Genomic DNA, 72,089 nt, shown 5'->3' with positions numbered 1-72,089 from the left:
AGCATGCAGACACATCAGGACTGTTCAGAAAGGAAGTTCTTCAATGTAGAAAATTATGTGTGTTTTTAAGGTGCCAACTTTGGCAGCATTAAAGAAACACTAACACCTTTTCTTACAACCTTTGACAGAGGTCATGTGAGGCCTCTGAGTTTTATCACAACTTTTGATAATGCTTGTAGTTGAATTTTTAAACTAAAGACAATCTACATACAATAATTTCTGTTCAGTGATATAATATATTTACTGGTAGAGGGTCACATTTACATTAGAGCCAGTGACACGACTGTCACTGGCTTCAATAGGACCAGGGCTGCTCCCAAGCCTGGTCCATCCTGTGCTGCTGAAGACAGGTACCACACAGACAGACAGATTTCTTCTAGAAACCTGGGTAACCTCATGAATGCTTCCTGTTATGAAAAGTCCTTGGCTCAGGGTGGTACTTGAACTGAAAGGAAATACCTTTGCACCATCTAGTAGGGCCCAAGCTGTGCCAAGGTGTGTGTTAACAATTAAATGGCATGGAGGAACCCAAGCCACTGCTCGGACCTTCAACTGGAGCCTTGCTTCTTGCTGGAGAAATAGCCCAAGTGTTACTGTCTCTCATTTGACAGTATCCTTGCACAGATCAGGCTGTAATTTGAATTTCTGTGGCAAGAACACAAAATCAAACACAGAGCTTAGACTGCATCCAGCTCATGGGGAAAATGGCACATTAGAAAAAAAAGGTTTTGTTTGAGCCAATGTCTTGTCATGTCTGTCAGCAATACCCTTCCAGGTGGTAGGTAGGAAGTCTGTAGCATTTATTTGAAAGGATAAGCCATTCTCCTACTACATTTCCTTTTCACATTTTACAATGTCAGGTTATATCTGAACTACAGCTAAACATGTAATTGCTTCTGCACTTGCTTACAATCCCTACTATACTTTTCAATGTATTTTGGGATCCTTGGAGGATGAAAATTTCTATATAAAAGTTCCATGTATAAAAGTCAGTTTGTTTTAATAATAAAGCCAAATCCTGGAAAGAGTCACAGGTAAGTATCTTCTATAACTAATGCTTTCACAGACTAATAATTTCCCTGTTCAAGTAGATAGATGCTTACACAGCTTTACATTACTTAAAGGAAGGAATAAAATATGTGTTAAGATCCCTACCATCCTGTTAATTGTGGTGTGCTTGATCCTTTGAAGGTACAAAATATGTCCTGTGGGTTGTATTTTCTTGCAGTAATTTCAGCAGTGTTTACCTACATTAAGGTTTTTGACACATTTATCAAGCTTTTCTTATTTGTGTTTCATTTACTAGTGCTACAGGCAAAAAACCTTTTGGCAAATCAGAGCAACATGCAGAAAACCTCTTATCACAAAGGAGTCTGGGCTGATACTTCCATTTGTACATTTAAAATCCATGATCTGCTGGAGAATACATATCATAAAGGGGTGTATAGCAAGACAATTTCTCCACCCTTGCCTTCCAGAAATATTGTTTATTTGACAGTGTGAACCCATGACCCTGCCCATTTTTCAGAAGACCAGGTACTGGACTACGGCTGTCAAAAATATTTTTCATTTCTGTAAACTTAGCCTTCTCTTTAGCTTGGTGTCCTATAAAATGGGACAGGTTGATCATTGCATCCATGCTCACTGCCATGCATGCATCCACACTTGGATGCAGACGTTGCTTTGGGTAATGATTGCTCTGAGCATGACTGTGCAGTCACAGAAGCTTTGCAAATCCATTCCTCTAAAACAATCAGTGTTTGGCTTCTTAGCTTGACACAGCCAGAGAGCTGAGAAGAGATTACTACTGGGGCCTGAATGGGCTAAACTGAGAAATGTCCTTTTGTAAAGAAAAGCATGCTCAGTGATAATCATATTCTCTTCTGATCAGGAAGGGGCTATCACAATAGTGTGACCCAAGAGTTAAAGAGCTTATTTTCTAAATCCCTTCATCCTTTCCAGAGCCGTGAGACTGTGACAGCAAGTCACTTAACTCTGTCCAGCCACAGCTGTGTGGGTTTTGCATAATTAATTATTTATACCAAGGCAGACACAGTAATTAACTTCCAGATGAATATGATATTCTGATCAGAAATGCTTTGCATTTTAGCTGTCCCTCAAGCAAGTAACTGTCAAAGCTGGACTGTTTGACAGAGTGGGTCCTGCCAAAACCCCTCCCAGACATCTGTTCTCAGACAAAAAGAACAGATCCTCAAAGCAGCGCTTGCAGACATTGCCTCGTTTCAGGAGGCAAAGAATAACCAATTCACAAATTCTGGCTAATTTTGTCTGATTTCAAGACAGTATGCCAAACCTTACAAAAAGCCGGGACCTGTTTTTTCAGTCATAGGCACCAATGCAAATTGAGTGTTTCCTCATGGAAATCAATGGCCCACACTGATGTCAGGCAGGTGCAGGTTGGGAATGAAGCCCAAGGGATTTAATACGAGGTGGGCTTAAAGAGAGTGGGCAGTTTTTTGATTTTCTTTGTTTTGGTGAACAGAAATGAACAATAACCATCAGCATTGCAATTATACTGAATGGCTTACTTGCTGTTACTGCTGTCTGCAGCATAATAGTAATTCATTGGAGTATAAATTTTACACTGAGACAAATTTATGTTGATTTTTTTCTTATTTCTCCTTTTTAGCAGAAATTTGTATTAATCACTAATGATTTTGACTAAACGTTAAAAAACAAAGATAAGAATTGACACCCTGAATGCACACACCACAGATAGACCTGACTGAAAACTGCATTTTTCTGTTGTGATTTCTCTTGTACTACCCATATAATCACACTGATTTAATGTTGTTTTTTGTCTGCAGTGGAAGTCAAGATGATGGCTGCAAAAAAAGAGGTTACACCATAACAGAGAGAAACCCACCCAAATGGATGTACATTTATAATGCACTGACCAGATAGGAACCAGGAGCATGGCTGCTGTTTTGGGATGTCTTTTGGTGTTTCAGGGTCCTGAGAGGCCATACCATTCTTCAAGAGCTGCTTAACCTCTGAGGTGGGAGTGAGGCTATGACAGCTGGGGAAGGACAGACAGTGGTCAGCCAGACTCCAAATACTCCTGAAGTCTGTAGTTGAGCAGTAGGAACGAGATGATCAACCAGGAACAGGCATCCTTACTCCACCACCACTCCAGATATTCTTTGATAGTGGCATCCGTCTGGCCTTCAGTGGGCTGGGTCAGCTTGCTAAACTTGCTGATACCCCTACCCCCACTTTATGTCATTGTTGGGTCAATGGTTTACTGGTTTGACTCCTAAAACAGTGCCATGGGTTTGCAGCAAGTACACACCTAGGAAATAGAGGGAACAAGGAGAGGCATTTATCAGAACTGGTTTGTTTTACCAAGCTGTGCACTCCAGAAAAAATGAACATACACAGCCAGATTTCAGCAGCAGTGAACAGAGGGGCTCTACTAGGAGTGCAGAGGAGGCTGTGTGGAGATGGTTTCAACCCATAAAGTCCTTGAGAGCTGATTACTCAAGGAAACTGGGATAGAAGGAGCTATTTTACAGGGTCCAGAGAGCACAAGAAAGTTTCTTTACAAGCCAATCTTTAGTCTCATTCAAGTGCAAATTTAAATTTTCACCTATTCCTTAATTGTTACAGTCACATTAATGAAAGGTTTGGAGTGCTCACTTTTAAGACCAGAATACCAAAGTCAGCGCAGGTATTGTTCATATTGACCTGAGATTTCTCCAGCCAGCAAACACACGAGTTAAACCATGTAGTTGCTAAAATACACAAAAAGAGAGCCAAAGAGAGCTAAGATGAATAAACTTGTGCATACCAGGAGGGATCTGGAAATCTTTCTTACTTTAGTTCATCACAGGAACCCAAAAGACTATGGGATACAGATCAAGGGGCTGGAATGAAAGTCTATGTGCAGGTTATGTTACAGCTGCCCAGTGACACATTATTTTCCCATCCTCTGAGATGCGTGGCAGAGGTAACCTGGACTTGATGGTACAGAGTTTTTTTCAGGATGGCAATTCATATATTGCTTCTCCCATCCCCCTGCATGTTCCACACACACAGTCCTTCTCTGGTGACTGCTACCCTGGACCTGCCAAACATGGCAGAAGGGAACCATGTGGGAACTCTGCTCTATTTAGTGACTGTAAAAGTCAATAATGCATGCTCTATTCTGTGTGACTCATTTCTAAAGACAGTGAGGACACTCAAGGTTCTCCAAAATACCTGGCAAGGCAAGTAAATAAATTCTTTAATACCACTAGCCTCAGTTTCTCACCTCCGGACATCATTATCACAGGGGATCATCTAACAAAAACACACTTTACTTTTGAGTATCAAGCTCACAGGTTTCAGACAATGATGAAATCTAAACCACTATTTTCAAGCATTTGTATTGTACTGTATTTTCAGTATTTTCAGTACAATTATATATCCTTAAATTATCTCCAATTACATGTTTTTTAGAGCAGTTGGTTTTCACAAATTAAGCACCTGGTTTCCAGTGTCAGTCTTGCTCATTTAGAGCTAATTTTATATTGCACTGTGGTGCACATGGAGCACATGACTAAATGACCGAAATAAAGAATTTTACTAGAAAATAAGACAAGGTTTTTTTCAGCTTTTATAGTCCACATCTTACTAGGAAAGGAAGGATTTGGCCATGGGAATTATTTTTTCAACACTTTTTTCAGTTTTTATGAACTCAATCTTATTCTAATGAGAATAGTAAAAGGGAAGGCTTCTTTGGAATGACAGCTCTCCTCACAGTAAATGCTATGGGGCTATCCTTGTTCCTACAGAACATAACATAAGGAAAAATTAGCCCGTTAGCTTGAAACTGCAAGGAATTTTACACAGTCTGAATGTCAAGATGAGATTCTTGTATTTGTTGAAAAAAATATTAAAAATCTCAGATTTCCAATACCAAGGTCAATACATACCTTGGTTGTTTCTATTTTCATTATGGGAGAGTTAAAGAAATCATGTTTTTGAAATAAGACATTTTTCCAAATGTTGTGTTGATGCAAGAGAATTCGCATAGTTAACATCTTGCGTGTTTTTGGAAGTGTGATGATTTTGTATACATATTTTTTTCCAGAAAAGGAGCAAAGCTATACAAGCCAGGAGAAGAAAATAGATGATGACTGATTTTTTAAAGGCTCTGAATAGTGGTTCAATGTGCTGGCCAGGAAAGCTGAACCAGTCACAGGGAATAGGCAGAACCATGCTCCAATATTTCAGTTCGCTACAATTTTTTTTTCTTTTTTTTTTGTAGTAGTGTATATAATGTATCTGTATAACCATCCATCATCCCAAATGCCTTCTTTTCTGGCATTTTTTTCAAGGCTCGTTAAATCAGCAATTTCAGAAGCAATATCTCCTGCAAATTATTGTGCACCTAGCCGTACTGCACACAGCCACAGCTGATGGGTCAATGAAGTGTGTGGGAGAGAAGCAGGCAAGAGGATTCTTTCTCTCCCATTTGCTCAACACCAGTGCAGTGCCAGTGATTCCCTGCAGTGTGAGGGGACAATCATCCTCCAAGTGACCCACACGGGGGACAGAAAGAAGTGGCATTCCCTCTGCAGCAGAAACATCATGCTCACACCATGATCAACTAAATGAGAAACAGATGAAGGGGGCAGATCGGTAATGAGCAAAAGCAGGAACTCATGGTGGTCTTCAGGTAATTTAAACCCATCAAATTCAGTGTTTTCTCTAATGTGTCTCTTTTCTGAAAGCATAGGCCCTGAAGGAGCAAGTCTTTGCAAAGGAGCACAGTACTGATTCCATTTTGTCTATAGCATCTCTTTAGCACATAGAAACTATGTTTTGTTTTGGTTTTTTTCCCTGCAGAATATGAAAGCACATGAGAGAACAATTAATAGTGAAAACCCAGCAAGACTGATGTAAGCAAGTATGCACAGCATGCTCCCCTGTTGCTTCTGGGCTGGCAGTAGCTTGTCAAATGCCTGGAAATGAAGCTTTCTTGAGCTTTTATTAAGATTCATAGGAAAAGCAGGCCCTAAACCCAAAGACAACATCAGCATGAAGTATCTCGGCCTCCTCTCTGCCATAAGCACAGCTAGCACATCTGGCTCAGACTGTAGAGGGGAATGAAGAAACTGGGTGGGTGCGTAAAGTGAATCTGTCAGCATTTACTTGCATGACAATCTGCCATGTAGGGTACGTGCCATGCACAGTGCAATGCTCTCCAGAGACCAGTCCCCTGCTACACCCTGGCTGCAGGCAAGTACACTCACATTTCTCACATCTGTGCCAGGGAAGGACTGCAAAAATACACATGGGGTTCACAGAGGGCTGTGCTGCCCACATAAGACAGACTTCTTTTTTAACCCTTATGCTTTTATAGGATCATCCACAGCAGCCTTAAATCCTATCTCTTCAGACACACTGCTGAAAATCCCAAACCTCTCAAGTACAGATATTTTAAACTTTGCTCCCTCCCTTCTGTTTATTTGACAATCTGATTAATTATTACTGGTTCAGGTGAGTATGTGTGCACATGGATCTGTATACTTATATAAGACTTAAGGATACATGTACACTAACTCATTCCAAATATACATACAAACACATACTGCTTACTGATAAACTGAACCCCGAAATAATCTCTTTGATTCTCTATTTTCCTGCAACTTTGCATAGACTTTTACAGCAGGGCAAACATGGTATAAATCAATGTATTCCTTTGTCATTTCATGCAAAGATGTTTTTCACTACCTGAAGGTACAAGCAGTACATTTGTGGAAGATGAAAAATATAAAAGTTATCATGAAGAGCCCAAATAGATGAATAAGCTCTAGGAAGCTTCCTGGGCTTTCTTTCTGAAGCACTTAGAACAAGCCCAGTTCCCCGTGGTCACCTCAACACGACACCCAGAGCTGAGTGGAAGAGGCAAGTGCAGGCTGCTTGTTGAGTGAGTGGGAGAACAAGCAGAGCTCCTGGATAAAAATGGATCTGTTATTCCTCACATTTCCATACTTGTGATTCTCAAATCTGGATTTCAGTTTTTAAAAAGTGCTTCATTTGCAAGAGACTTATCAGATAGTATGGATTTATGGTGAAAATACTGATTTTTGGATGACAAGGGACAGAAAAACATGAAATTCTCCCTATGAAGATAAGAAACACAGTTATTTACTGAGCACCTGAAGTTCTCAGAGGTGCCTGCTGTGGATCTAGGTTAGTTGGTTAGACACACCAGCTCCTTGGCTGTGCAAGTAACAATTTCAGCTCAGCACACAGAGGGCCAGGTGCTGTGTCTGCGTCAGGCTGTGGATTGAGCCTCACACCAGCCCCAGAGGCTCAGTTCAGCACTGCCACACCTGGCCAGGTGCTCTCTGGTGTTCTCTGTGCTTGCCTGCATGCTCTCAGGGGGCTGGAGAGCAGCCCAAGGGTTGTGTTCAACACAACCTACAGTGCCATGGTGTCTCCACTCCTCAGCACGGCCACCCGTACGTGCTCAGGGAGGCTGTGAGCAGAGCAAGGTCACCCTCCAGTATTGTTGCAGTCTATGGTGATGCTGAACAGTAGGTTTCTTTTTCTTTGGTATCTGTATCTTGGATTTGTTGTCTATGAGTCATTATATTATCACCCAGTGAGTCTCCTCATCAGCAGATAAACAATTTCAAACAAAATTTCCATTGTACGAAAAACCAGTTAACGAGAAAGTTAGACTATGGGGGTTTTATTCTCAAATTGAAAGAAATGTTCCACAACCCTTCATTTTTATGAAGTAAATGTTTTGTTTTCATCATGTTAAAAATCAGACCATTTCTAGTTGCTTTGGCTACTAATACAGAAGTCTAAATGGTATAGCAAGATTTAAACATGTTGCCTTTGACATTATCATGATGAAATAATTCAATAATTGTATGGGAAAATATGCTATTGAATATGATGTGGTATTCAAAAAACACATTTTTCTCTGAATCAGTGGTGTCTCAGAGAGACACACCCTTTGTAGCTTGGTGTAAGCAGACATAGATCTGCTCTTAAACAGAAGCTAAACCAAGTCTAAATAATTTCCTGCATCACTGCAGTTTTTTCTATTTGCCGTCTTGATGACATTTTTTTATCTACTCAGAATTTCAACTTATCCCTTGTTATTCAGGAAGGAAAAAGCAGACTTTTACAAAAATAAACATTATATTTTAAAATTTATTTCTAAATACCTGATATTTCATTGATGGAAAAAAATAATGACAATGCATTCAGTATAACTCTTGACTCAAAATGTATGCTTGCCATGTTTTTCTTAGCTTAGAGAAGAAAAATAATTATTCCATTTTCATTTTCTTGATATATGAAAATAAGGCTTTCAGCTGATTTTTTTTTTTTGCAGAGAATGGCCCAGCTGTACCATAAGCTGAACACTTAGCCTTGCATTCAGAAATCACCAGCTTGCATTCAAAAGTCAGTTAGTCTTGTATTCAGGCAGCAAAGATCATATGAATGATAAATGATTTGTAATGCAAGACGCTTTTTTCCTGATCTTTTCTGGAGGTCAAAGGGGTCATCATTTTATGCTTTTCCAAAATTACATTTTTCTTTAGAAAGCAGGAAATTATTGAAATCCAGTATAAAATATGTATTTTAATAAGCAGCATATAGAAGGTATGAACTCTGACACTTGCTAAGTATATCAACACCTTGCATTGTCCCAGTGGTATATTTTAAGGAGATTTTAATATAAATTGAGTATTGAATGTGAAGATCTTTCCATTCTCACATTTTAATGAACTTCTTTCAATGCCATGATACAGTCAGGATCCTAAATCTGACTTATTGCTGCACTACATACTGCAAGGCATGTCATTTGTGCACTGCAGTGGGGTTTTTCCTTTGTTAAAAGAAACAGTTTGTGTATTTTTGCTTGGATGGAGTAACTTCAATCAAACCATGTATACATATTTTAATTACAGATAAAACCTTCAGATACTTAAAAGTAATCTTAAAAAAATGAAATAATAGTCCTGGAAAATGGACATATTGTACAATTATAATTTAAAAAATAAAGACAGATGGTTTGAATAAGTGGCAAACTCATATTTTCATTGACTAGAAGCCTACACGTATTTGAGAAAATACTTTGAAATTAATTATTTGCCAAAAAAAGTTTTCAGTGTTCTGGAGCTCTGCCACACTGTAGCATCTTGCTTGGTTGGATGAATGTGTGAGAGGAAGGCAGATACGGATTCCATAATGATCTGTCATAATTCAGAGCAGTGGGGCAGATTCAAAATTAAAGCCCGTTCCAAATACCCTGGAGGAGCCAGTTTCACACTGCAATATGGCTGTAGTTTGGGACTATCACTTTCTTCATCTCCAGTCTCACATTCAGCCTCACTCCTCCTCAATCTAGTGATTTTCTTTGGAAATGCTTATTTTTCATTAACCCTCTGTGGAAGCCCATTTATTGACTATGTCTTGGCCTGATATAAAGATCCAGAGTGTGAAGATTGAGTTTGTGGAGAGCCCACAGCACCTTGCTCATTTAGAGAGCTGAGATGAGAAAAACTGAATCAGGACCTTGCTCTGCCCCTGGTGCATTGGTGAGCTCGGGCTGTGTCTGTCTCCCTGCATTTCTCTTCAGGGATAAAATCACTGCCTCTGCGCTGATGGGATTTAAGAATCCATGCTATGCTGGACTGAAGCTTTTAAAAGGAGATGTACCATGTATGATGTAAAAAGGAAGCTAGTTCTATAGTTTAACTTGGTCTACTTGAAGTTTAATTATCTGTGGGATATGACCTTACTTTGGATACACTGACTAGTGCATTACCAACCAGTAAGGCAAATCCCACTGCTGTCAACCTATAAGGGTACATAAATGCCTACAGTAGGAACAAAAACACATGAAAGTAGCAAAGACCTTCTCATGCTTCTTGCTGAGCACACAATATTGCATATCATAAACAGTTTCCTGTTTAACATATATATAAAAATAGATTGATAAAATAAAATAACTGTTTTCTGTTCAAAAATGTCTGACATTTGATTCTCCAGCAATATTGATTCTATATAAATAATTGATTCTCTTACAGTAATTCTGTGAAAGCTGGAGGCCACACTGATTCAAATCCACACATGTCTTCTTATTCACCAATTCAGAGCATGATGGTAGATTGGTAGTGAGGCATTCACATATTCTTACATGGAGAGGGAAAATTGGAAGTTTGTGAAAGGAGGTAGGTCTGGGGTATGATTCTGGCTAGAAAATAAAAAATAATATTAAAGATTCTGGGATTGTACAGCTGTAATATGTGCACAGTGTGCTTCTGGAGCTGCATTTTAAAATACTCTCATGTACACAGAGTGTTAACTGATTACTCCAACACAAATGCAGTCTATATCTCAAAACAATAATCTTCTTGTAATGAGCAGCTGTTTCTGATGACAATAAAGATTCTAAAATTTCACATGCATAACTCATGAGGTGATGGAAAAATATATATCGAAGAGAGCAGTTTATAGTAGTTGCTGCCAAACATGAAAAAGCAAGGTAGCCCGGGATTTGTTTCTAAATGACCACCAACCTTTCCTAAAATGTCAAGTACAGATTGGAAAAATGTCTAACTTAATGTCCTTTAATTGCAGGCAAATAATTGCCTTCTCTTGTTTAGTTTTATTTATTTATTTACTTATTTATTATTTGCTTCAGTGTGACATTCCTCCTTGTAAACAAGAAAAGGCATGCGTTCCCTCTGACCTTAGGCTTTAAGAGAGTTTGAGCTTTTTCATTGACCCTCCCCCCTTGACTCTGGGGCTAATATGTCTTATTATCTCAGTGCATAAAACTGATTATTCAGTAGCTTTAGATGAAGCAAACAGGCTTCCACTTGTCCTTTTAAATTATCTCAATATCTTTAATTGTTTAAAACTGACAAAGAGGTCATTCAATTACAGTATTCTCTATACAGTCTGTGCTTACTGTCACATTGAGGTTGTTATCCAGAGCAGAGGGGGTTAAATTATCATTATGCTGGTGCTGCTGTGATCCTAATGTAAATGAACATTTGGTGGTTTATTTTTTTTTTCCTTAGCTGCTGGTTACTACGTTATTAGCATATTTGATGTATTCTTTAGCTCAGTTAATAAGCAGTTCTGAAGGCAAGAGATTGATGTTTTAGAAGGCCATTTATAGACCATTCTGCCTTGTAACAATATCTGGAACATGTCTATGTGCTATTATGACTAACTGACTTTGGGTTAAGGCCATATGCACCCCTGACAAAGCCTAATCTCTGTTCCTGTCCACTGCTTAGGTGTTTTATTACTAGATTATGACCATCCTATGGATTTCTAACATTTTTTCTTTCCCTTCCATTTCCTACTGGAACTAAATTCTGCCTTGATATTTAAGCATATTTAACAATTTTGCATACTTCTGTTGCATTAAAATTATCTGAATACCATTCCTTGTATAAAATAAAGCCAAAGTCATGAAGTACATTTCAGCAAGCCTTGTAAAAAAAAACCTAAAAACAAACTCTAATAAAATATTAATGAAAAATATATGAAAATACAGGAAATACAAACAGGTATACTCCTATTAGACCTTGTCCAAATAATAACATGGAGAACAAGATCAGTGTAAAATGTTCTGATGCAAGAGCAATTTAGCCAATCCCAATGGAAGTACAGGGAGTTGACACTGCAACTGACTTCTCAGATGGAAAAACTGTTTTCATAGTTGGGCTGGAAAGCTCTGGAGGGATGTTCAGGGTTTGTCAGGGGAGGTGGCAGCCGGTACCTGGGGCAGATGCTGTCAGAGGAAAAGCACTTCTGGTCCAAGGGCCAGTCCTGCAAACAGGCTGTGGAACTTGGATTCTCTCCTTTTTTTTCACTCACTCTCCTTTATGTTAGGTAGAAACTAACTTGTGGAATTCAAACTTTCAATTCAGACAAATAAATTCATTTTAGCTCACCAACTGCCACTCTTCCTTCTGTCTACTATACTATTGATTTTAGTGCTGTTGAAATGCTCTGGGACCCTGAATAGCTTTCAAATCTGTATTTGAAATCTGTCCCTTAGTTTGAGTAGTGTCACAGGTAAAGTGATCAATACATTTAGCAGTGTAGCCTGCTAAATGATGGCAGTGGCTTTTGTTAAGAACTTGCAAGGTTTCAAATTCCATTCTAGGAAATAAGACTCTTCACCCAGTTTTGTAAAAATAGGCTTTTGTTGAGATAGTTTGTCTTCAGGTTTTTCAAAATCATTCCATCTCTCCTCTGCCTTTCACCCTCACCTGTGTCTGCTGTTTCAGTAGTAATCAGAAAAATACTGATTTTCACAGAAACCTTCAAGGTGAAAAATCTTATCAAAACGGTTATGTCTGTGCAAAATATTTTATCTTTAGTACTGCAGGGCATTTGACAAAATGACTTTTTCTCTAAGTACTTTCAACCAGACCTTACTAACAAGCTTTCCACAGATAAGCAATGTATATCCTGTTTTTTTCTCATCAAGCTGGGACACTACATGTATTTTGCCAAGCCTCTTGGCAGCTAATATTTTTGTTAAATTGGCTAGTACATCTGTGAGCCCTGGGACAAAGCTAGGTTTCCTACCCTGAACCTTTCAAGCAGAACCTTTTGTAAAAGACAAAATGCTGTATCTACCTTAAAACATAAAGGATCCTCAGGGCATTGGAAGCTAATGTGCAGCTTTAATGCAAACATCCCTTGTGAGGGCTCTCGGTCCTTGTATGCTCAGAACAGCAGGAGGAAGAATACATGAATATAAATGAGCTGCACAGCAGTATTCAGAAAATGGAGCTATAAGAGTTAATGAGATGGTGTCCTGCTGCTGGACGCTTGCATTTCAAAAATTCTGATGGTTTTATCCAGCAGCAAGTTTGAAAAACCTGTGCAAAGCCAGCGATTGTGAAGAGCTGAATACAGAATGGTGCTTCTTTACGTGTGGCCTTGCTACAGGAAAAAAGCCTTTGATATAGTTAAATCTAACAAGGGAGAAAACAGAGGGATTACTAGAAATCATTTACCATGGGGGAAACAAGTAATTATTAACAGAATTATACCCTGAACTGCACATGGCTGGTCCTTATCTGCAGCTCTGTGCATTTAAGTGCACACAGCAACTGGCAGAGGACCCTGCCACTAAACCCCACTGCAGATTGCAAGCTGTGTGTCTTTTAGACTCACTCTGTAGCAGCAAAACTAAAAGGAGGGCTCCCATTTATGTTGGCCACAAAGGTGCTGTCCCACTCCAGAGAAAATGTATTGCATCTCTTCTTTCCTGCAACTGGTGATACATTTCCAAAAACAGCCACCACCCTAAAAAATTCCCCCTTTGAGCTACTGCTCACTGTTATGTCTAGTACAGATCAGTCTGACCTACCTCTTCTGTGCTATTCTGTTAATTTACAGAATTAACAGGATGCACTGCAAGGCAATAATACCTCTGCTGTGCAATGAGACAACTCTACACCGTAGAGAGTACTCTCACTGTGCTTGGGTGAGGTGCAGAGCTGCTTGGCACAGGTGCTGGTGTGATGGATTTGCTCTGCACAGTCATGTACATCCTTACCCTTTCCAGGGTCTCCCAAGAGACCACCTTGCTCAGGTGAGCCTCCTGTTCAGAAACCTGAGTACTGGGAGTCACGTATCTGAATGCCCCATGGAGGCTGTACCTGGAGAGCTTAAGACAAGCCTATGGTCAGGTAGGATGGCCATATGTGTTGCACAAGGTGTGATGGGGAACAAGTTGCTGTCAGCACTCTCACATCCTCATTTACCTTCAAGAACAATCTGTTCTATTAAACATTATTTTAAAATCTTGGGGCCTGTAACCAGCAGCAGAGTGAAGATTAGCTAAGCATGGGGCTTGTTTATACATGTTCAGTGATTATCACCCAGCTGGTGCATTTTTCGCTCTTGGTATTTGAGAATTAATAAACTTGCTGAGTGACAATTTCAACCTCATCTCTAATGAAATTAGCTTCCCTGGCAGGAATTGATGAGCACAGTTTTGACAGGAGCTACCAGGTGTCACTCTGAAATGTTTCTTGTAAGTTCTTTTCCTAAGGACTTGTTGACACACAGGAATAGTCTAAAATAGTAATTGAAAATAATAATAATAATAATAATAGTACTGGAAGGAATATTTTTCTGTATGTCTATGCACCTATTGAAGGTCATATGCAGGCCAGAGTTTCCAACCACCTCTCCTGAGAGCAGCTAAGCTCAGCATTCTGTAATTCTTCAAGCAATGTCCACTTCCTACCTGAATACCAGGATCTGTGAAGGAATCTGAAATATCAACTTGTCAAATAGTCGTGGATTTTCTCTGGACATCGCAGACCTCTGCAGCTGGAACTTTGCAACTCTATGTTCCCACTTCTCTGTCTTTTGCTTGTTGTCTGTTGCCAGACACAGCTTCATTCTTAAATGGGACTTGGAGATCCAGAATAGAGATGAATGGCTTCAGTGCAGGTGCTAAGATATACTGCATTTCTTAGTGAAGAATAGCAGTGTAAATCCCTCTTGAATAGCAGTTGCATTTTAAATTTCTGTCTTACAGAATCAGAGAATAAGCTGAATTGGAAAGGACCCACAAAGATCGTGAAGTCCATCTCCAGTCCCTGTCCAGTCCCTGCACAGCACCATCCCCACAAGTCACACCATGTGCCTCAGAGCACTGTCCAAACACTTCTTGCACTCTGTCAGGCTTGGTGCTGTGATCACTTCCCTGGGGAACTGTTCCAGTGCTCAACCACCCTCTGGGGGAAGAACCTTTCCCTGATACCCAACCTAAACCTTTCTTGGCACAGCTTCAGGCCATTCCCTCAGATCGTGTCACTGTCACCACAGAGCAGAGATCAGTGTCTGACCCTCTCTTCCCCTCTCAGGGAAGTTGTAACTGCAGTGAGGTCTCCCCTCAGTCTCCTCCAGGCTGAACAGACCAAGTGACCTCAGCCACTCTTCATAGGGCTTCTCCTCGGGTCCCTTCACCATCTTTTTATCCCTCCTTTGGAAGGTCTCTAACAGCTTTATATCTATTTCATAACAGTTTCTCCATGACAATAAACCTTAAGGGTATAAGCATCATTCATTCTTGGAAAAAGGATACATTGCAATTAGGTTTGTGATCTGAGTATTTTTCTTAAATAAGATCTTTAATCTTTCTGAACAGATTAAGTTCACAGGACAGGTTATTATTTTGCTTCCTGAAAACCTGACAATAGTATTTTGGCTGAAATGCATGAAAGAGATAGTTGCCTAAAATGCTGTTTGTGACTATTTATGTTCAGAAACCAATTTCTCTCCCCAACAAATCATCTGTCTCATTGCACTCATGAATTATGTACTATTTGGGAACTTTTACCTTATTTGTTGGAGGAATTTGGATGATGAAGAGTATAACTTTGTTACTAGACTATATTCTATTCTATTCTATTCTATTCTATTCTATTCTATTCTATTTATTATAGATTAGAAATTACTAAATTTGATAGTGGTTCTGTCTAGGTAAAAAACATACTTTCTATTTCTAATTTGAATTTTTAAAAAAAGTTTTAAAATAAAATGTCTTGGACTTTGAGACATTGAACAGCTTGTTGCATAGCAATTTCTTCAGGGGAGAAAAATTTTTGAGAGAAAAGGGATGATGATTTGTAGGAGCGGTGAGGGAGTTTTGCACCACTTAATTAGTGGTTTGTCTCAGTCTCTTCTGCCTTCACTCAGAGCCAGGATTAACAAAACACAATAGAAATGTATTTTATCGTGTTTGGGCTTGGTTTTTTATTATTTCTTATCAGAAAGTACAGAGTATTCGACAGCACTTCCAGCTACCTGCTAGAAGTGAGGAAAATGGAGGAAGATCCAGCTGCTACAAGATCTTTTAAAGCCAAAGAGTCCAATAGAGAATTAACACCTATATTATTCATACTTTTGACCCAGTAACTAGATTCCCATGACCCTTAGAGTGTGACACTGACTGACCAACCAGAAACTACTACCTAAAATACATGAAGAAGGAAGAAGAAAGATGAACAAAGAGACAATGTCCAAAATCATCCATGTTGTCCCATACCTATAACTATACTATAAAAACCTCAAGTTTAAAACCCTTTACCATGCGAAAGCACACACACTAATTAACTACACACCGGTGATCTTAACTTCATCACTCAAATTTAGAAGCCAGCTCTAAGGCCTCAGGTCAAAAGAAGTGCTCTCCAGGGGGTCAGTACCTGAAAGTAGAGAAAGCTCAAAAACCCCAGGTTTCTGGGATCCAACAAAGATTGTCTTAAAAGAAGTGTGAAATTCTAAACAAAAAGCCATCCACACTCCTATGACACCCAGACGCTGAGAGCCAGGAACAGGAGGAAAGGTTACTCATCCAGCAGTACTGACTGAATCCAACAAGTGTAGGGTGAAAAAGGTCAAACTTTGGAGGGTGAGGTCAGAGTCTGGTTTATTAAGACTAAACTGTGCACAATAAATACAGTTTCTGTATGTATTTGTTTATTTTTATTTTTTATTTATTTATTTTTATGGAGAGGAGAGGAGAGGAGAGGAGAGGAGAGGAGAGGAGAGGAGAGGAGAGGAGAGGAGAGGAGAGGAGAGGAGAGGAGAGGAGAGGAGAGGAGAGGAGAGGAGAGAGGATTCTGACATAGTCTGAACTCTCCTCGGGAATCCACTAGATTTCATGTGTTTTCATGTACATCCTGTGTGTGATCTAAACACTTCAGGTTCCCCTTATAGTCCATAGAGAGTCAAGTGAGGGAATGATTCTCCTGTCTTCAAATATCTTACACAGGATAAGATTACTTACTCCCTAAGATACCTCTTTCCTTCTACTTACTGAAAAGTGATGGCAAACATTTATTTGTCTATGAAAAGAATGTTTACCTTTTGGCCAAATGAACTGCACCTACACTTCTGAAAACAATCATATATCTAGGCTCAAAATCACTGATTACTTTTGGGAAAAACAAAAAAAGACAATAAACCAAATCTGCTTCATCTCAGATTGGTGCCATGCCTCTATTTAACCAAACCAAAGTCATACACATTTAAAATTACCAAAAGATGATGTTGGAAATCCCAAAGTTTCATTATATTGAAAAAAACCAAAACCTACTCCAACTTAGTATTTAAAGGGTGGCTACCAAAAAAAAAAAAAAAAAAAAAAAAAAAAAAAAAAAAAAAAGAAGCCTCTCTTTTTCCAAGGAATCATAGGAAAAAACAAGGTGTAACGAGAACAAGTTATTCGTGGGGATATTCTGATTGGATGCAAGAGGAAAATTTTTCACAATGAGAAAAATCAGCCACTGGAACAATGTACCTAGACAAGTGGTTGATTCTTCTTCTTGGACACTTTTTAAAATTCAGCTCAACAGTGTGCTGGTTAATCTTGTCAAGACTGTGCTTTTGTCACGAAAGGTTGGACCAGACTACCCTTGTGGTCCCTTCCAACCTGGTATTTCATGATTATGTGATTCTATGATTCTGTTTCTATGTATTGTAGTTACTTTTCATTCAAAACAGTTTCAACAGAGATTTTAAAGAATGGAGCTATTCAGCTGAGAGCAAAAATAAGCACATACTTCATCCCTTTGAACCTAAACTACTCCAGTGAAATCCAGCTAATGTGACTTAACATTTGATATTCATCATTCAAAGCTTCTCACCTAGATTTTAACATATAAAAGCAATCAGAAGAATGCACTGAAAATGCAAGGATAGAAAGGGGTCAGTGAGAAGCAGTTCTAAATGGCATGGCCCCTTTTTTTTTCTCAGTATGCTCCCTGTCAGCATGAATTTAAGGAGTCAGAAACGGAACTAAAGCAAAATAAAATGTAGAATTTTTTTAACCATAAAGCAAGAGACTAAAGCTTCAGAAAAGTGATGGGGGAAAAATTAATTCTTAAAGCTCTTCCAACACAAAAATCATGTTGTGATTTTGGTGGTTAAAAGCAGGTTTAAATTCCCTAAGAGAGAGGTACATGACAAGGACAGAGGAAAGGCTTTTATGTCCAGCTATCCTGGTTTTGGCAGGGATGTAGTTAATTATTTTCCTAGTAGCTGGAACAGTGCTGTGCTTGGGATTTAAAGTGAGAATAATGTTGATAACACACTTATGTTTCAGTTGTTGCTGAGCAGGGCTTGCACAAAGTCAAGGACTTTTCAGCTTCTCTTGCGGCCCTGGCAGCAAGACAGCTGGGGGTGATGAGAAGATGGGAGGGGACACAGCTGGGACAGCTGACCCCAAGTGTCCAAAGGGATTTCCCAGACCATATGGCATCATGCTGAGCAGCAGAGCTGGGGGAGCTGGCTGGGGGTGGCAGCCACTTTCTTGGGGAATAACTGTGCATTGGTCAGTGGGTGGTGAGCAACTACATTGTGTGTCACTTGTTTTGTCTGTTCTTTCATCATTATTCTTACTTTCCCTTCCTTTTCTCTCCTTTTAAACTGTCTTCCTCTCAACCCATGGTGTTTGCCTTTTTTCTTATTCTCTCACCATCCCACTACAGAGAAAAGCTGTAGGGTCTGAGCTACTGCTGGGTTAAACCATGACATAAGCCAGAAAAGCACTTAAAAATTAGGGCATTCCAAACTGTTTCAAGTAAGAGCTGTAATGGTGACATCAATAAAAGAAAAAACCACACTTAAAATCAGAAATTTCCAAGGATAGAAGCTTGTTAAAAGAACAGCGCTCAAAGACAAGAGATGCAGAACGTAATATCTGGAACTAGATTCAATAATGAGCTTTTAAAATATTATCTAAATACATCTGTTGTGAATCACACTACAATGTAGGAGCTTGAATTTATACAATTTTTTTGTTACTCATTGATATTCAGGACTCTGCATAGGAAGCCTCCTGCCTTATGAATCTCAGACATTTCAGGTATGAAAAGTAGTCCAAAATTTCTGACTGGAATTACACTATCTGCAGTTTGCTCATCAGTCACCCGGCAGGGGACAATATCAATTTTTTCCTTTATGAAAAATATATAGTAGCAAGGGAAAATTAATGAATGAGTCATGGTTTGAAGGTAATTCATCTAAACTATTCGACAAGAAGCCCTATGAGATGAGGACACCTGAAAGCAGTTCACTGGTTAAGCCCTTTCCAAACTGTTGGAAGAGAAAGGAGTAGCTTTACAGCTGGCATTGGCTAAGTTTTGACTGGCACTAACATAATTTGAAGCAGCAGTTTACTACAGGCTGGCACAACTGGATATGGAAACTTTGCACCCATTAAATTTCCTGTCAACAGAACAGATCCAGAATCTCAGCCACTGCCAGAATCACATGGACAGAGAGGAGTGAGCACAGTGAGAATATGCAAAGGGTCCTGCTGAGGGCACATTTTTTCTCCTTTTTTGATATCCAGAAGGAGAAGAGGCTAAAAGGAGTCCTTAGGTCACAGTTCCCTCTCTGGAGTTTCTAGAGGTTGTGCTGGGCTCCTGCTGCCCTTTTCTCTTTGCTGGGTACCAGCTCTGCTCCAACAATGATGCATTAATCTTTGATCAGTAGGATTTAAATGAAACACTGCAACATAAAAATGTGATATTAGAAGATGATAAAGAGCCTTGTTATCATGGGGCTTTCTTATCGAAGGTGGGGTTTTTTCAGCTTCTTTGCTGTCTGACAAAACCCACCTTATTCAGGCGATCTTCATTGCCCAAGCCAACTGAAGACTAAAATCTTTTAACATGAAATATGCAGGACAATTACAGAAAGGCAGCATTTAGATAAAGATTTATTTAACTTTTCTCATTCTGGATGAAGTTTAAAAGCATAAAATAAGGAGAAATAAGGTCTACCAGCATCTTTAACAACTTTGACAATTTCGAAAAAATATATTTTATGGTAAAAAAATTATTTAGATGGAAAAAAGTTTTCACAATACTTTTTTTATAAAACTAGCAAGGAGTCAATGTCTTCTGCACTTCTATATTAGAGTTTAGTAACAAGAATGAACAGAGTAGATGAAATTACTGCTCTGAGTTGGATAACTTGATTATTTTTTTGTAATAAACATATTGGTAAAAGACTAGGCATAGTATCTTTTATGTAACTCAAGACCTTTTTTAAGATTTTATTTAAGATATTTTAATGAAAATTAATTCAGACTACTTAGTAGTTCTTGATTTTGATCAAAAACTTTATCTCACAGAAAATGTGCACATAAAAACCCTTACATGATAACCTTATACAACACTCTTATATGTGTTTTTCAAAACATGTAGCTGAGAAGCAATCCTTGCTTATTCCAAGAGACAAAATATCATGGTGGTTCTTGTTAGAGTAATGGCCTCAATTCATAACGTAATTAACTGACAAGGAATAGGGAGATTCAAGGAAGGGAAAGTACAAAAGAACTGCTCCTTTGCCTTCAGTCTCATTGATCCCTGCTGTCACCCATTCCATGGTTACTTCATTAGAAGACAGCAGGATGTTCGTTATACCCTTTGAGTTAAAGGAAATATAAGTAAAAATAAGAGATGTGCTGAAGTAGCAAACGCCACTCCCCGCCCCCCTTTTCTTAGCAGTGGAATTCCTTTGCCCCCTCTCCAGAGTGGCAGAGTACATGGACATGCACATGGATGATAGATGCAGAGTATGTGCCGCTTCTGCACCTTCCATCACCCTAACACCAATGACACAGCAGGACAAATTTCCAGCGAGCCAAGGAACAAGGATGTGGAAAAACGAAGAAGAAATAAATTCGTACTCCTAGAAATTTTTTAATTGTGCCTGATAATCCAGTTCAAAAGACAAACAAACAACATGGTATCCATGTTTTCTAAAACACTGATGGCCAAGATGAAACACTTTCTGCTTCAGCAGAGTGCGACAGACATTCTTGGTAAGCACCTAAGGGACATGAGGATCAGAAAAGTCTTCTTCCTCTACTGAAACAAGAACTAATTTTTCATTTTATTATTATTATTATTATTATTTTATTATTATTGTTACCTGAGAAGACAGAGTTAAAAAAATTTTATATATATATACACACACACATAAATTCCTAGTAAATCATGGGGAAGAGTTGTCCATGAAACTTATACCCAGAATTCAGATTTGCTTGGATATGAACCCTGCTGCCTGTGTGTGAAACACACTTCAGAGCAATTATCAAATGACACTGATAAGTATTAGTAAGGCATGAAAATGAAAGCAAGTGGCTGCCAGCCTGCCTGGAGATACTGGAATTAGGCATTGTCTTGCTTTGTCATATTCATTAACATAAGGATGCAGGATGACTAAATGGACCTCAGTGGGATTCTCGTATTTCAGAAGGATTGATAGAGTGGGGCCAGCTATGAGAAATGTATATAACCTGTGTGATGAAGGATTACTCTGACATTGCTGAGACATGAGCCCTGCTCCCCTCCCTGTCTGGGAGAGCCAGAGTCCTTCAGTAATTACTGGGAGATCAGTTCTACTCATCCCTGAACCCTAGGGATTGACTACGGGGACCAAGTGTAAAAAGGCAGAAAATTACTTTTTTTCAGAAAGTTAATTTACATCAGAATTGATTTTTAATTAATAAAAATAATAATTAGTACCAAAGAAAATAATATAATAGATATCAACATTATTTAATTGTGTTCTTTATCTATGTAGAATTCACATACATTTTAAATCTGGAGGTTTTTATTACAGATTTTCAGGAAGATTTTACAGATCTAGAGAAATTTCCTAGGTAAGCCTAGTGGTGAGCACAAAACACAGATAATTTCATAATTTAGATAATCATAGCTATGTATAAGCATCTTGATGAATACAAAATGTAACTAATTCTAGGAAATCTTATTTTAATTATGAATCTTTCACTGAATTAGTTTATACTTTTGGTTGTTGCTTGTCAGATGATGTTTTTCTCCCTTAAGCCTTCAGACATATATAATTTATGAATGTGTTTTCACCATTTATGTTCTCTCTGCTCACACGTAAATTGCTAGCTCTGGTAAAATCTATTGTGAAATGATAGCTTAGGTTTCATTTTCTTTACCTGCAAAGTAGAACCATTAATTTTACTGTAAAAGAAGTAAAATGATTGCTCACTAAATAATACCCACAAATATCTTGATGATCCTTACACATTTTCTAAGAGAAAAGATGCATTGTTTACATCGTCTCCACAAATACAAAGAAGTAACAATTTAATTTAAATATTTCAAGTACATCAGCATGAGATGAAAAATGTGAGTGATTGAGTGAGTGAATGAGTGAGTGAAAAATAGCACTCATAATTTATAATTGGTTTTATAGTGAAAAGCTGTCCTTTCTATTCAGAGGAAAAATGTTTACTTAGAGATTAAAATAATATTGCTCTCATAAAACTAAAAGCTCTTACTTTTGGCGTGTCCCATAAATCCAAGTTTGAGACTGACGCCAAGAAAGGTATTGTTTGTCTTGATCAAATGGAAATGATAAAAATGCCACATTCACTTCTGAATCTTACAGGAATCTCATAAAACTAGAACCTCAGCTCATGAAATTGAGGCTGGTGATTTCATACTCTTCAGTACCTCATGGTAAATGCACAGGTGCCAAACTGAAAACATTTCAAGGTTTTTCAGCAGGTAAACTCCTGAACAGAAACAAAGCCAGGGAGGCTGTGCTATATTGCTACAAAGAACTCGGGTGCAGACGAGCTTCCAGGGTTGTTGATGGTTGATGGCCAGGTGCTGCCTTTGCAGGTGTAAGCTATGGGCAGTTCTTCCCATGCCCAGCTCCCGGGAATCTCCCCACAAACCCAGAGCACCACAGTGATGCTCTGCACGCTGGTGCTGCCTCCTGGGAGAACACACGCTGGTTTCCACACCAGAGGGGAATTCCTGCTGGCTTAAATCTCCTCTGCAGCATCAGTGACTAGCTATGCAGAAACTGCCAACACAGGGCCTATATATCAAGCTATCCATTCTGACAGCCAGGTTAGGTTAATCATTAAAACTCTCCCTCTCTCCCTCTCAGGGTCTCCAGGGTTTTGTTTAATGCAGCAGACAGATGGCACTGAGGAAATTCAGGTGGTGCGTGATGAGATTTGGGGTTTTTTTAATGTGGTTGGTAGAATTTTTCAAATAGATTAAGTTCAATTGTAAATCACTCCCGTTCCCAGGGTTGGAGTCTTTATTAGCCCCCCAGTGCTTGCACTGAAGAATTGATCCTTCAGCAGCAGCAGCACTTGATGGGGGAAAGCAACGCTTTTTGTTCTGACAGCTCTGCACACCATCTGTTAATGCCCTGCTGCAAGGAGGCGATACGGTCAAGTGTAACTAGCTAATTACCCAGCAAAAAAATCCAACCTAGTTCATTTCACCACCCATATATAAATTCTCATTTCAGTTTTCCTCATTTTTCTTTAATCAAGTACATAACCCACATAATTACTGCTCATCATCAAGGCTACTCAAATCTTGAAGGTCACTCTGGGTTATCCATATCTCTCCACTTAGCTTTATACCTTTTCTTTCCCTGATAGTCAAGTTTTGCTGTTGGTCTATGGTTCTGACACTCTGCCAGCCTAAACACAATTTTAAAACAGGAGAAAAGGCAAGAAATAGAACATTAGCTCCCTTCTGTTACACAGTGGGCAAAGCATGGGTTCCCCCACCAGATTCCAAAAAGGACAGCGTTTACAAAATGCATCCTACAGGAGGAAACCTTCCCTGCTGCTTCAAGCTCTTGTCATAGGTGGATTCCTGCTGCTGCTCATCAGCCTGTCACAGCATGTCTATTTACACTGACTCAGGTGAACAGAGAACTTCATTTTAGGATGTAGATATATGCAATAGTAAATTAAGTCTGTGGAGAAAACATGGCAGGAAAATTACTCTTCCCAAGGAGCAAGGTAAAAAAATAACCCATCATGGGGAACAAAAAAATAAGTGTGAGCATGAGCAAATTTTATTTACAGATCAAAGATGCCCTGAAAACTCAAGAGAAAATGATGAAATAATAGATTTAAGCTTTCTGGGAGTAAAATTCATTCCCTCCCAAAGACACCAGCTGAAGTGAGATTTCATCCTTTCTTGTGAAGGGCTTGTTTTCAGAAGGATTTTACTAATCAATGACGTTACATTATTGAGTTGGTTTGAAATTTTCTATTCACTTTTTCAGAGAATTGTACAAACTTTGCATCTTTGTAAATGATATTTCTTTGTTTCAAACTAGAAAAATTTGATCTAAACCACATTTTTTTTTCACTGTAAAATAAGCCTCATCAGTGTATTGCATTTGAGTAGGTACATTCATAAGAGGAAGCCAGTGGCTAAAATCTTGGTTCAGAATTATTATTCACTGCGGGACAGCACTATCAGAAACTACCATTTTTTATCAAGAGTCCAACAACAAAAAAAATATTGTTTTCTGGGAAGAATATATTTTCAAGGAAGTGTTAGAGCCAGGTACTAGCTTCTGCAACATTTGTTATGAATTCCAGTATGTCTTCAGGTTTGGGGGTTTTCCCCTGGTGTAAAGATTGTATCCAGGTTCTACAGCGAATATTTGAACTCCAGGCTACGAGGTTGTTCGGAGTGGTTTTAACTGTAGGGAAAATTTAAGACCTGAAACAGGTTGCTGTGGATATTACACAGTTGGGTTGTGTTTTTCATTACATTTTATGTTTTAGTTGGTACTTTTTTCTGCTTGTTTTCTCCTACAGGTATTTGCAAAATATATCCCTGCCTTCTGACTTTCATGATATTATCCTAAGAAAAGCAAAACAAAATTTAAATTTGTACTATTTGAGGCTTTCTTGCACAGTCTAAAGAAAACTAACTTCTCCAGAAAGGTTCTTGTGCTTGATATGTTTATTATTTATTTCCTGTTTTTTAAAGAAAAGCATATTTATCAATGCACTTCTTACTGATCCGACACTGAAATACTGAATTACATCAGTAAAAGTGTAAATTTTTTGCAAAGATACAATTAAGATTACAACTAAGATTACAATTAAGGTCTATGTCTTTTTAACATAATAAGAAATACGGTGTTATCTACTTTATTTAGCTAAGTTTTGTGAACTTGACGTGTACTGAGATTTGTGATTACAGATTTTTCATTAGGTAAACAAGAACCTGCTGTGCAATGAGTGTTTCTTCCTCAGATCCTGATTAATTTTACTAATAATTTTTTGCATGTCTTCCTAATTCCTTTGTGTCTGTTTCAGTCTTGCTAAAGTATGAGATCAATTGTTGGAAGAATTTAGGTGTCTCAAGAGCAACCAAGTTTAACAAAGCTAAAGGAAGACATGCAAACAGGCTTCAAACAGAAAAGCATGCTGGGGGAGGAGAAAAAAAAGAAAAAAAAAAGGAGGGAGTAAGGGAGTAATCTCTCTTCATAGAGTGGACAGGACAAGAAGTGTTAGGAACAATTTTGATCAAGAGCTATTTTGGTTAGAAAATAGAAAGCAAAATACATTATTTGTAACTGTAGGATAGAGAATGCTGGACTTAATTGTTGCCAAGCAAGCTATTTTAATACAAGTTAAACAAACAGCCACAAGGGACAGACAAGTATTTCTGATACTGCAATAGAGCAGGAGAAAGGATTAGATGATATTTCCAAGCTGCCCAAGCAAACAAAAAAGAAAAAACACATTAAAAAAAATTAGGAGAATTAATTTTGTCTATAATCTACCAGGTGTTGAGAATATTTCCTTGACTAAAATTACTTAATTTTGAAGCAGACTCATTCCTTAAGGTAGGAATAGTTAACAATTCATCTTTAGCCTGACAGCTGGGCAGGGGCAGAAAGCAGTCAGGTACCAGGAGACATTGGGCTACCAGGCTCTGCAAACAGTTTGCCAACAGGCTACAGTTTATGCAGGATGAGATTATAAATTGTGTTCTTTATATACAGAAGAATCACTGGAAAGCAGCACATGGCAATTTTATTTCTGGAATAATGGTTTTTCAGAAGTTTGAGAGACATTAAGCAGCCACTGGTTATTCTATGCACTTTTCCCTGTCCCTCAGATGTCACTAAGCCTCCAGCTGCTCTTTCTTATTGAGAAATCACATGGTTTATATGCAGAGACAGGGTAGCCCATATACAAAGAATAAATTGCCTTTTTGTCAGCCTCCTCTAGAATAATTTGAAGGGATTGTCTACAATTTCTGCAAAGCCTTTAAAAATGAAATTAAAAAATAAGCAGGCACATTGCAGCTCTGACTTTAAATTTGTTTATATTTTATTTTCTGCTTTTGCTCCTAAAAGAACAATGGAACATGGGAAAATGCAGGACTGTAGTCCAAGACATTTCACAAATGTCATCTAAATTTGCTTTGCTGTCATTTTGGACTGTCTTCACTGGCATGACTGGAGGTCAATGAGCAGGGCCTCATCCACTTAGGAATCATGAGGGGCTTTATACTGCAAGAGATATTGCTGAAACTGTTATTTCAAAGCATTTTTCTGACTGAGAACTGACCAGCTTCTCCCCTGCTAAGTACAGCGAGGCCGGGAAGGCATTCTGGTTTGTTCAATAGGCTGTGATTACACGAGAACTTTAAAAGGGTTGTTTGAATTTTATCTATTTTGAGATTTATCAAGTTACAGAATAATTTTTTCATCTTTGAGCTTCTTCTCTTAAGTAGATCTGGTTCCTTCTGTTGCTCCTGCCCTTAGAAGTACGTCATTGCTTATCTCCTCTCATATGTTACTTGTTCAGGACTTAATATTTCCTGTTTCCCATCTTGTACGGCCTAAATACATTTCTCTTTTTCACTGTTCACCAAAGAGCAGTTTGTTATTAGCTGAAATGGTCATACAGGACAGAGCAAAACTTGCCATGATTACACTGCAGAATCAACAAAAGCTTTGAGAAGTCATAACACTTTTAAAAATAAATTCCTTATCTTTATTAAATATAAGTGAAATCAAATGGATAATGACAATATATGGCCATCACAAACATTTAGAGGATGTGCTTGACAGGTCTAAGTCTGTAAATTTTGTACTATTCATGCGTAATTTACAATGTGAGTTTAAATGCAACATGAGCAGTCTGGCTCATAGATTTCCTTTCCAGCTTAGACTGGCTGCACTTTGGACACAGAGTATGCATAGAATTCATAGGAAGATCTGAATTCAAGCCATTTGTCTGTGGTCCAAGGTGTACTTGTACACTATATTCATTCCACAAGGACTTGATCCATCCTAGCTGTCAATTCATGCTAAGAGGGTTTGAGATTTCTCTCTGGGAGGACTGGTGAGGTCTCTGCTGAGCAATACTTTGCATATAACCAATATGGACAATTGAAGATAAGCCTTAACAGCAGGCAGGGAGATGCTCTTTCTTAGTGAATTTATGGGCAGTTTATGCTGGAAAAATATGAATAATGTATATGTAGACATATCAAGCTATTAATCTCTTTTCCAAGTTGATTAAGACATAAATTCTGTAAGGTAGTCTTTCCCTCTTTAAAGGTCAGGTTACTGATAAACATTTCTTAACAGTCTCTCCCTTTTAACAGAGATCTGAATGATAAATAAATGTTTTGAGCTAGTAGAACCATTGATTTAAATGGAAATGTTCTTAATTGCAAAAAATAGAAGAGTCAAATACACATTTTCAGAAATTTACAGAAATTGTGTTTGTTGGTTTGTCATACTTTTCCAGACATGTTAGCTGCAATGACTGAATTTGTGTTATCTTGAGTGGAATAAGGTCTAGACAAATCTAACAGTGAAATTGCTAGCAAAAATTTAAGAGAACCTGGACACTGTAGTGATCTTTGGTTTTGAGTCTAAAAAAGAAGATGAAGGACAAATATAGTCATTATTTCTGTAGATCAAGAATATATATTGAAATCCATATTCAATCAAGAAGATATGATATTGCAGCACTTAGAAAGAAAATATGACATTATTTATGGAAAGAGGTCATTGAGGCTAGTCATGTAATGGCTGCAGAAATTAGTATTAATCACAAGTTAAGTTATATTAGTATTACCTATTATTAAATTATAGAGAGCTATTGTCACAGTATTTGAGTGCTATTAGTGACATTGGTCCACAAATTTAGAAAGTTTTGATATCACAGATGAGGAAAATTGGGTAATTGAAGATAAAGTGCCGAAAGAGTTGATCACTTTGTTGCCTGGACAAAAGCACTGGAAGTGCTGTTCTCTGAAAGTCTGGACTCTGCAGAGATGCAAACAATTCAGTCTCTGGCCAGAGTATTTCCAAAATCATGGTCCCACATGGCTCCATGGGAACTCATTTCCACCATCAGGGACCATGCTCGTGATCCCAGGACCTGCTTGCACCTTTATTCCCAAGAGCCAGTGGTTTCTCCAGAGGCAGTGGCAGCAGCAGCAGCAGCAGTGAGCCCACGGCTGACTGCTAGGTCACCAGGCTCTGTCACCAGGCATGAGCCTGGCTAGTGGTGACCCCAGCCTCTGTATGAGCACAAAGCTCTCCTCACAGAGCAAGATGAGTCAGGACAGCCATTAAACATTGCCTTCCTCTTTGTTAATATGGAAATTTCCACTTGGGCCACTTACTTTGCCTATGACACAGCAATTAATTCATCTATTAATGCAACCAGGACACACTGACTGCAATGGAGGACATTGTGCAAAGACTAATCTTTTGTGATTGGCTGTGGCCATGCATTGTTGTCCTGTCATTTTCAGTGCCATTTACATTACTTTTTTTACTTTTCTTCATCTGCTCAGATTCTGCTTCACTTCATCACTCATGTTCTTGGACGACTTGTTTTCTTAATGTTCACAAGCATGTGCACTATTGAACTCATTATAAGAATTAGACAAAGGGATTATTTTAAATGTAATACTTCTATGTGATGCTTTGACTCAAAATATTAGTGCAAAACTCCCTCTCTCCAGTCTGTCAGGCACTGAGGGTACTGTCTGTAAAGTGGGATTGTTTTGTTGTAGTAGTGGAGTAATAGCATTTGAACAAAGAACAGTAACTGGATAGTTTAGCTTCCTCAGAGTTTCCCATATTGTAGATCTCCCAAAGATCTGCTCTTCAAAAATCTCCATATTTAAAAAAAAATAATTAGATTAATTATCTTTAATAACTAGATCTGCTGCTACTTAATTTTCAACATTATTTCACTGTCTGTTTATCCATCCATCCATCCATCCATCCATCCATCCATCTCTGTTTCTGTGTAAAGTAGCCTTAGAATCTGGTGACTGTTGATAAATCTGATTATAAATCAGTGTCAGCTCCAACAGTTTGTGAATACAAATGTGATTAATTTTGATACTGTGCCCATTTTTCATTTATTAGGTTTCAATATACAGTTCTTCAACTCCTGTTATTCTTTCACAATTAATACCTTATCTTCTTGTGTGTCTGCTTTCTAGAAGAGAAAGAAAGAAAGAAAGAAAGAAAGAAAGAAAGAAAGAAAGAAAGAAAGAAAGAAAAACAGGAGAACCATTTAAAAATCTTTAAAAAATAAAAAGAGAAAAATCTGGGAGAGAATAAAACATTTCAAATCTTATGAAAATGCCTTCAGTCTATGAGCCTGTGTCTGTATATACAGATAAAACACAAAATAATTCATGTATAACTCTGTCCCACTAGTAGGGAGTAGCCTTTGATAGTGCCACAGGAAGTTAGATTGCTGATGTTGATGTTCACCCTCAACCTTGATTCACCTGAAACTGTATAGATAACTTCCCTTACAGACTGAAGGTGGCTCAGGGAAAGTCACAGTGAAAAATGAAAAAAAATTTAAAATGTTGCAACCCACCTGCCCAAAACAACCTGTAAATCTTTTTCATGCTTGTGCATTATCAGATATAACCTTTTGCATGCTACTTTTTAGGGTTTATGAACTTTGGCCTCATTCTAAATACAGGTTTCATTGCAGATAATATGTCTCAGATATTAAAAGCTCAGTATTTTGACTACTCGGCACTCTCCACTCCATTCATTTGCTGGTCATTGTTTAGCTTTCAAGAGAGAATTAAAAGTGGGTCCCCTTGACTTTTATCTTCCTTTTGTTCTCAATTCCTTTGTGCACTTGTCATGTATGTTTTTTAATTTTTTTTTATGTTAGTATTTTCTGTATGAGAAACAGAAAAGCAAGTGAGAAGAGGAAAAATGGCATGGTTCTGAGCACCTGCAGAGACAGAGGAGTGGAAATTTACTGGTTAAAGGTGCCCTGCCAAGAATCTGAATTGTAGAAACAGCAAGAGCTTTTATCCTGCCATCTATTTTGCTCCTCTGCTTAGGATTCTCCCTAGCTGGTACTTCAAAGGATTACAAAAATATAATACCTAAACATTTCACACATACAAATGCATTTTATCCTTCCATAACGCTAGAGAAATAAGAAGACACGTCCACCTTACACGTATGGATGGATGAACACAGGTGGATGTATATGGAAACTGGATGTGTGCTAGATAGTGAAATGGTGATAACTTGGGTGGCAATTAAAGACTGAGGCCCAGGTAGCTTCTTATTGGCCCACAAATATAAAGACTGAGTCTTCTGAAATATTAACTGAGTCTGCTGAATAAAGCTCCTCCATTTCACTCAAATTTCTATGTTCATAGTCTTACTTTCTAGACCGAAGAAAGAACAGATGGTCTACTACTCTCAAAACACTCCTCACAGCTTTGGTTTTCTACTGAAACCATGACTCTAAGCAAATCTCCAGCTTTAGATCCTAAGCCTGTCAAGAAGAGTGGCAGAGAAAGATTTCCATTTCTCCAAGTTCAACTCCAGTGTGAGCTGCTCAGGCATGTTCAGAACAGTTCATATTTTTCATTCTTTGCAGAATCAAAGATTGGCCGAAGCACTCAAACAAGCTGCATCATTGCTTTAGGACAGAGCAGAAAATGCCTTAAAAGCCTGAGGATGCTTCTTGCTCAAAATCTCAGTCATTTTCTTATGTTTGGAAACTGGCGGGAACACTGGGTGTTCTGTACCAGCCTGCACAGCAAGCAGTGCCTGCCTCCAGCTGGGATGGTGGACATGTCTTACTTGATCAGCATCCTGCAACATTCCCACTGCTGTTGACAGCACTGTTGCTCTTACTCTTCCAGAGACTCAGAGTTTTAAAGACTGGGCTTATTTCTTGTAACTAGAGTAAATGGGATGACTGCAGAATCAGTGGGATTAAGTGCTGTGATGACTGTGTGTGGGAAAACAGAATGGATGGCCTGCTCAACCTTTTCTTATTAGATGTTAGATGAGTTGGTCACCTGAAATTCATCAAAGACACATATTTTTGGGACACATTCTCATAGTCAGGCCCAAGATTTTGATAAGAATTAGAGAAAGAATATTAGTCTTGAGTATGGTCTTTACCATGTCAGTGATTCAGATTTTACTAAGGATGTGTCTGATGGTCTTGAATCTGAAGGTTGCAACAGTAGAAGACTGAAATAACAAGAAACGACCTTGATCCTGTCTGCAGATTGTTAATGTGGGGCTTTTAGGATGTCTGTTCTCATTCAGGCTCACACTGGGAATAACAACAGACAAAACATACCAAAGCCCAGAAAAACTAGAGTAGCAATGGGGACACTCCCAGGTAGCCACAGATCATGTCAAATTTAGTTCACTACTGGGGGCAGCTCCTCTGGGCCCCATCTTGTTCTCTTATACATATCATAGTATATTTTAGAGAAAATTCATCTCAAGGTTGTCCAATCTCATGCATACAAAGTGCTGGAGAATTCTTTCACTAGGTATGAAACTTCACTTAACCCATGTAGATGTAAGAACACACTAAAAACCTCAACCTCCTCATACAATGTAAATGTCTAAAACAGACCCCAAGAACAACATCCTCAAATTGCTTGTTTCTTCCCAATAAAGGAAGTCTAGAATGATTGCTCAGATAGAGGCCTCTATCTTGTGTACATTTCAATATATTCAATAATATTAAACCATCTGATATTTTTGCTCTCAATTTTCCAGCATGTTTTGAACTTCATGCTGCATTTATGTTTGAGATCTATAGAATAAAATAAAAATCAGTCTTATTTTAAAGCAGGAAAATGCACACACAAAACAAGTTTACTAATTCTTGTAACTCACCTAGATCAGAAGAGAAGTTCAGCAATACACCAGCTCAAAGTCACAGCATTATCTTCAGACCATCCAGTTCAGGCACTAATGTAGCTATTGCAACTATTTCTCTCAACTGATGTAGATGTAACAGACATACATAAGGTCTGTCAGTGCAGTACCAAAAGAGATGAAGGAAAAATAACTTCTAAGACATCAGAGTAATACAGCTTAAATTAGGCATCTATAGAGAGAACAGAGTGCATGTTACCTTATGCCATCAACACAACAGGCTATATAGAGCAGTGTGTATGCATAGCTAGTTTGGGCATATATGAGAAACAACAGGATTTCAACATAGCTAAGTGGTTTTCTGAATATGTGTAGGATAAAATGTTTTGCTGAACTGGTGTTTATACACTTGTCAGATTACAAGTTTCCAAAAATTTTGCCTAAGAAATAACATTGCTTAAAGATAGATAAATAAAAACCCATAAGCAGTTACGGCAGAAATGCTTTCTCAGCTACTTTCCTATCATACCAGTGGCTGAAGTGTTTTCTTGACATTTCCCATAGTTATTCTTTTTCAGTTGTTTAGGTTTATTTTTTTCCAGTTTACTTCAGATATGCCAAAATTCAAGATGAAAGATGATCATTTGGGAAAAAGTAGAAACTGCTCAAAAGAGCTCAAAGAATGAAAAGGAAATCTTAGCCTGTCTGTCTACACAGTTTAATCCTAGCATTTATTTGTGAGCACTCATTTTTCTGGCCCATTCGTCTAACAGTTAACTGCTTCTGGCAAGGAGTTTTTAATGTCATGTATACAAAGAGATGCAGGGGGTTAATAGCATGAATCCTAAATTACTATCCAAAGAAAGCTGTGATTATCCAAACAGCAATTTCAATTCCTAGCCAGCCTCCAAACACAAAAGACTTATAACCAAAGATATGCAACAAGGAGACATTTCTATGCATTTAAACATTAAATTTAGAGTGCAAGAATCTTTTTGCAGTATATGGCCTTTTTCTTCCAAGAAGACAGCACCTGCTGGCAATGATTTAACTTTGCTCTGGTTTCTCAAGTGTGGCTGTACTTGTATGTTAAGGAAAACAAACAAAGCTGCAAATTAGTTGCTTGGTCACTCAGACAATAAAATGTACACATACTTGCATTAACAACCTACAGTTTTCTGCTCACTGCACACTGGCTCAAAAAAGCTTGTACCCATATGTCACAATTATTGGTTTACTGTTAAGCTCCAGATGATCTGTTAAATGGCAGAAAAAAATAGTGTGGGAGGACATCTGATGAGCTAACACTTCTTGTTATCCTATGTCTTTTGTTCCTTATAAATCTTTTGCCTTTGTTTGCAGTGGTTAACATGGAGAAATAATCCTGATCCCTGGTTTTTTTTGAGAAGAACCAAGTGGACATTTCCTCTGACTTGTAAATTGCTTTCTAATTGCTTTCTTCCACATGAAGTGAATATAGCTTGGGCTATTTGTGTCACTCTAAGAGTAAGATTTATAATTACTACTTTCTTTCTGTTTGTCTTACTCTGTTTTATGTAAACGTACAAAAAGGCATAGATGCTCTTTGGTCTGGCATTCTCATTCCCACAACATTTGGGAAGGGATGGGTGCTAGGAGCACAAAAAACTCTGGCATGCCTCTTCTAGTAAAAGAACGAAACAAAAATCAACCATGAAAACACTAAGCCAGTACTGAGCAGGACATGAAGTAACCAGTGTACAGGTTCTGTCTTTGTCTCACCTTCCCTCCACTATCATATCAAGTCCAACTTGTCCTTTGAGGTAAATAACTTTACAGCTTCAGGATTACATTCAGAAGGTAAGGGAGGTCTGGGAGGAGCAGTAGAGATGGTCACTGCCCTCATGAAACACTGAATTGGCTGAAAAATACATACAAACAATGAATTCGTGCAAAAAACATGAAGGAACCATTCCAGTAACAAAGAAGGTACAGTAGTTTCACTTTTAGCCTAAACCTCTCTTCTTCCTTGACTGTACAACACCGATATGTTAGAAGGTACTTTTGAACATTATGGGTATCTGAGCCTTTGGAGCAACTCACAGATCATGGCAGCAGGCCTACAATCCCCATTTACATATTCTGCACAAGACTATTAGCTGCTATTGGAAAAAAAACCACTGGTTTAAATGCATCTTTGGATTAGACAGATATAGCCATCCTTATGTTTTGACTTCACTGGAGGCAAGTGTACAGATCTTTCCAACCTGGCAACAGATTTTGCCTGGCCAGTTTCTGGAGAAAACTTTTTGTCAATCTGTACAAGGATATTAATTATTGACACTTGAATATAAAAAATAAAAACGATTTAATTTCCTGAAAGACACACAATATTTAATGCATTATATGGAAAGATTTTAATGTGGTATGGAGACCTGGTTTCTGGCCTTGTTTTTAAGAAATATTTTGTGTTGGCCTTAGTTCAATATTTGTTATAAATATTCTAGTCAATCTGTATTGTGTAATGTACTGAGCATGATGTAGACATTCTCAACCTAATGCAAATCTAACTTCATATCTTCCTGTGGTGGAGAATAGAACCATTCATATAAATCAAACTGAACCCAGGATCAGGATAGCCTTATGCTGTCAACTCTGCCAAAGGTAGATTAGCCTGGGGGCTGCATCAAGCTATGCTGCTTCCTGGTTCAGGCTGGCTCACACAGTATCAGCCGTAAGAGGGAAATGCTGAATTTCTGTTTATGGCATCAGTATGGCTTAGTCTCATAATATCTGCCTTTTTAAACGACTTTTGCCTAATGTAGCTCTTTCTAAGTGCCAAGAGACTGCATTTTGCTCACAATACGAAATAAGCTGGCAAGGAAGCCTCAGGAAGTAATTTACAGCAGGGCTAACAAACTCTTTCTGCCATCAGCAGTTGCAGTAATTGCAGGTACTTTCATCAGCAGTAGTGTTAAATGTGAATGCCATCATCAGCACTGATGGGTAGCAGCAGCAGCAGTCAGGAATACCACCAAGCAGCACCCGGCACTGCTGGCTCACTGCCACGCAGCTTCACACAACTGGGAGCACACTAATGATGCACACAGTAGTTTGGAAACCTTTGACTTTCAGTGCCATCATCAGAACTCAACTCCAGCTTCATGGTTTCTAAAAAAACAGCTTTTTCATGTGCAGTAGTTAACAGATCAGAGTCCAATAAGGAAGCAAGATAAAAGTATACCTCGTGTAGAGAATTCCACTCTTTTAATCATTAACAGTTAAACTGACTGAGAATTATACTCTTCCTCAGTTTAGCAAATATTAAGTATTTCATATAATGTCCACTTTCTTGATAGGAAGGATTTTTTTGAATCACTGCTCTTCAGTATCCAAACGTTCAGGGGTAAAAAATATTAATCATATTGATATATAGAAAATCAGCACTCCTACCCTGAACTGTGAGGCTAAAACTCTAAGGCAGGCACATAGAGCTGTTATAGGTGTCTACCTGTGTAACATTTCAGGAGGGGAAAGACTTGATACATGGCAAATGATAGGGCCTCCTGGCCCTCTGGCTCATGGTGTAGCATGGTTCTGCTCTGATTCTTAAAAGGAACACACAAACAAATTAGCCTCAAGTAACCAGATCCCCAAATCTCCTAATAAGTTCCCAGCTGCATATTCATCGACAATGGTGTGAAATAAATCCCGTGCAGTTTTTTTTTTTACTGAATACTAGATGCACTACTGATTTGATTTCAATTTTATGCCACAGCTGAGACTGGAATGCCGGACCTTCAACCTTTCCAGTGTAGAGCAAAGAGGTAAGGATGAAAAGCTGAATTCTGACTGCTGCATCCCTTTTTTTTTTTTTCCTCCCCTCAGGAAAAAGAGAAACCTCTGCTTGGCCAAAAGGAAAAAAGAACTGGGCATGGGAAGTGGAGGATATGTAGACAGGTGCCAAAAAAGTAGAGGAAACATTAGGATTCAATTAAAACAGCATTGATTCAAATAAAGAGGTCAGTCAGCTTCCAGCTGCTCCTCTTGTGTGCTCCAGAAGAACTGTGGAGAGGCAGCAGGAGCAAGACGCAGGCCTAGTTCTATGTTAGGCCTGGCATAACAGGATTTTTGAGTCAATCCTTTAGGATGTGCAGAATGTTGTATAACAAGACTTTTTTTGTTATCACCTGGTAAGATACAGAAGTTGCAGCCTTCCATCTTTGTTTTTTTTTTTTTTCCCTCTCTTTTTCCTTCTCTCCCTTTTTACCAACAGAGTCCCTGACAGACTCAGGCAGCTGTGGAGCTCTGAATCCTTGCCCTTCTATGTACAGTCTCAGATTGTCCTCTCTAATTTGTCCTCCACTCCTACAGAAATCATCCATGGAAGATATCTGTAAAACCTATTCAGATAGGAAAGTCTATCATCTCCACTCGTGAGCTGTTCCAGCATTTTATTATCACTTTACAAAGGTAATTAAATATATACATATAAATCAAGTTTGTTTGCATTGCTGAAGTTATACCCTTTCTGCCCGTTAGCTGACATGATTATCTGACCAACATTTTAAACATTACAAAATTGTAAAAGTGTTCTGCCAGTCTTTTCCTTTATGTATTAAGCAAGACCAGTTCATTCAACATTTCTTTATAGGCCACATTTTTAAACGTCCTACAGTGTTTGCTTTCTATTTTTTCAGATCTCTTACCTCACTCTTTAAATATGGTCGTTTAGCACACTGGTGGACTCCAGCAGAAAACTGATCAGTGCTGAGCAGACGGCTGGTTGCCTCCTACATCTTGCATTTAATATTCCTGTTAATTTGCTCTGAGTGACATTTGCCTTTGTAGGTTTTGGAAGGATACCACTCTGTCAAGTCAGAGTTCAGCTTCAGATCCATCATGACCTCCTTCACATGCAAAGCCCTCTGCTTTCAGCTTTAGCCTTGCAACACATTTCTGCACCCCACTGAACCTCTCTCACTGCATGCATTCTCAGCCTTTGCTCTGCTTCCCTGCTGCAGAAAATGGCAATCTGGCATGGTAGACGTAGTAACATTTCAACTCTCCTCTTCAACTAGATCGAATTCAGACAATGACATTTTTTTAAAAGCCTGAAAGACTCATCTCCTAAGTGACCAAGAATCCTCCACAATTTTTTCCCAATTTCTTATAACAGAAAAAGAATTTGATTTTAGACCTGACACTTGGTTTGATTAGACTCATGTTTTCATTAGAAAAGAACATTGTTATAATGAAAAATAATACTCTAGAGGGGTGTTTTTATTATCAGACCTTTCCTGTAATAGTTTATCATAAAACAGAGATCGGTTCAAGATCATCTTCATGCTGTATAAGATAACAAATTATAAGATGAAGCTTGATCCAGCTCTTCCAAATTATTTTAATTTTCGCCCTTTCCAGTCCAACATTAAGATGAAAAAAGTGCACACTACTATACATTGGAGAAAGCTTTATATGCACAAAAAACAGCAGCAACTTTTACCCCGGACTTTGCTTTTTTGTTCTTTTTTTATTGCAAAACTTTCTAGGAGCAACTTCTTGTTTCAATGACTCTTGATCCATGTTTTTGCCAGGCAAGTTTGAAAGTTTTGCAATGCACTTTTCAGATCCTTGACTATGCAGTGGCCCCAGGACAGTCAGGACCCAGAGCTACTGTGAGAACCATCCAAGATGATTCATTTTAGCACTTCTTAGTGTCCTGCACAACCAGCTCTCCTGGTGGTGGGCTGGGCCTGGAGACACCTGATGCCCTCAACCTGACAACCCAAAGGGTAAACAGCTTTGACATCATACATACAGCAGACCTTTCATGTTAGGACAGTTTTTCCAATATTATTTAAAGGTAGACAGCAGTGTAAGTCTCAGAAAATAAGACAATTTCATCCTGAGATTGTGATTGGGAAGAACAGAGTTTGTATCCAGTCTGAAAACATCAAGTCAGACTTGGTGTTATAAACACTCTGAGGACACTTTTCCATCAGAACTATTAATATTTTTTCCCCTCTTCAATACTATACATATTATACCAAAGCAGATTTCCTGTATGGCTCATCTGGTTATAACAGTGAGAGTAATAGAGAGAAGAGTCACCAAAACTGTGTTGTAAAAAACTGTACAAACCCCTCACTTCTGTGTCTTGTCACTAGAGAATCACATCTGCAGAGAATTGTAGATGGTCTAGGTAAAGGAGTGAAAAATGTACTCTAGCAAAGTAAATACCTCATGCATCTCCCCAAAGATGCTCTTGGTCTGGGATCCATGAAGGTTTTTGGCTTCTCTCTATTCACTTGGGTTTATTTGTAGTGCTGAAGCTGCTGCTAAAGAGAAAACATTCCTGCATCAAAGAGAGACTGAATGATGGGAGCTTACTATATAAATAAAAGAACTAAACACTTCTTAATTCTTGTCCAAAAAATGAAGAGGAAAAATTATTGAAGAGGAATTATACAGAAAGGAGTCTGAGTACAGGCAATGAGTCTCTTTCTTGCCATTATTATGTTGGTAAAAAATGAGAAATATAGGAAAAATATTAGAAAGAAGAATTGAATAAAAGGAGGAAAGAGACAACCCTTGAGATACTGTAAATAAGCATGAAATATTGAAAATAAATCAATCTTGTAGCAGAAAAACTTTTGACTAGAGAATATGCCACTGTGCATGGTAACCAGCTCTGAGCATCTGTGCTGTGTTTATTATAAAAATGTCTTTATTGTTGGGCTGGGTCCTCTTGGGGCTACTGGTTATGACTATGACTCTATGGCACAGAAGTAACACCAAGAAGTTAACTCAGCTATAATATGTTTCTAGTACTCTTTTTTTCACAGACCCAGAAATTTCTATGCAGCAAACTCCTGATAGCCTTGCACAGGCTGAGTAACACATCACCTCTCAAAATATCTGAGTGTGTTTGGTGTGCTCTGTAATGGGGAGAAGCATTGGGTTATTTGTCCAACTATTATTTCCATGTATTCCATAATTACTCATTTGCTAAATATTCAGTCTCCCATTTGGAAATAAAATAATTTCTACAGATGCCAGACTTCTGGGCAACCATCTGATACTTGTATCCCACCATACGGTTACCCATATGTAACCATGTTAATGGCAACAAAAATAAAGCTGAAAACAAAAAAGTAAAACAGACAGTTGAGCTGTTTGACACTAAGGTAATTCAGTTTCCTCTTCAAAGGCAAATGAAATAGAGAGCCGTACACTTCCCATGGAAATCACAGGAAAAGCATAAACAACTGTTCAGCTAAAAAATTGAACCTGTCAGAGAGTCTCTAATGACTGCTTTCTATGAAAAAGTCTTGTAGATTATTAGCTGTGCTTAAACTGGCAGTTTCAGGAACAAAGACAAACAGGAGAACAAACTTTCCCAACCTATCAGGCTTAAAATCTTCAAGCATCTGGTGCAAAATTATTAAAAGCAGCTGAATAAGGTCACAGCAGCTGCCACTCACGGAGACTTCCACGGCTCTTGGCCCCACTATTGTGTAAAAAGCACTTTGGGGCATTTGTTCTTATTCTCCTTTTCTTTTTTTTCTTGTGAAGATGTGCCAGGAAGACAGCAGTGACCTGGGAAATCAGCAGGACTGTCCATCTGCAGCCATTCACCACTAATACAAAAATATTGCTAGGAAAAGGAGTGCAACTTGATAGAAATGGCGTGTCTGTACCTTGTATCCCAAACCATGCTCATCCCAAGGGGTTCCAGGCATGTGCTGCAAAAAGCTTGGACTGGGTATCTCAGCCCCAGCATGGATAACAAAGCAAACACTCTTTCAGTTCAGGGGCCATAGCCATGAGGTGGGAATGAGAATGATAACAACTCCAGGAAACTAGCAGGCAATATCCAGTACAGCAAGGAGGCACAAAGTGGAAAGAGAAGTGCTTTATACAGCTCAGGTCTTGTTTTGTTTCTAGAGTAAAACTGCTTCTGTGAAGTCTTGCATAATGTTTCCCACCACAGAACATGGATTTCAACTGCAACTCTAAATCTAATGAAACTCAGCTTACTGTGTTAAGATTTTGCCACTCCATTTGGTCACTCCTGGCAATGTCGGTATGAGTCTCCTTTAGCCTCTGAGATTCTTCAATTTCATACAAATCTGTGACATATGAATAAATAACACTCCCCTGGAAAACAGCCCTCTAGCATCCTGACTTCTGTAAAGGTCCATTGAATTTTCCAGGGTTTGTTGACCATGGAAAGACATAGTCACTGAGATTTGTAGACGAAGATAATCACTAGTGCTGTCTATTTAGAATGTCTCTTGTAAATAAGTTACCAAAAGCAAATTGCTACAAATAAATAATATTACAACTAAGAAATAACAGTAAGGAGGAATAATTTCAGTATGCACTACAGGGTTGCATTTTCATATTGACTAGACTAGTTTATGAGCTACATGTCAGTTGTTTACAAGTAGGGCTGCTTCTGTATTTAAGTGGTGTACACTACAAAATTCAAGGGATTTAGAATGCTATCTGTGTTCTGTCTCGTGTACAGAGTGATAGACACCCTTAATTTGTTCGCATTAGCAAAATGAGATGCAGTTGCAGAAAATGTAATGGAATCATCTTTGTATTTTATGTCAGCGTATCTAAGTGCTGTTAAAAGATGCACAATGCATACAATGCAATCTGACAGCAAATAGAGTAGCTGTTGTAGGCATGACAAATAATAGCAGACTTCACTTTTCATTGTCATTTGTACATAGGCAATATCCAATAAACAAGGAAACTATAACACTGCCTAGAAACTTATTTGTTTTAAAACCTTTCCTATGTTATGTCCATAATCACAGTTCCATTTGGGAAACATGGAAGGCTGTGTCTGTTTCCAACCAAGAAATTCTATTTTAAATACAGTCTCATCTTCACTTATAATTACCTTGAAACTTGGAAATGTGCATCAAGAAATTATGTGAAAGACTCAGAGTGCATTACATTTTTGAATTCAATATTAGTGCATCAATAACACAAGCTAATCATTGCATGAGCTGCTATCTGCATTTTTAAGGAGCTCATTAGCGTCATCACTAGACACAGCTGTATAATTTGAAGATTACTTCAGTCTTTCTTCTGCCAACAGCATGAGTTTTCATCCCTTCATTCACATTGTCTCCTTGCTTCAAAATAATTGACTCAAGGCAAATCAGTCCTGGGAAGATATTCAAGGCTCACGTTTCCAGATAAGCTGATGAAGAATAGACTCATCAGGAAAATGAGTCTTGTGTCACAAGCTGTGCAGGTGAGAAATCCTCCAAGGTTCAAGGACTAGGCTGCTTTACAGAAAGGTGAAGAGCTGCTGCTGTCTGTTAAGTGTAACACCCAAATTCCCAGATCACTCTCTCCTTTCATAGTACCTTTAGGAGCACAAAAAAAAAAGGTGTTCTAATTACATTGTCGTATCTCATTACATACTAGGACACACACAAGTATCAGAGTGGAAGGCACTGAAACAGATTATAGTGTTGGCAATGGTTGCATTAAGAAATAGGGAAATCTCTTCAAGGAAGCCTCTTTTACTAGAACTCTCTTCTAGCAGACAGTTTCAAGTTTGCCACTTCAAATAGGTTTATTTGATTTTTTTGTTTATTTATTTTGTGCTTAATGAATATCTATAAAAACAAACAAAAAATGCTGTCTATTTCGTTTCTTCCTCAGCAAAAAAAAATATGTAAAACCCATATAAACTGGGTTTGTATAGATTTTTGGGTTCCATTTTCATGTCATTACAGTATCTCATTCCTTCCTTTAAAATATGAAGCAAATTAAAGTCATTACTTTGTAGAGAATAAGGGCTGGAGTTTAGAAAAAGCAGAGGGAACAAGAAATTAGTAAGCTGAAAAGAGCACGGACGGAGGAAAATTGAAGTTTTCAGTTAATTTTTGTTAATTTAACACCTTTTTTTAATCAAGGATGGTCTTCCTCAAAGTGCACAAAACAACTGAAGTCCTAAATTTTCCAGCTGGTTCATGAAGGCAAACATGGCTTAAAACCTATGCAAGACATATATGACATTTGCAGGTCCAGTGGCAATATGTGCAAAACCATTCTTCCCTTGAACTCACCAAGGACATAAGGATGCTCTTTGCTGTGCATAAGGCACACACAGTCATATGCAGTTCCAATGTAGCAAGGAGCAGTCTTACAGCAGAGGATATCTGTGAAGAGAATTCACTGTAGAGCAACTACTAAAATATTTTAAATAATTAAAAAGTGCTTAACTTTTCATATTTAATTTATGAACCTACATATCAGATGAGCACTCAAAAAAATTTGGCAATGCACTTCACTTTCAAGGAGGTACATGCATATTACACTAATTAAAACACTTGTTCTACCACAATTCTATGAGAACTTGAATGAAAAACAGAAAAGCAAGCAGATAAGAAAAAAATACAAAGCATTTTATCTCTATATTTTTCAAGCGCACAATGTTTTTAACAGGCAAATTTAATTTCTGGATGCCCTTGGGGTTACAAAACCTTGTGAGCCTCACAGAAGTGAGGCAGTGGTTATAAAGTAGCTAGTGAAAGGCAGATCCTGAAACACCAGGAGCTGCTTTTCATTTCAGATGTCACCAAAACCCAGATCTTTTCATTCTGCTAATAAATAACTAAACATTTACATACAAGAACTTGGAGCAGAAATTTCAATCACCCAACCTAGTATATACAGGTAGAGGATACAACCCCTCAGTGTATCCTACTTACAACTGCCTGTAAGAGAATTCTTTACATTCTGTGCATTAACTTCATTCTGCCTCTTAGCTGCTGGGTCTGATGACTATGGGGTTTGTGTCTTTTACCTTAGAATTAATTAATTTTCCTCTGCTTGCAATATGTACTTATTCTACAGAATAAATGTGCCTCACACAAAAAGGTAGAAACTTAACATAGACTTGAACATTGTCAATTCCATGAAAGTTAAAAATGCAGTCTTGAATGATCACCTTTTTTTTCTTTTCAGTTAAACCACAGAGGGACAGAAAAGGATCGGCACTGGTTCCCAAAATCATCAGTATTGGATTAAAATGAAATAAAGAATTTTTCTGTGAATAAACATACCCATTAGTAAAGTTATAGAACAACTGAGCTACATTTGTCACCAAGTTTTGAACGGTTTTGAAATTATGAAAGTTGGGATAGGAACAGGAATTACAACTTCTCCACTCAAGAGGAGACTAAGTAAGTACAATCTGTCTTATGGTAGAAGAGGGCTTTTTGTTTGCTCATCAAGTTGCTTACAGACTGATTTCTAGAGTATTCCCGTTGGTTTCATTCCCATGTTTTCATTGCAGTATCACTTCAAAAAGTTAGGTTTAACAGTAAAGCTTTAAGGCCTCTCTTGAAATGACCAAGTGAAACTGTCAAGGGGAAAAAAAAACCTGTTCAAAACAATACAAGAGTCCCTTCATAAAAAATCTGAGACTCTTTTAGCCAGTGTGTAAAGTGAAGGATAAAAATATTAATAATTTGATTTATTTGTTTAATGTAATTTTAACAACAGCAATGGCTTTTTAAAATCATAAATTAAATCAATGCAAAGTTGCATTTGTCAGCTGTATATAAAAATTCATTCTGTTAATCATCAGAAAGGAATTAATAAAGTTGGACATGGAGCACATCCCCTATAAATTCCTTTCTGAGCTTTATGGAAGCCTCACAGAAGAACAGAATTTTGACATAAAAAATAAGTCAGGAAGACATTCTGATGGACAGGCAGTGGGACAGGAAAGCTCCACAGGAAGAGATAAAACACCAGAATAACACTGCAGAAAGTTCAAACCCATTGACTCATATGTGAAAATAAGAATGATTATTCCTGACTTCTAACACTGGCAAAAAAGTCAAATATGCAAGTATGATTGCATTTACCTGTGCATCAAGGGATCAGCCAGTGAGTGATGAGGAGCAGAAAAACACTGGGAGCAAGGAAAACATAAAGCCAAGAAAAATGCAATATCCCACCCAGTAATCATATTCAGATGTATCCAGATGTTAATGCAGTTTGAAACTAAACACTGCATTTATTTTCACATTGACTCCTCTTTTTCAAAACCTTCTCAGGCACAGGAATGGCCAGGGGAGGGGGAGCTCAGCTGCCTGGGGGTGGAGGAGCTGGCAGCCACCAGAGCAGTCTTTCCCATCAGTGTCTCTGCTCCCCTGGGAGTTCTGGGACCAAATCCCCTTTTGGACTAATCCCATGTCTGCTCCAAGAGAACAATCTGAGGAAAACTCTGTCCAGATACAACTACTACCACATCTGATCCACTAATGGATTTTACAGGAATCAGTATAAAATCTTTCTTTGCTCTGCTTTGCCTTGCCTACATTTACATGCAAAAGTGTTCATGTCAATGCAAGCATTTATTTCCTGACCAACAAAAGAGAAGGGGAAAAAAAAGGATAAAGAGAGAGTGAAGGTGACAGCAGTTACTGTTTCTTTATAAATTTTTATTAGAAATCCTCTCCTCAATGTAATTGAATCATCTCTCTTTTCCAAACAGCTGAGACAAAGAAATGACAGAGAAATATAAAAATATATCTATGACAGAGTGTAGAAATTTAACAGAAGGATTTGGAAGTACTCTGGAGAGGAAAGAAAAAGATGGATTTAGTTATTTTTACAGTTCAGTCTTGTTAAAGTTTTATAATACTGAGAAATAAAGCAGAATTCATGTTTATGTTGGTTTGAAAATGCTGAGAAGGGAGGCTTTTAAACTTATCATTAATAATACCTTCTTGAGGTCTTTCTTACAGCCAATTTATTGGTCTTAAATGTATACTATACCTTTAGAGCTTCAGAGATTTTTCCTTCCTGGATCACCCAGACTTGCATGAGTATCCTGAGGTTCAACACAATCCAGGCTATGCTGCTGTGGAGCCTTCACAGCTAAAGAGGGAATCAGGGATTCTGTGACAGGGACTGGAATGGATCCCAAATGAAAAAGAAACTGGAGGAACTGAGTCAACCATGAAACTGTCTAAATGTATACATTACACTGTGTGAAACACTAACATCTCTTCTGGCCAGTAAGTTGACAGCTTTAAGTCTGATACTTAAGTCTGATGCTTTTATTGTTTGGATATGAAAAAATATCCATTGAAATGGATGGCTGCAGGCTTGGGATTTTTTTGGTGGTTTTTGTTTGTTTGTTTTTGTGGATTTTGTTGTTGTTGTTGATGTTATTGTGGTTTGGTTTTTAATTCTGGAAACTTCCACTGTAAGTCGTTTGGCTGATTCTCAAGGGCAAGGTAAAAATGAGGGATCTCAACCAACTGCTAGCTCCTGATTTCATTGCAAGTGATAGGGATTCAGTGCTTTGTGGGACCCAACCTTCCTAAAATCAGGTATGGAATAAATAAAAGTGAATATATCCAGACTTCCGTGTGCTCAAAATAATAATCAGAATTGAGTTGCAGTAGTTCCACCTATTTCTGATGATCAGGGAAACTTGAAATAATTAGAAAATCCAATAGTAATGTATATGCATGCCTTTTACATCCAAAACCTGCTTACACTTCCACATTATTTTGAATGAGGCTAGGCACAGTGGGGCTAAGGTAGAATGGTACTGATATGTAGAGGAAGAAAGCAATTCTAAATAAAATATAAAGAAAATATATGGAGGTCAGTAGTCTAAAATTTTTGTCTTAGTCCCTTGATATTAAAATAATCAAATGGTTATGTTCTGTAAATGTAAAGAGAGTGTATTACCATGTGATGATGACACAAAATAAAGACCTTGAAGTTTTTCTTCCACTCTCTAAATGAACATAAAATTAGATTGATTTCTAATTATTAAGGGAATTGAGACATTGTCTCCACTAGTTTCACATAGACCTCACTGTCTTTGATATCTTTGTGACTGGCAGGATATGTAGGAAACATCTTTTTCCTATGCCTTTTCCTGGAAGAGGCAGGTGACAACTGGAAGGTAGAGCTGTTGTACTTGTCAGTGAGAACATAGGTTTAGTTAGCCATTCTGAATGGAAAGTGTAGTTAAAGAAACTATTTTTTAAATTCTTACATGTTATCTTGTTTGAATACATATGTAAAATAAATTTTGTTTAGGCAATAGAACATAATTAGGATTAAAAGAGATGTAGAGTATGGATTTGCAATAAAAGCAACAGCTTCCTTATCACATCATCTTGTTAGGGCTACTTTTCTACACCAATTGAAAATGCCCAGAAAACTGAAGTCAATAGAATTTTATGCTGCTGTGTGAACATATAGAAAGTTTAATAGCTAATAAAATGTCAATTAAAGTCCAGTTTCTAGACTAGAAGCAAAGGTCCCACTAACTTCAGTAGGCACTGCAGTTATTAACACCTCTGTAAACACAGAAAAGATTGCTTGAGTAACTAAAATATCCTAGGTAAATACATTAGCATATTTTAAATTTTTTCTGCAATTATTTACATATAATAGACAATGCACTGTTATCTAGAAACCGTATGTCTGGATAAAATTTGTGCTCAGTAAGTTTAGATTAATCACATTGAAAGACAGTGGAATAGAGAAAAAAAATCCTAGAGAACAAGAAAAACAAAAACAAAACAACAACAACAAAAATAGAAAAGCAAGCAATGAAAAAATAGAAGCTAATGTGTTCCAAGAGCTCCTAGATTTTCTCCCACTTCTACTCATGGACTGTCTGGGCAAAAAATGACCCTTTCATTTGTCAAAATATTAGCATAGTGCCTGTGTGATATATGTGTCTATCTGGAATCACAGTGTCAATAAAACTGATAACTGTGTGGTTTATAATGTAAGAATCTGGAAACAGTACAAGATAGAACTGTATAGCCAGTCACTAACTCTGTTACATACTGGTTCCTCCTCAAACCCTTTTGGGACTTTCCTAATATTTAACCTTACCAGTAAAGTATGCTATAATATTATTTGGCCATTCTCCAGCCTGAAACAAAGAAGCCATAGTTTTGCTTAGGTCTATAGGTTAATCCTACTTCATTTTGCTCCACAGAATTAATTCTGAAAACATAAGAAATGAATTTTCCTGATGAGTTGTGCAAATACGATTAATAAAAGACATATTTTTTCTGTTTAAATATCACAGTGCCTTAAATATCTCTCCTAGTAGCCTGGAGACAAGCTTTCAGCAGCAGTGCACAATGTATATCTGAGTGGTTCTGAACCATTGTGGAGATCAAGCTGTACTTGCACAATCCAAGTTCCCATGGAAAGCTCTTCGACATTATCTGTCAGTCTCTTGGTCTTTATGGTCAGTGTAGGATTGATGTGTCAGGAGAGGAATCAACATCATAGCCCTGAACTCTCCAAGAAAGAGAGCTCGGGAGGGAGGGGAAAAAATAGAAAAAGAAGCTATTCAGTGGTAAAAGGAGTGCTACAGAAAACAGGAATTGAATTTCATTGAATACCTGGGTCTTGTTAGAGCTGCCTATAGTATGTTTTTTTCCTTCTATGTAATGTCTATGTGCACACAAAAAATATGTTGCAAGGAGGTCATTGCCACAAGTTAAACGATGTGATTTCAGCCAGTAAAATGTCTCATTCTGTAGTATACACTTTAAATACTTACATATTGTATATTATGCTCTGCCATTGTATTCTCATAAATGTGTTTTGTTTCGGTCATATCTATCCTTTGTATGATTCAGAGTATCTGCAAAGCAGCATCTGGAAGTCTGAGTAGAGCCATGTAAGGCCAAATTTTTCTAAAATCGGTTGCATTAGTATAGAGTTGCATACACAGATGTCAAAGGTGAAGTAAAAATGCACCTCCAAAGTATAAAAAAAAAAACAAAAAAAGGAAAACAAGATGAATAAGAAACCTATCTAACACAGTCAGGCTTCATTAGTATTCAGTACTAAATGGCAGTGCTATTGGGAAAAGAGTTTGGTCAATGGAACATAAAAGTGATTACAAATATGTCTGCTTGTAGGTTGAATGCTTAATAATTTCTCAGAGGGTGGAAGGGACTCAAACCACAGTTTGCTCATGATTCTGCATATGATGCATACAGTGTTTTCTGCAGGAGAGGACTATGAAGATGGAAAATGCATCTTTACTTTACTTTACAGATAAATGAGATGGGGGAACTGTGTGTAGAAGAAAGGGTAAGAAATGTCCTGAAGGGGGGAATTTTTTCAAGGTAGCTGCAGAGATTACATATGCTTTATGTAAGGCATGATTATTATTTTTCTTTTGGTGTAAAGCCTCAGTGTTGGCAGTTTTTCATCCCAGATGATCTAATCTCTTTCCTGTCCAGGTTTTTCTTCCCTTAGCTCATTTGTCATATACTGTAAATATGACAAATAATGATACAGTTGAAACACTGAGAGCCCACAGAGGGCCCACATCATTCCTTATAATGGGTTCATCACACTCCTCTGCAGAAAATTGTTCAAGATCTTGTTAACTTGTGTTCAGTAGGTCGTCTGTGTCTGACATTTTGCCCTGTGAGTCCTGTTACTTGGGAGAAGAAACTATTGCACTTTATAAATTGCATAAATAGCTTCATTCTACCTCAGGCAAAATGCATTCACACCTGTACGAGAGCTGCCTTTGAATTAGGATGCAGACCATGGACCCCAGTTCAGGCAGGAATGTTTAGAAGATGGTCTGTACTGGTCATGCCACAAGAATATCTGAAACAGATTAGATCTGCATATTCCCCCCCAAAAAAAGAGTAAGATCCTGGGTTCAAATTCTTGCTTCAATCAACTGCTTTAATTTCAGTGAATTATTCCCCATTTTCCAGCAAGAAGCCCCCTGGTGTTGGTTGTTAAACCTATTCCTCAAAGTAATCCCTTCCTCCATTCCACATACTTTTCATCCTTATTAGATTTAGATGGAGAAACATTTTCTTCCAGTTTCCACATCTCTGAAAGCAAAGGAGAGCACTTAGTGCTTGGGAATATACTTTTCCTTGGAGGTGACAGAAGTAATAATTCTGTATTCAGTCTCATAGAAATAACTAAAGCAAGGCCCAGGCACTCCCTTCAGCAATGTGAAAGGTTTCTGTAACCAGTCACATCTAATGCAGCACAGAAGTCTGACAATTTGAATGGGAATAAATGGATATTGTGAGGACCACTTCCATAAAAATCAGATCATCTCAGTGACACCATCTTGACATGAAGCTAGACCAAAATAGCCACCCCAAATTCTGGCACTAGTCCAGATGTCCATGCTGTCACAGTGTCTCATGAATGGCTTTGCATTTTACCGCCTCTTCCCCTTCAAAGCCCTAGGACAGGACTTTTTTCTTCTACCATCTACCTGTTAAACTCTTGTAGTGATTTAAATTCTTACACCATTCAAAGAGTTTAATGCGACACACCAGTTCAAATTACTTTAAGGACTCAAAGCAGATTTCAGTTTTAAAGTAGCCCAGAACTCATTCTTAAAAAGGTTTCAAACTTTCACCAGCTGCCCGTCTCATGTGCAGGGTTGTAATGGAACCCCAAACTTTACCCAGTTTTACATGAATTTAGGAATCTGTGACCCTCAGTCTCACAACCCTGTTCACGGTCATAATTCCAAATGTTTTCCATGCCAGAGCAGAAGACATTAGCAGCAGCAGCGGCTTGCTAAAGATGTCACATTGCTAATCCTCACTTATTTGTATTATCCTCTCCTCATTTCGAGCATGAGTTTGACATCAAGAATATCTATTTCTTTTCCATAATTAGCTTAAACTTGAATACAGTTTTCGTATGAATAAGACTTTGGTCAAAAAGTTTTCAAGATTTTTTTTCAGTAAAGAAGCGGCTTTTTGACTGGTAAGAATTAAAGATCAAAAAGACCAAAAACTTAACAAAAAGCTCTTCAGGTATTGATTAGGATGAATCCAAATGTTAGGGGTGAGACCTGTGTATGTGCAGAAGCAGGTGGTTGTCAAATACTCACAGAAAAAAATATCGTAGCCAAACACGTTCTTGCTAATGCTATCTGGCTGGTGGCTGAAATGTTGCTAAAATATTTCCTGATCGTCCTGTTTTCAGTAACATAGACAATTCTCACTTCTGAGATTTTTGGTGCCAATTTTGTTAACATTTAGAAAAATATTTTGCATTCTCACTGTTTTGATGAATATACATTTGTACAAAGATTTATAGTAGTAAATGATATGGAGACATAAAATTCCATATAGATTATTTTTTAAAGATAAGTAATTGTTAACTAATTTCAGCCCATTTACTAGAGATAACTAACTCTAATATGCATGAATGGTTGACATCCATCTAAAGTTTTGCCAAGCTAATTATTTATTAAGCTTCTTTCATGAATGCATTTTTTGGTATTAAAAAAGTGGAAAATCTATGCTGTAACCTATACTTTAGCTGAAGAAGATACTGCAATGCTTTTCTTTCTCTGCCCACCTGCTTTCATAAAAAATTATATATGGGGACTGAATAATGTTCTAGATCTCATCCCTTTTGTCAGATACGGAAACTAGGTGAGAGATTCACAATTTATTGACAAACTGAGAATGAGGAAAGCACAGGCAAGCAGGCTGGTGCATACAGAGTTCAAGCACAAAGGTGCCTTTGCATAGGGAATGAATTTAAATGTAAGATGAGGAATATCATATAGATGGAAGTGAGTTTGCACCCCAGCATATCATTACCAAGACGTCCTTGTAAGTGCCACCCTTCAGTTCTTGATCTGAATTCAATCCTTTAACCTTTAATAATAGTTTAAATCCCGTAGTACATAAACAACTTGCAAAATATATAAAATACATGGACATATACAAAGAACATGCACCCTTTCTTTGACACCAAGGAGTCCAAAGTATATATTTTCCTAAATTAGATGCCTCACTTAAGTGTCCGAGTTCGGTGCAGCAAACACATTCTAGAGTCCATATGATAAGAATATACCATAGAATCATAGGGTTGGAAAATAAATTAAAAATCATCTAAAATTCTGACACTCCATGCTATGGGCCAGGACACCTTGCACTAAACCAGGCTGCTCAGAGCCCCATCCAGACTGGGCTTGAACACTTTCAGGTATGGGGCAGTTTCTCTGGGCAACCTCTGTCAGTGACTCATGACTCACACAGTAAAGAATTTCTTCCTTATATCCAATTGAAATATATCCTCTTTCAGTTTAAAGCCATTCTCTCTTGCCCTGTCCCTACCTTACAGAAATCCCCTCTCCAGTTTTTCTGTAGGCCCCCCTTAGGTACACTACTGTGTTCTAACATTTTCCTGAAGCCTTCTCTTCTCCAGGCTGAACAATCCCAACTCTCTCAGCATGTCACGTCAATATGGGCATTTGGGTAGCACATTGCTGGATTGGTGTCTGTAAGTTTTATGGAACGTGAGAGCTCAGCTAACTGAAGAGAACTTGAGGTGTTGACTGGACCATAGTACATGGAGGAAAACATGTCTGACAGTTTCAAGGATTGCTCAGTCTTTCTCACAGTGATGTACTGATAGCTAAGAACTAGATCTTGAGTGAGATACATTTGTACTGAACTGGATGATCAGGGTAGCCCATCCATCTCCCCATCCAACAGGATGTACCTATGCCCATTTATCCCTTTTTCCTAGACCTTAGAAAGAATGGGTTTACTGATATCTTGCCTGGTGTTCATAGCATGGGCAGATTTCATCTTTCAAGCCGCAAAGAGTCACCTTAAAACTGTTAGAAATAATTTTTCTGTGATCATATCATTGTCTGTCTTGCATTCACTGTGCTGTTTTCTACCTTTGTCTAAGAAATCCTCTCATTTGAAGAGGAGACATAGGACAAATTATATCCATACAGATAAAGAAATTTTCAAAATCAATGCAAAGAATTCTGCTTCTCAGATGCCCAGATAGTATATGCTTTGCTCTTGTGCCATGCTGATTTCAAGGTTTGTGCTAATTTCTTGATTTTGAAAATCTGGGAGGAAATTGTTTTATAAATCCAAGATTTTCAAAGACAATGCAAGTTGCCTTCCCCTGTACAGACAGTGTAGTTCAGCTCCTGAGGATTCCCTATGATTTTTGTGGACATTCAGTTTCTTGCAAAAGAAACAGTTCAGACATGAGAAGCATCATGGATTGACCTCTTCTGTGTCAGCAACACACAGTTTATCTTCCCCAACAGAGAAAGGCTTTAGCTCATATAAAATCTATACTTTTAGAAGAAGTAAAAATTAGTGTCATACAAGATCAGATGATCTTGTAGTCCTTTTAAATTAATATAATGAAAGCATACAGACAGTTTTAATGAAGACTCTAGCAGCAAGGTTAGGAGAACTGCTAAAGGTTATGTGCTAAATTTGAGATTGTGGAAATATAAACTACATCTCAAAACTTTGTCAAAAAGTTCATCAGGGATCACAATACAAGGATTTCAGACAAAATTTTTCCTCTTATGTAACCATTCAGAATTATGGCAAATGTTTCATGTAACTTTTCGTTTGGGGATGGTTTTACACTTTTATGAATAATCTATAGGGATTTGGATTTTTCTGACTAGCTCCTGTAACCTTTGACATTATGTGAGTGTTCTCTCTAGAGTCCATAAAGTGAAGCGCCTGTTCATGGATTATTTCCATGAAAGATACTGAGGAAGAGAAGCTTCAAGATGCTAAGGTGTACTTTGGAAATTAGGGTTTCAGTCCTTCACAACCAATAAAATCCTTCTGTAGCATGATGGTGAAGTCTACTTCTTAATAATGTTGTAAGTCAAAAGAGAAAACTGCTAAACTGCAGCTCAATTTTTACAATAGGCTTGAGTTTCCCATTTTTCTCATGAAATATTCCTTTTTATTTTGAAACAAGCTCCCCTGCCAAATCCAGATACCAGGTCCCTCTGATTTCTTCATGGTCAGTCTCTAAACCCTGTTTTCCCCCAGTCATGTCCTTTCTACAATTCCTGAGCCTATTGATCCCCACCTGTACACAGTGGCACTGATATGCCCCTGATGATGCAGCTGACAGGAGTTAAACCTTCTGGGGTGTATTAGCTTTGGCTTCCAGCTGGCAGGTAGTAGATAGAAAATAAATGGGTTTGGGAGCTCTGGGGATATTACTGGTTCTGCTTTAAAGGAGCCAATGGAAAACAAATACAGCTAAATGAAAGAAAAGCTACTTACTTTCCTCCATCTAAGCTTTGCTTTCAGGCAGAAAAAGAAGTGGGATTGGAGAAGGGGAGGAATCCAGGTCAGGAAATGATGCCCCCAGAGTCACACAAGATATGAAGTTGAGCCTGAGTGTAATTTGGCTCCTGTATTTAACTGCGTTAGGCCAATAAACCATTTTTATTACTACACACAAAGCAGAGTTGCCAGCCATCTCTACTTTTACCAAACATCATTAATTTATTTTTAAAATATAATGCATTCTTCCCTGAAAAAACTCTAATGAAACATAAATTTTAAGTTTAGAGACATGTAGTTACAGATGAGCATTTAAAAATAATATCCACTATTATTCACTTTTTGGCACTATTTCATACAGCACTTCAACATATATTTTAAATGTTTAAATAAAGCCAAGGAATTAGTTTAGAAAGGCTCTCTTTTTTTTCCAAGGAGATGACTTTCCCTAAAGATTTCTAAGTCAGCACATGGAAAAATGTGGGGTCATGTCAGCAAAATGCATGCTTTGTTTCAATAAATTCATTAGCAGGTGGGTCGTTTATCGTTTCTGATGCAAAGTGCCAAGTTATAGAGGTCAATGGATTTATAAGGTTCAAAGAGGAGAATTTACAGCCCCAAAGAGGGATGGCTGGCATGAGGAATTGCTCCCACAGTTGTGAGCTCTTAGAGCCAGAGCAGACTCCTGACCAACAAAAACTAGTCTGGCACCAAGAAACTTTGTTCGTGGAAGGTTTACTCCATAGCTACAGTTCACATAAATTGTACATGAGACTATTATTACTATTATTATTTTTACTATTTATTTATATGGCAGAGGTACCCAGAGACCCCACACAGGATCATGTTCCAGCTGTGTTTTGGACTACATGAACAAAGAGATATAGTCTACCTTGCAAGCAAATTAATGTCATCATAAGTGATACATGAAGAGATAAAGATAAGGTATAAAATTTAAAACAACTTTATAGTGAGATTTATACACACTATATGTTTAAAAATCTGTCCCCACTGTTTGTTCTATTTTATAGAGACTGTTCTAGGGAAAGTATCTAATTGTGGAGGAGGCAGTTTTCTGCTCACTGTAGGAAGGGCTTTTCTTCATTCCAGAAGCAGCACAGAAGTCATGTACAGAAAAGCAAAGAATTGCCTTGAACACAACTGCAGGGCAATGGCAACTGTGTAAAACCTTTGCAAGGAAAAGAAAATCGATTTCTAAGGTTTGAGGTTTGGTCACAAGCCAAGAAACTTGATTCTGCTCAAGGTTTGCTGAGCTTTCCAAATCCTCTCACAATGCTAGGAGACGTTTGCAGGGAAGCAGGCTGACATATGGTTTACAACGGATTATGCATAGTCTTGATTCAGTTCTTAAGGTTTGAGATGACATTCCTATTGGACTTTGAGGTTTATTCAAATCAAATTGATGAGCTGTAAACCCTCTCAAGCCTGTTAAAATGATTCACATGAATCCTTGCAAGATGAAATCAGATAGCTGCAAAATAGAACCCTAAGAAATTTTTGAACCATTGAGAACAATAGAGTTTTGATCCTGACTTGATTTAGAGCATCAGTAGATGTAAATTTATAACAAGTAGAAAATGCAAGAATCACCCAAAGAGTAAGGATTATACAAAGGCCAGGAAACCATCTATTGGCAGCTGTACTTAGTGCTGGACTTTCCAACAGCAGCACAGCAATTTCCATTAAAGCATCAAAAGATTGAGGTGCCCTTCTATGTCAGGTGCCATTCTGTCTTCAGATACTTGGTCCATTCAGAAATATGATGTTTATACTTCTCAAAGCTAAACTTTATCATAACCATAACAACTGAACTTTTGCATGATGATTATTGGTCTAAATTATATATATATATATGTATATATATGTGTACAAGCACAAATTTTCAGGGCTTCCTTAAAATTCAGTTTTCATTAATATAAATTAAATTGGTCACCACATATTAAATTATTGACTGCTTAGAAATAAGTAAAAGTAGAATTGGATCACTGCAAAGTGAAATACACTCAGAACAGCCAGTCTATTTCTTAATTTAAAGAAATTAAATTAAAAATCTATTTTGAGTCCTTTCTAAGTGAAAAAAATATTTTATATATTCTATCACATATTTGATATGTCTATTGCACTTCGTTAAGTAACATGAGTGTATCTGTCATGGGTTTCTTAAATGTGCAGAAATGAGTAGGTCTCTGATTGCAAACAATATATGGCATGAAATAAAAAAAAGAATTAAAGTAGTTTATATAGCAAGGAGATAGTTTTGCCATTTCATTTTCTCCATGATTTATACAGCTGTTATGTCACAATACAACTAAAAACTGCTCTTAGGGTCTGTTTTTTCTTTAAAAAAAATTGATATCACTTTGAGGTAGGAGATTCTGTATTAGCTGAAGGTTGGAACAGTCCCCTGCCTCCCACTCTGTCTATTAAGAAAGCTCACACTCCATAAATAAATGCAGCTAATAAAACAAAATCTCTCTTTTTTTTTAACTTATCAAAAACAGGCAAATACAGAAAAGTTACATTTGCTATTAACACATGGTGAGTGAAGAAGTGTTTGACTGGAGCAGTGGTACCACAGCACAGAGAAGAACTTTGAAGGCAAAGCTTTGGTTTCCCTGTGTAGCCTCTGCTGGGTACCCCTCTCCCCAGGCCAGCTGCCTCTCCCTCGGGATGCCCATTCTGGCTACTGACACATCTGGCTCCCTCTCATCCTGCTCTATTGGCCCTCCTGCCTTTCTTTCAGTGACTTTTCCTGTTTGGTTAATTGTTTCCAACCAAGTAATCTCCTTTTTCCAACTGCAGCACAAACATATTTGTCACAGTAAAATAAATCTCAACATGTTTCTGAACTATTTAAAAATTTATCTTATATTATTCCATATACTTGTTTCCCTAGCTTTATTTTCTGCATATAGCTGCCAATTGATTCAAAGGATAGGGCACAGTCAGTTGGGTTTCTTTTTTCTCTTGCTATAGTTTCTTGATATATTACTGGTGCCCTCTACAGAATACTTAACAAAAAATAATGTAGAATGAAAAAGATTTCTTCAACAATAATTGCATTTCAATGTTACAGTTTTATCACAGGAGAAAACTGGTTTCCTCATGAAGTTTTGAAATAAAATTTTGAAGGCTTTATATTGGTTTTGCTTAGAGGTTGGAAAGTAGTTTCCATTTAAAAAAAATCTTTCACCAGGAACAAGGGTAATGATGAAGAGAAACATGAAATGAGATGGAGAAAATTGCTCCAAAAGGAATGAGACGTAAAATTTCATTTTAAATCAAATACAAGTCTTCAAGGCAAAATTTGTCTTTGGAATATGTCTACTAAGAAATAACAGAAGCAGGAGCAGCCCAAATAAACTATATTTAATTTGAAACCATTTAAAAGAAAACAATTTTCATTTCCAGACAATATAAGGGGTGATGGGTCTGTTACCATTAGGTCACTGGGAGTGTCTTAATGGGTTTGGAAGGCCCTAATTCATCAGTGTGTATTGCCACATGCCTTTTTCTTTACAGCCCCTATCCAAGCTAGAGTACCAGCAGCATGTGTAAGCAAAGTGTGACCAGAGCCAGGTTTTGTACAGAGCAGGGGTGGTTGCCTATGACAATGTAATATTAGGGACAATAAGGTGTTTAATAACTGTTTATGATACAGCTGTGAGAACACAGTAGCACCTGAAGTTTTTCCAAATATCTTAGGCTGTTTCAAAGTTGTGTGTGTGGGACGTGTAAGGCACCATTTCTGAATGTATTTCCCCTGTAACCTAAAACCATGTTCCTCCCCCACCTCACTCCTCTTTTTTCCTACATCCTCTGAGTATAATTCAATTAAGAATAAGACTTGTTTTCCTACTTGCTAAAGGAAAGCATGTGTTATTCATTAAAAAATTGGCTGGCACAAATGGGTGGCCTGTAGATAACATACCAGTTTATACTGCATTCCTTTTATTTTAATTAGACTGCCCCTCTTGTCCAAGTTTCTCTCCTAACCCCTTATTTATCAATTTTGCTCTGTCTTTCCACATTTACATTGAAGTGGGATGTGAACCCAGACAAGTAAGTGTTCCACATGGTACAAGTTAGGTTCAGAAATAGACAATCGTTTTGCCCACAAACTTCTAGTTGATTTGTCAAGAATGACTTTCACTGTCAGAGCAAAGCCAAGGCAACATGGAAAAAATCTGAGGAACACAATGTTTGTTTCCTTGGGGATCTCCTTCTCCAGCAAGTCCTGAGAGACCTTGACTGGAATTCCCACCATCTGCTTTGCTCTGTTTTCTGTCACTATCACATCTGATTTCTTCTGGGTGGCATAAGTACACAGCACCGAGAACAGGGCCCCTCTCTGGTCCTCGTGTTTTGCTGTAAATGAAGAGTTAAGTTTCTTCATTAAGTTCCTTCATCACATTTTAATGTGATTTTTTTTTAATGAAAGCTTTGCGATAAACACCTATCCTTTGATATCCCTCTGGTGGGATGACCCTGACTGGATGCCAGGTGCTCACCAAAGCTGCTCTCTCACTGCCCTCCTCAGCTGGGCAGGGCACAGAAAATACATCAAAGGCTCGTGGGTCAAATTAATGACTTAACTACACTCCTAATTTGCTACACTCCCAAGCAGAGCAGGAGATGAGGAACAGGAGCTGCTATCTGTCTATCACACATGGTCACTGTCGCTCCTTCCTTCCCAGGAGCAGAATCTTTCCCACACTTTCCCTTTTCCAAAGTGGGTCCCCCACAAGTTCACAAGTCCTGCCAGCAAATCAGTTCCAACATGTGCTTCCCTCTCCATGAGGCCACAGGTCCTGCCAGGATCCTCCTGCAAGGTCTTACATTCTCCTTTGGGCATCCCCCTGCTCCAGTGCAGAGTCCCCCACAGGCTGCAGGTGGATCTCTGCATCCCTGTGGTTCTCCATGTGCTGCAGGTGGATCTCTGCATCCCTGTGGTTCTCCGTGGGCTGCAGGGGCACAGCTGCCTCACCATGGGCTGCACCAGGGGCTGCAGGGGAATCTCAGCTCTGGTGCCTGGAGCACCTCCTGCCCTCCTTCTGCACTGACCTTGGTGTCTGCAGGGATGTTCCTCTCAATATTCTCACTCGTCTGTTCCAAATGCTACTGTGCTGGGTTTACTTCCCCTTCATAACTATCCAAAAGGTGCTACCACCATTGCTGATGGGCTCACTCTCGGCCATTGGTGGATCCATCTTGGAGGTGGCTGGCATTGACTCTGTTGGACATGGGGGAAGCTTCTGGAAGCTTCTCAAAGAAGCCATCCCTGTAGCCACCCTGCTACCAAAACCTTGCCATGCAAACCCAATACAGTCTCATAGGATGTTCCTTGTTGCTTATGCACAGGTTCCCACAGTCTAGAGTTTCAAACCATGCTAAAGACAAGAAACACTACTGGTTACCATTACCCTGATAAAATTTTCTGTTCACACAGGAAGAAACTTTAAATCTCATGTGTAGTGAGCAAAATAAAACACATTTCAGAATTAAAGAATTTTAATCCATGAAAAGATTTCCTTACATAAAATGGTGTTAAAAGGAAGAAGAGGAAATGCCAGACTGTCTTAACAAGAGTTGGTCAGGACCTCATTAAATGAGTGGCTCTCCTTAGCCTCACAGCTAAATAAATGGAAATTTTCCTAACACAGCTGTGATGATTGTTTGCCAGTAACAGAGCACTCCCCAGAGACTTGCAGTGGGGCATCCCCCAAATCTGGCCATGCTCCTTCACAGCAGGGTGCTCTCCAAGAGAAGACCTCTTATTTATTATCTTTTTAGATTTCCAGTGGAAGTTTAAAAAAACCAAAACAAAAAAAAAAAAAAAAAAAAAAAAAAAAATAAGAGCAGAACTTTGGTAATGAAAAATTTGCAGCAGACAGACAAAGCATGGTTTTAAGCTCTCTCTATTTAGGATATTTGAAAACTGTATTGCTTACTCAATGTATTGACTTTTAACAAACACGTCTATTAATAGTATTGGTTTCATGTTAAACTAGTCAACCTTTCCGAGGCCATCAGTGCTGTTAAAGAGAGATGGAACAAAATTATAAATGCTCATCTTACAAAATATTTTGGCATTTTGATTTCTATTTTCGAACACATTATTTTATCAAAATATTTTACTTCTAACGAATTGCAAGTTGTAAATTATTTTAACATATGCTTAGTAGCAAGAATAAAGAATATTGTTGGATTCAAGGTATTACTCTTGATGTTTTTCTGATTATTGCTTTTTCGTATTTCATGACAGACAGCAGTGTTTACTGTAATGTTATACCAAAGTATTACAGTGTCTCTGGTCTCAGAGTAAGGCTAGCTGTTTATAAAATGTTCAGTGAAAAACCATAAAAATAACTATTTTAGCTACTTCACTGTTAAATGGCATTTTATATACAAGGAACAAAATGACGAAATAGTGAAAAAATAATGCCTAAAAAGTTAAAAATACTATTTCAAACAAAAGTTTCAAATATTTGTTTAAATCACTTTTCATAAGAAATACTGAGAAACACAGTTCTTCATGCATGAAATGCCAAAAAATTAATATTGTTAGGGAAAACACAAATCAAATACTTAAAATATTAATTTCCCAAGGACACTTCTTCCATTGAAGAGCTTCCAGTCAGGCTTACATTGACTCACTTACCAGACATATTTTTTCCTTTGGCATACATAAACCCAGCCAGCCTACCTTTCAGACAATGAAATGACCAGTTAGAGGAGATGTTCCTTATGAAGAAATTCAGAACAGTTCAAAGCATGCAGCAGAGATTCAGAGGAGAACTTTTCTTAAAACAGGGATGTTGCAAGTGCACAGACAGGAGAGGGCCATTTGTCAGCAAACTAAGAATCTTAAAAATAACTAAATACATATACATATACATCATATACATATACATCATATACATATACATCATATACATATACATATACATATACATATACATATACATATACATATACATATACATATACATATACATACATATGTTGGCCTGAAGAAGAAATTGTGTGCCTGAAACCCCTACTTTTCTCCAGATAGATGAGGTACGATAATAAAATATATTGTTTCTTCCTACAATTCTTGAATGAGTAAAACCAGGCTTTTCATTATTAGCAGATACAGGAAATTAATATATTGTTAAATTGAGAAAACTCTTCATAGATAGAATATGTTATATCAAAAAACTTACTCTAAGACAACACAAAAAATTTGAAGACTGATCCTCTGTGCTCACTTTTTAGTCAGTCCTGTGAATTGCCAAAGGAGCAGCAAGTATAATTCAACTGCATAAATACTAAGCAGTCTAACCCAGCAGGTTATTGGGTTTCATACAGGACATGACTGACTTGTGAGCCCTTCTGCTGCGTGTCAGTGCCAGCAGCACAGCTCCCTCTATTCCCTGCCTGGCATTCCTGCTCCACCAGCAGCTCTCGTGGGCTCTCGTTTCTGTGCTTCAGCCTTTCTCTTTTTGCTTTCAAGGCATTCCAAACCACAACAACAAAGCACAAGAATTAGAATTTGCTTTTGATACCATTTTAAAAATTCCTATCCAGTCAATTTTTCCTGATTTTCTAACAGTGAGATTCCATTAGTGATCTGAACCAGAGTGAGTATTGCAGGTGATTAAATCACATGAGATAGGAGAGATGGTTGCTCTCATTGGTTCTTTCCACAGTGTTTAAAATAACATATTTAGAGCAGGAGGGGTGTCATTACATTACAGATATGTGACAGGAAGAAAAGATAACTAGACAAGTAGGATCTAAACAGGCTTGCATTATTGTACAAATGATTCTCATTACTTCTCCTTCAGTATCTATAATGCTTCCTTGCAGCACATGTGAAAGCAATTTGAAATTGGGATGTGATACAGCTCATTGCTTTCTAAATCTTCAGCTCCTGCTCATCTGCAATGAAAGTTGTATTTGGTCACCTTAGAAGGGATTCACCTCTTTTCTCAAACTCAAAATGCCCTGTTACAAGGAAATCCAATGCTTTTAATTCTAATCTAATCCTATAACAAAGAAGTAGTGTATCTGAAATGAGCCAAAAATGGTACATGCAATGCTAAACACTCACCTAACACTTTTGCACAACACCTTCCGTCCCCAATAAATAACCAGTGATATCCCCACACAGGTTAATAATGTTTAAAGAAATTACTCACTCATTACTCACTCTAGTTAAAACTCTTAGAATAAGAAGACAAATATATATGCTGTATATAAATTGTCTTATTTGCACACAGCCTTTTCTCTGGCTTGTTTCTTTGAATAGAAAATAAATAGCAGTCAACAGTTTCCTTGCTCAGAAATCCCCACTGTAGCCCCTGCAGCTTGCTCTGGGCCCCAGAAAGTTCTTGCTTCTTTTTCTCTGAGGGCTGCATTCATATTCCTTCAATATCTCATCCAAAACAGATAGTTTGCTAAAAATTTCATAACACCTCTCTCTGCATGTCTCCTCTACAGCTGGGGAATCCCTGGTTAGACCCATTTATGTCCAGCTTTGCACACAAAACAGCTTGGGATTTTTCCAAATCCTTTAGGAAAATCAAATTATTTTAGTATAAAACGTTAAGCTCTTCAGAATCCTGGAAACTGCAGAAAGGAGTCCTCTGAGAAGGTACATATTATACAAATCACATGTATAAAGATAGACAAGGGAAATGACAGGCCCACAGTACATGGAGTCAGTGCTTCAACCTGCTTTGGGAAGGTAAGGGAGGGTGAGGTGCTCGGAGGCATGGGAAAGAGATTCAGAGAGGGCTCCAGGGGAGCTGAACTGCTACACCAGGTATCAACAGCTGAAGGATGGTCACCAAGACCCTTCTGGGCTGCAGTGTTGAACTCAGGGCCCAGCTGGTGCTTAACCTTAGAGCCACACATATTTAGGGAGGCATACAGAGTACTGCAGAGATCTCAGTGCTGCCACTGCTGGGAAACTCAGAAACAGTCTTCCCAGGGTCCAGGCTGCAGACAGGATTCCCTTTCTCCACCATTCACTAACCCCGAAACAGGTGAGAAGTGGGCAAGGGCTCTGATGTCAGCACCCTGGAGTCAAAACCATTTGATTTCCCATTCAAAAATGAAGCAGCACTGTAACAGGAAGCAGAGCTTTCCCAAACTCTCCATGCCTTGGGCATGAGAGAATGGTTTGCTTGGCATACCACCTCCACCCCACAAGGACAATTAACTGGGGTTATAACTGTCTAGCAGAGCATAGCAACTTCCTCTGGTGAAGCCGCACTGCTAACAGTGCATCCCAAGCATCCCACTTCAGTTCCTCAAGCTAGCATTTTACTGTTTTCAGCACAATAAAATTCATCCTTGATTTAATCCTGCTGTTTAAAATCTTCTCCTGAAATTGCAAATGTACTGCTAATGCACCATGATTCAGGCAATGTAAAAGTTTGCCAAGACTGGAGGTGGATGCTAAAACTGGTGTCAACTAGAATTTTTGAATGGTTGTCTTTCTACTGTGCTCCTTGCAGGCAGACCCAGAAATTGAACCCAGCTACCTCAGTTGCCTAACAGTGTCTGACAAAATAGTTATATAGATGACAGAGATATGAGGGTTAAATAAGAGCACAATTATAGTTGCTTAGTACATGTGAGCAGCCCACAGTTAAAGTAAACCACTATATTAACTGCTTTGTGGTTGACCAATTACTTCAGCCTTGATATATTTAATTGTGTTGCAGGCCAGGCTCTCAAATGATTTAACATTTGTGTAGCTCAATTATATTTATATTCAGTGAGTTATAACAGTATGTAACAGCTGAGGATCTGGTACAGTCTCCATGTCTCATAAATACAGTCAGTGAAGTCTGCTTTTAGCCTTTTTTCTACTCCTATTTCCCTTATGAGCAAGGGCAGAATTTTTGTCAATCACTTGAGAGACACTGCTTTTGGATGTGCTAATTTAATTCAGTGGGACAGACAGATCTATAGCAGCTGGCAGCAGACAAAGGATGGGCTGAAGGAGGTTTCCTAAAGTTAATACTATTCTTGGTGGAGATAATTGCAGACTCTTAAAAGACAAGCAATGATCTCACAGAGCCGCAGTAAACTCAGCGCATCCGAGGGAGCAGGGGAGAGCAGCATTGTCTTCTGCTCCAGCTCTGCATTCAGAGGTACATGACTCATGAGAAACTGGCTCAAGAACTTTCAGTGGAGCCATAAGCTCCCTGACTGAATTGAAATGCTCCACAAGCTTAAATATTCCTGCTAGTTCTTCACTTCTGAAGAAAACTGGGGGAAAATACTGAATTAAAGGTTCTAACCCAGCACCAATAGTGAGCTGCACAACACAAGTTTTGATGGATTGTGAATACTTCAGAGAAGACAAAAATGAGAAACGTTTGAACAGTATGCAATAAATGAAATTAAATAAAGCACAAAAGGTTTTCTTAGGAGAGAGAAATGCCTGAACAGTAAGCGAAAAATGGCAGAGTAGACATGAAACTGCAAACAAGTATTAACATATTACAAACTTATCACTAAGTTAACCAGCTGGTGCTCTTAAAATAATTAATTAAGTTATTCTTGGTTGTATTGACTGGCATGTGATATTTAATAAACAGAAGAGGTAAATTGCTCTATTTATCATTTGTGGAGCCACATCTAGAGAACTGTGTCATCATTTGAACTTCCCACATTATGAAACCTCTAAAAAGTTGTACCTAGAGGAAAGAATGGGGAAAGCCTGAAAAATCCAATTAGACCAGAAAATACAATATGCATTCTTTTTCTCCATGCTTTTTCTTAGCAGAAGTACTAGTTTTCCCAGGTCAAAGCCTTTGTTTCCTCTCATCTATACCTTCCCTGTTGGTCTATTTTTTCATGTGGGGTTTTGGGTTTGTTTTCTTTTCCATACCAACAGTATGTCAGCATTGAGCAGACAGTAGGAATGGCTAGTATCAGGTAAAAACACCTGAAGTAGGGATTTTTACTGAAACTATGTCATCCTCTAAGACTGCACTGGGTATATGTTTTACAATATGCATTAGGCTGTTTTAAAGATGATCAGCTATTGACATTCCCACCAGACTTGGCTATTATCCAAATGGGACAAGATTTAGTAAATGAGATACAGGATGTTAGATAAACTTTTGCCCTTAATGACAGATTAGCACAGGAACAGGTAATATAGAATAATAGGTATGAAATCTTTGTTCTCTAAGGCTGGTTAAGCAATGTGAATTTGTAGTACATGTACATGCAACTTCATTTAGGCTATACAGGTGACTAATGCAGACATAAGTCAGGGCAGAAAGTGATATAGGTGACATGTAAAGGCAGTTACATCTATGTCAAAAGAGGGGCCAAAGCCAGGCATCACAATACAACACAGTATAAATTAAAACTTTTGACTGTCATAAAGTACTGTGCAGTACTGTAGCTCATATCTTCTTATTTAGTCTGTAGCTCAGGATTTCCCAGGCACTTTTTCTTTTCATGAACAAAAGCAGTACTAACAAAGGCAACTGCCTACCACTACCAGTGGTGGCACCAGCACTGACAGCCTGGGCCATCCTACTTGAAATGGCTCATAAATCACTAATGGTTCATATAACATAGTGCTCCTTTATCTGGGGAGACAGACTTGAGGTAGTTCTTTCCAGATTGAGCCTGGAAAGATGGCCAGGAACATTTAGAAGCAATAGGAATTGATGCCCATGTAAGGCATTCTTTCTTCAGGCCATGCGCAGTCAATCTCTCTTGCAAGGTAGCCAGAGCTTTGTGCTACTGACTGTACTGTCATCTAGCTCAAGTACAAAACTGTACTGCAGTCCTGTCCATTTGTCATTTTAAACTTAATTTTCCTGGAGGAGCTACAAAGTCAGTGCATAAAAAAAACCCCAAAACATAGCAGATCATTCTCACAGCCTCTTGTGATTAGTATTTGTGTTTCCAACCAGTTGTCAAAATTACTATCCAGCCACATATGTTGTTCTCTTAATTTTCATCTCATGCTATTCTCACTACAGTGATATTAATCTAGAATCCAGCACAATAACCACGGCTTAAAATACTAACAATTTAATTCAAATACTCTGCAGAAAAATAACCCAAACCATTATTAGAAGGTGTTGCAGTACTGATGATGAAACCCTAACCCCCTGAACTACAGCCTTGGAAGCGGAGGAGGTTCACATTGTTGAAATCTCAGCACATGGAACAGGAGACTCAGATTCCATTTCAGAGTTATTCTGCTGCTGTGAAGATCCCTAATTAACACTATGTGAATAATTTCTATTAATTGAAAAGCTTTATAAAAATAGCCCTGCTTTCTAAAAGTTTCCAGTGTAGCTTTCTTTTACTTATTTTTTTAAATGGGAAATAGTTCAAGAGACTGACAAACTTTTGAGCTATACTTTTTTGAGATACTGGTGAGAGTTACGATATCATTGTGACTGTATCATTGTCATTTAAAATCATCTATGCTCCCAGTTTCTGAACATCTAGCAGTCCTACAAATAGTAATAGCCAAAGTGGAACAGAGTGGATGCCATCTCTCCACATGGGAGATGGTTTCACCTGAGCAAATACTGCTTGGGGACAGGACTCTTTGTTCTACTTCAGTCTTATGCACCTGCAGAGTAAGCCAAATGTAACCAGCCAACCCACCCAAAGGGACTACAATTCTTCCATTGTAGAAACTAAGCACCCTGGATAACCTGGGTCATTTTCAGAAGTATCATTTTACTGCTTAGTCAACCTGATAGAGATGTAAAACTTTCTGAAGCAATCTTCTGCTGGAATTTTCAGTAGCCTATTTGTTGATAGGCAAACAATAAAAAATCTCAAGCTGTTAAAAATTCAGTATTTTATGTTAATAGAGAAGAATATATTTGAAGCATGGCACATTTGTTGGCACAGGATCCTATATTATTACATCCAGCTTGTCTGTAGTAGAATAAATACCTTCTGCATCCACAGAGCAACCTAAGTAGACTACCTGGCTGTAAAAAAAAGAAAAAAAAAAAAAAAGTTTTATTTAAAACTCTGTAACTTCAGGCCATACTTTGAAAATCATTCTAATAAGGCCTGCATATGCTGGAAGTTCACTTGGTCAGTTTTTCAACTGATTAGATTGCCATCTGGGGTGACAAATTACTTTTCCATAGTCTGTGTTTTGACACATTAATCTCAGATATGTATTGATGGCTAAAACCATATAATATCACAGATAGAGGAGGTGATGCACCTACTTTGTGAATTAATTGTGATCAAATATTATTTTGAACTTGCATGTGACATAATTTGCTGATAAATTTATGTTTTAAATTGAGATTGCAAACAGACCTGGTGTAAGTATGACCACATTGAGTATGGATCACAGTTTGAACAATCAAAAATGAATACATATACAAGATGGTTAATTTGTTTGCTGCAATCTTTCAGACACAGCAAGGATCCGAAGCACAGGGAAAAACTGGCCCACAGGGACTCCTTGCTGCCATGCTCTGACTTCTTCCAATGACTGACTGAAAACAAGCTCAGTTATTTCCACATTTTATGTCTCAGTCTGAATTGACTAGAAGGATGCTGTCTCAAGGCACAGACAAAATAGAGAGATAAGTAGAAACTGTCTTGCAGAAGAAGGAAAGACAGGATGTTCTGGCCTTCTTCTTCCCTGATGCTCTCCATTCTTGATGTTATTACAGCAGGATGGGCCAGAGTAACCAAGGAGTTAGTAGAGCTGTTAACAGCAGTAGGGAGCATCAGCAAACACCACCCTATATTCTGCCCTCTAAAAGCCCAGGAAACACTGAAGGTGAATAAGAATGGCTGAAGGAAGAAGGAAGAAAAAAAATAAGAAAGTGATTCCTGGTTCCAGGGAGAATATGGTGAAGTGGGAAATTCATAGGAGAAGGGATGTACTGCAAGATCTGCAGCCTACACCTTCCTATGGAAGTCCTTTCCAACCACATCAACTGGGTCTCTAGGCTTTGCTGTCTTCTAACCCTGGCTCTAAAACTAAGCCATGGCTTTTTCCACAGGTTCCTGTCAGTGGCCCAAATGACAACCTTCTCCAGGGAGAATTTTTTTTTTCTTGCTACCACTGAGTAGGACCTTTTTCTCCATCATAACCATAACACCAACCTTACCTCTACATTTTTACAACCTTCAGTTATGTGAAGCCAAGTGTCTCCATCCATCGCCTTCCTATACACTTCCTCCAAAATTTCAGCAACTCCCCCATAAACTTCTTCCTCCCTAGAAAACTATTCCATCATCCTCGACATCAGAGCTTAATCTTGCCTGAGTAGCTGAGAAACCTTGAGGCATTTAATGGTTACCTTTGATCTATCTGTGAAAATGCATCTGTCAGAATGTAAATGTGTACCTAGACATTTTGGAAGCTTGTTGCCATCTGCCTTGTAGTGGATGGAAAGAATCACAAATCATACTCATTGCAAATGTGAGACACTTCCTTTTTTCTTCAGTGTATGGACAATTATCGCTTATTTGTAATCACATTTCTCATACTTTGTAAATTACAGGTTTACTGTAAACTCCAAGGTGACACTCAACTGACTTTGTGCAGCCTCTTCAAATCAAATTAGTGGATTTTTGTGAGGAGGAATATTCCCCTGAGAGGAAGCAGAGCCAGGAGAGGATCCCCATCTCCTGTCAAGAGCAAATTCTGACCTATCAAAAGTAACATGCTCTGTATGCAAGTCTCGTTTAATCCCAGAACCTGACTTCCATGCCTTGCTTCTATGCAAAAGGTGTACGCATCTTAGATATTTGCAGTGTAGCCACCGGGTATCTCCCTGTCTGCACAATTCTCTGATGGCCCCATGGCTCTGCCCTCACGATTCCCACCTGAAGGGCTGCAGCTGTCCCTGTCCATAGAAGAGGGGTTGGAACTGGATGATCTTTAAGGTTCCTTCCAACCCAGACCATTCAGTGATTCTGTGGCCAACACCACTCATGCCATATACTTCTGGTTTGCTTTATATAACTGATCAGTGATCACAGTTTGTGTTTTGCTTTCATGTTTTGGGATCTCTGAAGACAAACTTCCCCAAGTGTACAAACAATGATCTGACACCCTGAGTGTTGGTACTAGCACTAAACCTGAAGTCTCTCCTAGTAAATTGTTCCCTGCAACCCACTCCTTCTGACAAAATAAATCCTCTTTCCTCTGTTCATCCTATATACAAGGTGCCACTGTCTCAGGTAACAGAAAGGGACAATACTGTACATCCAACGCTACTCATTCCCCAGAATTACACACTATTCTATGTATATCTTTATAATACACTTATAATTGAATTGCTATGATAATTTATATGACCCTCCTCTTCAGAGGTGATCTGTGAAGCTCTCTGCTGAATTCCTGCCAGGCTCCTAAAATCTAGGAGCTGACTGTCTGCAAATATTTGTATAATTAAAATAATGATTTTTTTCTGTTGAAGATAAATTAAAATTAATCAAGAAGCCTACCTAAACTGAGCTGTGGGGCAAGATCTTCCCCCACTCACCCAGTTCACAGTCTACAGCCTGACAAGTCTACAACTAGGCTACAACATCTTTTTTGGTTTTCTGAACTGTTCCTAAAAACATAACCAATTTATAGAATCTCAAGCTTACAACATAGCACAGCACCCTGCCAGAGTCTCTCAAGCCCTGTGTCTATCTCTTCTAATAAGCCATTTCTAAATGTTCTCTCCTGAAACAGAAGGATCATTAGTTCTCAGGTATTTATCATAAGGTTTCAAAGGGTACCTAAAAATAGGTCACGCTGATAAGAGTTTCATTTGACAAATGTCAGGCTCTTCTAATACTTCCCTTTGTAAGACAAAGGGCAAGCCAACATTTTCACAGCTGTCAAGTAACTCTCTGCACTGAAACACAGCAGAATAAAACCTGACAGTGAACCATTGCTGAATGTGAGTCCTGGTTACATAAGGTAGTATGGGAAAATGAATGTTTTTCAAATTAACTTGAATGTCAAGACTGGTAGCATGAATGTAATTATGGCTGATATTTTTATGCTGCAGTCTGACAGACAGTTAGCAATAAATACACCACCTCCTGCAGAAAATGAGCAGACATTCAGGAATGGAAAAAGGAGGGTGTCAATACTTGCACAACTTTTGTGCATTTGCTTTCTCCTGGGTTTTATTATTGCCTTGGAAATGCTTCAGGTCACTCTTGGTTCTCAATCTCTTCACCTCACCTTTCAGAGAGGCTTTTGAGAGCAGTTCTGATTTCCATTACCTAGCGATGCTTGTGGCATCCATTTTTCAACTGAGAAAGTGAGACCTGTGATGCTCAGGACAAAAAGCATTAATGAATCATGAAAAAGAGGTGAACTTCAAGTGGTGTGACTACTGCCTACATGGCTGAACAGTGAAGTCATCATGGCCATGGAACTGGCACAGCAGTAGGGAACTGCAGGCTGTGGGTGCTGGCTGCACAGATGGAGGGTGGCAAAGGAGTGCAAGTCAGGGGGAAACAGAGAGTGCAAGTGCTATAGGTAGGGTGTGAAAAAAAACACCCTTTGAGAGGATAAAAACCTGTTGTCTTCTCTGCCAGAGAACGCAAGTCACGCTGATGGAGAAGAAATCTGCAGGGGTTGATGACACTAAGACATTCTTGCCATTTTTGTTCTATATTATGACATTTACAGAAGATTGGAATGTGTAAAAAATCAGAGAACTACTCTTTTCCCTTTGTCCATCATTGGTTTTTCACCATGGTAAGGTGAGAATTTAAGAGATTTTTATACCAGAGCAAAATCAGTTCACGGCAGCAAGACAAGAGGATCTAATATCATCACACTCCTCAGTCTTTCCTATCTTTATATTATGCACTTTATTTAGACACCTCTCACAGAATGAGCATTTATGCTTTTAAAAGTTCTCCCTATCACCATTAGTATTTAATTCAAGGACTCTTTTAGTCAAATGGCCAGCAGAAAAGACAGGATTTAAATCTTATGTTCATTAAACTTCAGAGGTTGCTTTAATCAAGGCATTTTACATGAATGCACTGCATCTATCATTAGAGGGTTTCCATGTGGTGAATTTATAATTTCTTCATTTAGTGACTGTGTAAACTTCTCCTTCCATGCCCTCAGGATATTAACTTTTAATATCATATCAAGGAATAAGCTTTCATTCTCGGGCTCAATAGCAACTAATTCTAGATTATTATTTATCAGTAATATTGCTGAAGCAAATTTTAGTTTCCAAAGAAGCCTTTGGTCATTTTTCTGTAGAAAAAAGTCATCCAGCTAAAAGAAACTGTAGTCATTTTCAGACTGATCTGGACAGTGAAAAAATATTAATGCTTGTCATAAGAACATTTGTGTGAAATTTATTTAAATGAGCTACTATCTCACAAGTATTTATAGCTGTTCAGTTTCAACAAGTAGCAAAAACCATCATGCCAGATCTTCACAGATTTCAGAATTGATGACACTGCCTTTAAGGACTGCATCTACTAAAAGTACAGAATAGGAGTATTCACTTCTCTTTGAACAGTGGCTTAGAAATGAGAAATAATAGGATATTCTTGTGGTTTCATAACATCAGTGATTACTAGAAGGTAAAAGAAATAGAACATTTTAAGCATCTAGTCTGCAGTGCCATCTTCTGTGTTTTAATGCAACATAACTATTGATTTCCATTTCCCCTTTTTAATAAACTATTACTATCTGTGGCAAGTCACCTTCTCTCAGTGTTAATACTGGTTTGGGGTCTTTGTTTCAGATAATATCTTTAGATTTCTGCATCGTTAATAGCAGCAAGTATGCTGCAACTTTACTTCTGTGTGATTCAATGTTGTACAGGCAACACTATTTCAAGAAAGTCATGCTGATGATTTGATCTCCAGCTAAAACCTTCCATGCTGTTCAACACAGTCCTCTTGAAACCAACCAATTATTTCACCAGCTGAGGTGGGTTACAGTAGTTAATGGCTTATAAGCATCCCATCCCACATGGGCAGTTCATCCTATCAGAAGTCCTGCATGGAGGCCTCTCTGCTGAAGTGTTAATTCTCCATTAGGGTGCTAGCATTACCCTAGAATTGTAGATTCACAATGTTTTACGGCAGTATTCAGCAACAAGCAGAGTCAGAGCCTATATATAGGCTAGAATGGTAATTGTGCCTTTAAAGACTATTTTCACAGCCTCAAGTTTATACCTATGCTACTGCAATAAAAGGGAAAATTCACGGTGAATTATGGATGCTTGGCCATAAAAGACAAAAGAGAGCTCTATTTTGAGCTCTATTTTTGGAAAAGGAAACTCAGAAAGGAAACATAAAATCCAGGCATGTGCAATGGATCCTGGGTTTGAAAGCAGTCCTGATCTTGGCAGCAGGAAAAATATGAGACTTTCATATTAAGACTTGATTCTAAATATGTTTGAAGATGTACATGATGAGGAAATTCTTTCCACAATCTGGTTTTAGACATTTTCAGCACTTAGGAAAGCTGGATGGGCATAATGAAGAGCAAAGTACGTGACCCAGATGCCTAATTTTCAGCTCTGTGCAACATATATGGAAACAAATTCTGTGTTTGGAAGTGATTACTAGGGACTTCATGTAAGAATGGATACACTGTAAGGGAATTATAAGCACACAGTGATTAAGAAGAAATTTTTTACAACTGACATTGTCACAATTTGTTGAGATGCATCACATAAATGGCTCAAGAAAATCACATATTTTGTTTTATAATGTTATAATGGATAAAGGGATTATAGAAGCTGAACTCTCCATTAAAAGTACTGTTATTTGTTTATGTCTTATTGGTGATTCAAAACCCAAGGAACATGCTGGCACATAGATCAATGTCCTACTTACTTACAAAGAGAACCTCCCACTAACTTAACTGGCCTCTGAATTATGAGAATGTGTTTTTTCATAAGTATCTGC

Source organism: Cinclus cinclus, chromosome 3 (genome assembly GCF_963662255.1).
Source record: "Cinclus cinclus chromosome 3, bCinCin1.1, whole genome shotgun sequence".
In the NCBI taxonomy this organism is placed as follows: Eukaryota; Metazoa; Chordata; class Aves; order Passeriformes; family Cinclidae; genus Cinclus; species Cinclus cinclus.
This window is presented reverse-complemented; position numbering follows the sequence as displayed.